This window comes from Oryza brachyantha, chromosome 5, assembly GCF_000231095.2.
Source record: "Oryza brachyantha chromosome 5, ObraRS2, whole genome shotgun sequence".
Taxonomy (NCBI): Eukaryota; Viridiplantae; Streptophyta; class Magnoliopsida; order Poales; family Poaceae; genus Oryza; species Oryza brachyantha.
The window spans coordinates 9,138,808-9,210,896 of NC_023167.2; the positions used below are offsets into that span (position 1 = coordinate 9,138,808).

Here is a 72,089-nt window from a genome sequence, read left to right on the forward strand (position 1 = left end):
CTTTCCATCCCTCCCCTTTTTCCCCCTCCCTTCGGCCTCCTCCCCTCTTCCGTGTGGCCCGGCCCAGTTCCTCGGCCCGCTCGCTTCACTCCCTCTCCCCCTCTCCCTTTCCTTCCTATGGGCCGAGAGCTGCGACCCAACTCCCTCACCCGCGCCCCGAAGTCAGCAACACATCGTCCTCCCCTCAGTTGCTGACAGGTGGGCCCCAGCTGTCGGGGTCATCCCTTTCCTCCAGTCGGCGCCCGCGCCGTCCCGCTCGCCGTTGCCACGTCCGCTTGCCTCGTCGTCGCTGGCCACGCCCCGCTACTGCGCATCGGCTCCACCTCGCCTCGCGCTGCGCGTACGCCACCCCCCAGCCCGCGCACGCCCGCCGCGTCCGTGCTGTGTCGCCGTCGCGTCTCGGACGTGACACCCAAGATCGCCAGCGCAAATTCCGTGCACCGTCGCCGCCACGATTCCCGCCACAATCCCTGCCACCAATCACTCCCCCAAATCAAGACATCGATTGCGCTGCCGCCTTCCTATTCGGCCTCCACCTTCCTTCCCTCTCCCTCCATTCCATACTGGCGACCACCCTTCCCTCCTATTTAAACCCCTTTCCATCCGCCGCCGCTGGTTTTCCTCTTCCCTCTCGATCACCGCCGCCTCCTCGTCTTCCATTCGCCGTCGGATCACCGCCGCCGGGAGCCGTCCCCTTCATCGCCGTCGATCGCCACGGCCGAGCGTCGCCCTCGTCGCTCCTCCCCACCGTCCTCCATCGCCGCCGGGCTGTCACGCCCTGAGTTTATCCTAAGCCTAAATTCGTAAAAGAAATTCATAAATAATAATTGGCTTAATTAACTCAGGAAAAATCCCTCTAAAGGAATTAATTTAATTAAATCAAGGTTCGCAAATCGATTAACGGGATTTAAACTCAAATTACAGAAGTATAAAATTTGGCCAAACAAATTAATTTAAAATTTGGCAAAAGTGGGGCTTTCCTTTTTTCCCCACCTTTTTCTTTCTTTTTCTCTTCCTTCTCAAATTGGGCCGAAGTCCAATTTTCCTCCTCTCCCTTCCCGGGCCGGCCCAGCCGAGCCGGCCCACCTCTCCCTCCAGGCCGGCCCAGCCGAGCTGGCCTCTCCCGCGCGCGCCTCCACCCTCCCTCCTGGGCCGCCGCCTCGGCCCAGCCTCCGCGCCCGCTCGCCCACGCCGCCGAAGTCCGGCCTCCCTCCCTGCGCCGACCGAACCGAGTCCGCCTCCGCCCCGCCTTCGCCGCGCCGCCGCAATGGCCGCCGCCGAGTCCGCCTCGTCGCCGACTCGGTTTCCAACTACCTCGCCGCCCTAACCGTGCCACCTTCCCCTATAAATCCTCCTCTCCCGAGCGCCGCCGCCGTTTTTCCCTGTCCGACCCGAGCTGCCGCCGTGCCGCATCACCTCGCCGCCGCAACCTAAACTCACGCCTCGCCGGTAGCCACCGCCGCGGAGCCCCGTCACCACCGCCGCCTCGTCCTCGCTGACGTGACCATGCCCCTCCACCGCCGATGAGCGCCCCAATCTTCCCCTCTCCCTCTCTTTCCGTTTTCACCCATGGCCGCCGAAGCCGGTGCCGCCGCCGTGCACGTCCGCGCCCAGGACGTCGCCGTCGCCTTCTCGCTCGCCGTCACCTCCGCCTCGCCGTCGCTAATGTGATCCTGCCGCTGCCGGCGTATCCCTGCGCCCGTAGCACGCCGTCGCCGTCGCCCTCTCCGAGCCGCCACCGTCTCCGTCGCCCGTCGGTTCACGCCACCGGTCCGCCGTCGCCTGTCGGCTCACGCCGCTCGCCGGACCGACCCCCGCCTTTTCCCTCTGCCGGCCGAAGCCGCCGTCTGCCTCTCCCTTCTCTGTTTCGTGCCTCTACCGGCCGGGGCCCACATGTCAGTCTCTCTCCCCTCTCTCCCTCTCTCCTCCTGGGCCCGCCTGTCAGCTCCTTTTCCTCTCTCACCCGCCGACAAGCGGCCCCCACCTGTCAGCCGCCACCTCCCCCTCGCTGACGTCATCACCTCCAATAATTGCGCAATAATTGATTTAGGACTTTTCTGTTTAGTTAAAAAACCCAGAAAACTTCTAAAATTCATAAGTAATTCATCTAGTCTCTGTTTAGATCCATTCAAGTTTCATTAAATCAAGAAAAATGCCAAGAATCCATTAAAAATAGTTTCTTTCTCTGTTTCAGTAGTTTTATAGCCTGTTTTGCTTGTTTTGCCTTGTTTATCGTAGGTTTTGACCCCGTCGCAGCGCCGTTCGTTCTCGAAGTCGTCGCCGAAGTTCCTCGTGGGCCTAAGCAAGGCAAGTGGCACCCTTCTTTGATCATATTGAACCTATGTTTATAAAATTCCTCGCTTTACATTCAAACACGCATTGTTTTATGCAAATCTATTTATTTTATTTATCTATTGGGCAATTACCTTTATATCCGTTGATTCCCATTTATTATTGTTATCCCAGGGTTAATTTGACTAGAAATAGGTTTAGGCAATGCTTAGCCATGCTTAGTTCAACTCGCTCACCAATTCTTCTTTAATTATTTGTTAGACTTGATAAACCTTAATGGTTGTGATCATGGTTAATTTCCCGATGTGGATTGAATACAACTAAAATATTGCTTATGGTGGGCTTTGGGTGCATGGTTTTGAGAGTCGTACCCATGGCAATTAAGGACCGGTTCTCGGGAAACCCTGCAGTGTGGTGTAACGCTGGATAGTGGTTTGGGCCTGTTGTAACGTGGTGTAACGTTGGACAATGGATGATTATTTTAAATGTTATTTTACTTTTATTTTAGTCTATTTTATCTACTGTTTTGCTAAATTACTGCAGCTTTTGTGCAAGTTAACCTTAGCCTATCCTTGTTACCCTATTGCATTCATTATTTCCCTCTCTTGGGTGTTACTTGTTGAGTACGGTGGTTTGTACTCAGCCTTGCTTAATTTTTCCCTCACCAGAGCAAGTGCCAGAGTTTCAGTCAGAAGTCAGAAGGTTGTTCCCAAGGTTGAAGTGAGGTTCAGTCCGCCGTCGAGAATACCTGTGGTGTGGAGCCGTCATCGCCAACTGAAGCGGAAGATTATATGGTTTAGTTTGTTTTCCTTTTCCGCTGCATTTCGATAGATAATTGTTTTTATTTGTTTTTAAGTCGTGGATATGTGTATTAATTTTTCATAATGTGTACTCGGGCTGATTCCTGGACCGAGATTCAATGCATGCTATTATTCAGAAATTTGGTGTAAATTTCTAGGCGTGACAAGTTGGTATCAGAGCCAATGTTTACCGTAGGATGAGCCAAATGGAAACCCTAGGAGCCTTCTGTCCTGTGCATTAGGTTTTGAAAAAATTGAGTCGTTTCAAAAGAAAAAGGAGTCGAGTCTTTTGGTTTTGAAAATTTAGTCAAGCATACTTGCTTCTCAAACCTTGATCTCTCTAGATGTGTGTCATCCCATCAACGAACCTGTGCCTTCGTCGCAAAAGCTGCCAGCAACTTCAGTCGATTAAGAGTCAAGACCGAAGAATCAAGCTCTGCTAGCGGTGAAGAGTCAAGTCTTCGCTACTGCAAGCGTCGCTCTCAAGATGAAGACCAGTCGTTCAAGAGTCAAGCTTTGCTTCTTCAGTCGTCGCAGCCGTTTCGAGCCGTAGACGTTACCCTAGCATCGTCTTTTAGTCGTTACTTGGTAGTTTTTGTGTGTGTAGGTTTGTTTTGGGTTAGCGGTTCACCATAACAAGTAGTGGCGTGATGGTTGTACCACCAGGAGCTGAGTGCTCTTTTAAGTGTTTTAATCAAGATCAAAAAATTTCAGTCGAATAATTCAGAAAAGCCCTTTTGATTTTCTCCTCCCCTTTGTTCTCTCCTTCTGCTCAGATGGTGAACACAAGGAACGGTAACTGCAACAACATTGGAGCAACTGGAAGTCAAGAAAACCATGAAGGTTCGCGCAGTGGATCACCACCACCGCAACAAGAGGACCCGACGATTGCCCAAGTTCTAGCCAACCAGGCTCAGGTGATGACCACGATGATGCAACAGATGCAACAACAACACCAACAGATGATGCAGCTTTTGATGAATCAGTAGCAGAATCAACAGCAGCAGCAACACCAAGGACCACCGCCAGTAGAGTCAAAGTTATCAGAGTTTCTTCGAGTTCGACCGCCAATGTTTGCGAGCACAACCAACCCGATGGAAGCAAATGACTGGCTACATGCAATCGAAAAGAAGCTGAATCTTTTGGAGTGCAGTGATCAAGAGAAGGTCGCCTTCGCGACACACCAACTGATGGGACCCGCCTCCGCTTGGTGGGATAACCTTTTGGCTACTCGGACTGCCACTACAGATATCACTTGGGTCGAGTTCTGCAACAGTTTTTGGAAAGCCCATGTGCCAGATGGAATAGTGGCACAGAAGAAGCGTGAGTTTCGTGATCTACAACAAGGGGACTTGATAGTTACAAAGTATCTCCACGAAGATGTGCGCACGTTATGCCCTGGAAGATGTGCGCACCGATGCTGAAAGACAAGAGAAGTTTCTTGATGGATTGGATGATGACCTGACCAAACAGCTAATCTCAAGAGATTTTGCGGACTTTGAGAAGTTAGTAGATAAAGCAATCTGCCAGGAGGACCAGTGCAACCAGATGGATCGCAAGAGAAAAGCGGAACAAGTCAACACAGGAAAGAACTAGAAGCCACGTTTGCACTTTGGACGACAACAGGGGTCTTATCATGGTTAGGTGAAAGGTACAAGAGGGGACTGCCTGACTTGGTGTAAAGGAAGGGACTGCTCGACTTGGTGTAAAGGAGGGGGTGAAACCTGAAGTGCAGTGCGATTGTCTAGGGAGGGTTAGGTGAAAGGTCATATCATGGTTTCCGTACTGAGGTATCGTGGTGATACGTTGGGGCACGGTAACATGCTTGGGAGCCATGTCTTGTGGGTAAAACTCAGGGCGTGACAAATCTACCCCCCTTAAACAAAATCTCGTCCCCGAGATTCGGAGGAGCTGTTAAAGAGGTGCAGATAAGCAGCCTAGAGTTGGCAGAAACGGCTCGGTCTTCTTCACTTCCAGTTGCACCAGTGTTGTTGCGGTTGTTGTCGTTCCTTAAGTTCACCATCTTCAGAGCAGAAGGAGAGAACAAAGGGAGAGGAGAAAACTAAGCAAAGGGCTTTTCTTGAATTATTTGACTAAAATTTTCTGATCTTGATTAAAACACTTAAAAGAGGACTCAACTCCTGGTGGTACAACCATAACACCACTACTCGTTATGGTGAACCGCTAACCCCAAAACAAACCTACGCACACAAACACTACCAAGCAACGACTAAAAAACGATGCTAGGGTAACGTCTACGGCTCAAAAACAGCTGCGACGACTGAAGAAACGAAGTTTGACTCTTAAACGACTCCGTCTTCATCTTGAGAGCGATGCTTGGAGTAGCGCAGACCTGACTCTTCACTGGTGGCCTCTTCACTGGTGGCAGAACCTAACTCTTCGGTCTTGACTCTTGGTCGACTGAAGTTGCTGGCGGCTTTTGCGACGAAGGTACGGGTTACGTCGATGGGACGACACACATCTAGGGAGATCAAGGTTTGAGAAGCAAGTATGCTCACTAAATTTTAAAAACCAAAAGAATCGACACACTTTTTTTTTCAACCGACTCAAATTTTGCAAAAACTAATGCATATGACAGAAGGCTCCTAGGGTTTCCATTTGGCTCATCCTATGGTCAAGATTGGCTCTGATACCAACTTGTCACGCCCAGAAATTTACACCAAATTTCTGAACAATAGCATGTATTAAATCTCGGTCCAGGCATCAGCCCGAGTACACACTATGACAAATCAATACACAGTTCCACAACTTGAAAACAAATAAAAACAATTATCTATCGAAATGCAGCTGAAAAGGAAAACAAACTAAACCATCTAATCTTCAGCTTCAGCTAGCGAAGACGGCTCCAGACCACAGGCATTCTCGACGGCGGACTGAACCTCACTTCACCCTTGGGAACAACCTTCTTCTGACTTCTGACTCAAGCTCTGGCACTTGCTCTGGTGGGGGAAAAATTAAGCAAGGCTGAGTACAAACCACCGTACTCAACAAGTAACACCCACAAGAAGGGAGAATAATGAATGCAATAGGGTGTCAAAGATAGGCTAAGGTTAAATTGCACAAAGCTGCAGTAATTTAGCAAAACAGTAGACAAAATAGACTGAAATAAAAGTAAAGTAAGCATTTAAAATAATCATCTACTGTTCAATATTATACCACGTTGCAACAGGCCCAGATCGCTGTTGAACGTTACACCACGTAGCGACAGGGTCAACCCTCTATCCAACGTTAAACCACGTTGCGACAGACCCAAACCACTGCCAACGTTACACCACGTTGCGCAGGGTCAAACCAGTTCCAAGATTGATCAGGTTATTAATGGTTCAACTAATCCCAGTGAATCTGTCAGTTCGCCCAATAACCGCGGGCACGACTATTCGAATAGTTTTACTCTGCAGAGGTGTACAATTTTACCCACAAGACATGGCTCCCAAGCATGTTACCATGCCCCAACGTATCACCACGATACCTCAGTACGGAAACCATGATAAGACCTTTCACCTAACCCTCCCTAGACAATCGCACTGCACTTCAGGTTTCACCCCCTCCTCTACACCAAGTCGGGCAGTCCCCTCTTGTGCCTTGGTGAATCCGGAAGCAGCAGAGGCTTTCGTTATACCACGATTGCCCGTCCATATTCCATCACGCTCACCCTTGCCTTGGTACGTTGAATAGGGACAAGCTAGATTATGAGTCTCACCGTTGCCCATTCTGGCTTGTGGTTAGTACGTGTAAGACTTCCAGGGTTTCCTGAAAACCGGTCCTTAATTGCCATGGGCAGGACTCTCAAAACCATGCACCCACAGCCCACCATAAGCAATATTTTAGTTGTTATTAATCCACAACGGGATATTAATAATGATTACAACCATTAAAGGTCTATCAAAGTGTAACAGTAATTAAATGATAATTGGTGAGCTAGTTGAAGTAAGCATGGCTAAGCATTGACTAACCCTAATTCTAGTCAAGTTAACCCTGGGATGACAATAATAATGAGTGGGAATCAACGGATATAAAGGTAATAGCCCAATAGATAAATACAATAAATAGATTTACATAAAACAATGCATGTTTGAATGTAAAGCGAGGAATTTTATAAACATAGGTTCAATATGATCAAAGAAGGGTGCCACTTGCCTTGCATAGACCCACGAGGAACTTCGGCGACGACTTCGGGAACGAACGGCGCTGCGACGGGGTCAAAACCTACGACAAACAAGGCAAAACAAGCAAAACAGGCTATAAAACTACTGAAACAGAGAAAGAAAACTATTTTTAAGGGATTCTTGGCATTTTTCTGGATTTAATGAAACTTGAATGGACCTAAACGGAGACTAGATGAATTACTTATGAATTTTAGAACATTAACTGTGTTTTTAAACCAAACAGAAAACCTTATTGATTTATTGCGCAATTAATCGGAGGCAATGACATCAGCACAGGAGTGAGAGGAGGCTGACGGCTGGTGCCCATTCGGCAGAGGCATAGCCGAGAGAGAGGGAACAACGGCTGACACGTGGGGCTCGCAGGGAGAGAGAGAGGGAGAGATGACAAGGCAGGCCCACGGCACGGGAGAGAGAGGGCAGACCGCATTCGGGGCCCACGGGGAGAGAGGGTGATGCTGCCGTGCGGGCCCGGCATGCCAGAGAGAGAAAACAGAGAGAAGAGGGGAGATGCCCTGCTCGGCCTTAGCCGAGACAGAGGGAGGGACGGTGCCGGCCGACGGTGAGCGACGTGGCGAGGACGGTGACGGGCAGCGACGGCACATGGAGGGCGGCGACCAGCGGGCGGCGCGGAGGACGACGACCGGCAGGCGGCGTCGCATGGAGGGCGGCGACCGACAGGTGCCGCGGAGGGGAGGACATCGGCCGACGGCGTGGGGCGAAGACGGCGACGACGCGGTGAACGCGGGCGCACCCTGGCGACGGCGGTGTCGCATCGGCGATGGTGAGGCAAGGGAAACGACACCGAGACGGACGGTGGCGACGGCCAGAGCACGCGAGGGCACGGCGGCGGCACCGGCTCGGCTTCCACGGGCGGAAAGGAAAAGAGAGGGAGGGGGAGGGCGGCGACGGCTTACCGGCGACGGGGATGGCGGTGGCAAGTCAGCGAGGGCCGAGGACAAGTGGGGACGGCCGGCGGCGAGGTAGATCGGCTGCGGCAGCGGAGATCGCTCGGCGGCAAAGACGGCTGGGCGGTGAGGTAGGAGCGGGGCGATAGTGCGAGAGGGAGATGAGGAAGGGGAAGGAGAGCGGGAGCTCACCGGGCGAACGACGACGGCGGTGAGGGCGCAATGATGATGATGTGCGGGCAGCAATCGGCGTTCGGCGGCGCGGGGACAACAACGCACGGGCGACGAGGGCGGCAAGGGCGGCGCTCCGCGGTGGCGAACGGCAACGTCCCGAGGTGTTGGCATCGGTGCTCAAGCGGCGACAGCGAGAGAGGCGACGCGGCAACGGATCGGTGGGGCGGTGGAGAGAGGGCAGAGGGTGACGGCGAAAAGGGAGAGTAGCGGCGGTGTGCTCAGGATTTTAAAGAGGGAGGCTAGCGTGGCGGCAATGCGCTTAGGGCGGGCCGGCGGTTAGCGCGGTCGCCGGGATGCGGTGCCGGGATGTGTGGGAGGCGGTTGGCGCGACGCGGAGGAGGCGGCGCTCGTGGGAAGGGCGGGGAGGTTGTTAGCATGGCGGCGCGTGGATCGTGGCCGGTGGTTGTCGACGACGTGTCCGATGCAGAGGAGGCGGGGGAGGTTGTTGGCGGCGGGCACGGATTGGGGCCGGCGGTTGCGGCGCAGCCGTTGGGCTGGCGCGGGCGGAGAGGCGGCTCAACCGACGACGCGGCGGCACGGGCGAGGCACAACCGGCGCGGCAAGGGGCAATGCAGCTCAGCGCGACGGCGAGGTGCGTGAAGGGCGGGGAGGACGTGAGGGGGGCGGCCGAGCGGCGCATGGGCACGGCGGCGACGAGGTCGATTGCGCGGTTGCGGCCGAGCGCGTCCGAGGCAGCGTCGGCTGGGGCCGACGGCGGCGGTGCATCGCGGGAAGGTGCGGCCGAGAGGAGGTGGAGGGCGGGCGAAGAGGCGAGCGACACACGGTCGGGACGAGCAAACCCGGTGGCGGGAAGGTGCAGACGCAGGCGTGACGCGCACAGGCGCAGGCGCCGGCTGGAGGTGGAAGATGGGGCTGACAGGTGGACCCCGCCTGTCAGTGGCCCGGGAGGAGATGGGAGACGATCCGGACCTCAGGTGCAGGCGGCCGTGGGCTGGCCCAGCGGTTGAGGGAGAAAAGAGGGGGAGATCGAGCGGGCTGAAATGGGCCAGCCCAGCGGGAGAGGAGGAGGAGGCTGAAGGGAGAGTGAGGGAGGGAGATGGGCTGGTAGGCCGGCGGGGAGGGAAGGAAAGGAGGAGATGGGCCGAGGGAGGTGATGCGGACTTTGAGCGCCGATTGGGACACGACTCGGGAAATTGCAGACAGTACATTCATTCACACGACAGAACCAAATCATGCACGATTTAGAGATTCGTACGACAAATTAGATCCAATACGTGTAACCGTGAACTGTTAGCGGAACAACGGCAGGAGTTAACGACCCGTTAAATTAAGATTTAACGACTTGCTAAACTAGAATTAGACGACTTTAACGTTAAACCAATCTACGCTTACGAAATTGAATTCCGCACCGTAGATCAATCTCACGCTAGCTAATAGATTGGAAAACCTAAGCAATTACACGGTAGATTAACGATAGATTGATTTGCATGAATAAAACATATGCAAACCTGAGGTTTGGTGGAGAGATCAGCGACGGATTGCGGTTGTTCCTCGCTGTTAGGCTTGAAAACCTGAACAATTAAACGGTAGATTAATTTAGATTGATTCGCAAGAATAAAATATATGCGAACCTGAAATTTGGTGGAGAGAGACCAGCCGACGACGTGCTGCGAACAAGGATGCAGCAGGGCTGCTAGCGGCTTGCTGCGCAGCTGCTGGATAGGGGCGGCACAGCTGGAGCGGAGGCACAAGAGGCTACTGGAGATGCACGGGAGAGGGAGACGAGGGAAAGAGGCCAGGCTGTAGGGGGTATTTATAGGGGGAAGCTAGAGATAGATCTTGTTATCCATCTCCTATTGAAAAGAAATAGATAAGGTTTCAAGGGGATAAGATTTAGAGTCCTAATTAATTGGAATTTGTTAAGGGTGGAGATAGAGATGGGGCTGGTTGTTTGGACGTGGGGGAGGGGGTTGGTGCTGCATGTCTTGGAGAGGGAGGGACGCACGCACAAGGGGCAGAGGCAGAGGAGAGCGTACGATCCTAGGGCAAGGGGTGGAGGTCGCACACGGCCTGGTGGGCAGGTGGGAGTGCGGCATAGGAGGAGGTGGGCTGCCGGGAGGAGAGGATGGGAAGGCTTGTGGCCTTTTTGGGCTAGAAACCCGAGCGAAACTCAAATTTCGGCCCGAAAACGAAAACCTATGGCTAAAGAAAGAACGGACGGATGACCGGAAGAAGGAAAGAAAAAGGAAGGAGGAAAAAAAAAGAAATTGCCTCCAATTTTGCTGATTTTTATTAAGTTTATTAGAGCAAATTTTATTGACTGCAATTCAAATATAAATCCTGTTAATCATTTAAAATGCTTTCGGGATATTTTAGAATATCCGAAAAGCTTCCAATTAAATTAAATTAATTTATTACACTGGGTTTTCTCTTGAACTTTAATTAAACAAATTATTTTTAGTGCATTGTTTAATTATTTCTTGGCTAGGGTAAAACTCAGGGCGTGACAGTTGAAGTGAGGTTCGGTCCGCCGTCGAGAATGCCTGTGGTGTGGAGCCGTCATCGCCAGCTGAAGCTGAAGATTAGATGGTTTAGTTTGCTTTCCTTTTCCGCTGCATTTCGATAGACAATTGTGTTTATTTGTTTTTAAGTCGTGGAACTATGTATTAATTTATCATAGTGTGTACTCGAGCTAATTCCTGGACCGAGATTCAATGCATGCTATTGTTCAGAAATTTGGTGTAAATTTCTGGGCGTGACACGGGCGCCGTCCCCTCCGCCGTCCCGCGTCATGTCGATCGTCGCCGCCACGCCAATCCCGGTGAGCATCTCCTCCCTCCTCTCTCCCTTCCACTGTTTTCGCCGTGCACCGCTGAGAGCGCGCGTGCGCCATGCGTCGTTGTGGTCGTTGGCCGCGCGCCGCCGCTGTTGATCTCGTCGGCGTGCGCCGCCTCTCCTTCCCGATCTCCTCCCCTTCCTCCCCTGTCGCCGCACCTGCGTCAGCGCTGCCCGCCGTTGCACCGCTCGAGCCCTGACGCCGCCACCTCGGGACGGCGCAGATCGTGCCGCCGATCGCCCCAACCACGCACCACCCTCACCGCTCCTCCTCCTCGCCGTCCTCCGTCGCCGGTGAGCACTGTCGTCTTCCTCTTCCTCCTTCCCTGTCCTATCTTCCTCTCGGTTCGTGCTTGCGCGTCGACGCCATTGGTCCTTGGTCCTCCTCGCCGTCGTGTGCCGCCACGGGCCACCGCCATCGTCGCATGATGCGCCGCCCGCATAGCCACAGCCGCTGCTCGGCTGCGCCGCGCCACTTTGTCGCTGCTTGGTGTTGTGTCTCGCCCAGAAATTTACACCAATTTCTGAACAATAGCATGTATTAAATCTCGGTCCAGGAATATGCCCGAGTACACACTATGACAAATTAATACACAGTTCCACGACTTAAAAACAAATAAAAACAATTATCTATCGAAATGCAGCAAAAAAGAAAACAAACTAAACCATCTAATCTTCAGTTTCAGCTGGCGATGACGGCTCCACACCATAAGCAGTCTTGACGGCAGACTGAACCTCACTTCAACCATGGGAACAACCTTCTGACTGAAACTCTGGCACTTTCTCTGGTGGGGAAACATAAGCAAGACTGAGTAGAAACCACTGTATTCAATAAGTAACACCCAAGAGAGGAAGAATTATGAATGCAATAGCGTATCAAGGATAGGATAAGGTTAACTTGCATAAAAGCGGTAGTAATTTAGCAAAACAGTAAAATAAAACAGACTGAATAAAAGTAAAGTAAACATTTAAAATAATCATCCACTGTCCAACGTTACACCACGTTGCAACAGGCCCAGACCGCTATCGAACGTTACACCACGTAGCAACAGGGTCAACCTTTTGCCCAACGTTACACCATGTTGCAACAGACTCAAACCACTATCAACGTTACACCACGTTGATATGGTCAAACCAGTTTCAAGTTCATCAAGTTTTTAAAAGGTTCACTGATCCCAGTGAATCTATAAGTTCGCCATATAACCGCGGGCACGGCTATTCGAATAGTTTTACTCTGCAAAGGTGTACAATTTTACCCACAAGACACACCTCCACTACACTTGAACGTGCGCCGGTGTATCACCGCAATACCACGGAAAGGAAACTGTGATAGGACCCATCACGTAACCCTCCCTTTTTAATCGCACCGCACTTCAGGTTTCACCCCCTCCTTTACACCAAATCAGGCAGTCCCCTCTTGTGCCTTGATGAATCCGGAAGCAGCATAGGCCATCGTTACACCATGATTGCCCGTCCATACTCCATCACGCTCACCCTTGCCTTGGTACGCCAAATTGTTCGAAGTCATGCTTCAAATCCCACCTTACCCATTCAGCATGTGGTTAGTACGGGTAAGACTTCCAGGGTTTCCCGAGAACCGGTCCTTAATTGCCATGGGCGTGAATCTCAAAACCATGCACCCACAGCCCACCATAAGCAATATTTTAGTTGTATTTAATCCACAACGGGAGAATAATCATGATCACAACTATAAAAGGTCTATCAAGTCTAGCAGTAATTAAATGATAATTGGTGAGCTAGTTGAACTAAGCCAGGCTAAGCATTACCTAAGCCTATTTCTAGTCAAATTAACCCTGGGATGACAATAATAATGAGTGGTAATCAACGGATATAAATAAGGGTAATTGCCCAATAGATAAATAAAGTAAATATATTTAAATACAAAGCATGTTTGAATGTAAAAGTGGGGGATTTTATAATATAGGTTCAATATGATCAAAGATGGGTGCCACTTGCCTTGTTTAGACCCACGAGGAACTTCGGCGACGACTTCGGGAATGAACGGCGCTGCGAGAGGGTCAAAACCTACGACAAACAAGGCAAAACAAGCAAAAACAGACTATAAAACTACTGAAACAGAGAAAGAAACTATTTTTAATAGATTCTTGGCATTTTTCTGGATTTAATGAAACTTGAATGGACTAAAACATAGACTAGATGATTTAGTTATGAATTTTAGAAGATTAACTGTGTTTTTAAGCTAAATAGAAAACCTTAATGCACTTATTGCGCAATTATTAGAGAGATGACGTCAGCACAGAGCAGAGAGGATGTCGGCTGACAGCTAGGGCCCACTCGGCAGTGGCATAGCCGAGAGAGAGAGGGGGCAGCGGCTGACACGTGGGACCCGCGGGGAGAGAGAAAGGGAGTGAGAGGGGAGACTGACGTGTGGGACCAGTGGTCTAGGGAGAGGGAGGCAGAGGGAGGAGGCAGACTAACGGGCCAGGCCTACCCGTCAGTGAGAGCAAACAGAGAGAGGGAGTGGGGAATGGTGCTGGCCGAAACAGAGGAGGGGAGGCGGTGGCCGAGTGGACGACGGACGAGTGGGCGGTGGCATGAGGTAGTGGCCGCGGATCGGCAGCGATCAGCGAGCGGCGGCGCTAAGTGGTGCTTGGCGAGCGGCGGCGGCTAAGCGACGGCGGCGCGGCTATGCAGCGTCGGCCCAAGGTCAGGGTGAGGCAAAGGGGGCGGCGGTGGCAGCGCATGGTCGGAGGGGTGATGACATCGACGTGTGGCGACAGGGATGTGCGGCAGCCGGCACGGTTGGCGGCGGTGGGCAAGCGGACGCGGCGACGACGCGTGGAGCGCGGGCACGAGCAGAGGTGGCATCGCGGCGGCGAGGCAGCGAGGCAGCTCGGCACCAGGGTGCGGCGAACAGCGAGGTGGTGGTCTCGCGAGAGAGGTGGCATGCGACGGTGCATACGCGACGAGTACAGGGCGCAGACACAGCTCGGTGGCGAGGCAGGCGCGGCGTGGCCGACGTCGTGGGCGAGGAACGGCCGATGAGGGCGGCACGACGATGACGGCGCCGGCGCGGGGCGAGGAAGACGAAGGCGAAACACGTCAGCGACGCAGCATGACGGCGTGATGACTCGACACAGCACAGAGGCGCTGGCACGGAGGAGGCGAGCGGCAGCGGCACAATGCGTACGGCGGTGCGAGCGAGACCGGTGTTGAAACGCGGGGAGGTGGCGACCAGCGACATTGCACGACGGCGAGGCACGGGCGCGCGACAACAGCGTGGCGGCTGCTAGAGGAGGAAGACGGGGCTGACACCCACATGTCAGTGGCTCGGAGGAGGAGAGGGAGGTGGCACAGACTTGACGCGAGCGAGGTGGCGTCTGGGCCATGGCCTTCGGCCGGCCTAGAGTGGGAAGGGAGGGAAGGAAGGAGAGCAGGCTGGGGCGGAAGAGAGGGGATGGGTAGAAGGGGAGGTGGGCCAGCGACCTGCTTGGCTGGGAGGAGAGGGAAAAGGAGTGGGCAAAAGGAGAAGATGGAGACTTCGAGCGCGGGTTGGGCCGTGGCTCAGGAAATTTGCGAACAACACAGTATTCACATAAGAGAACCAAATCATGCACGATTCAAACATTCGCGCGACGAATCAGAACTGAAACGCGAATCTATGAACTGTTAGCGAAACAACGACATGATTTAACGACACGTTAAATCTAGATTTAACGACTCGCTAAACAGGAATCTCGTGACTTTAACGTAAAAACAATCTACGTGTATGAAATTGAATTTCATACTGTAGATCAATTTCACGTTAGCAAATCAGATTAAAAAATCTAAGCAATTAAACAGTAGATCAAAGATAATTGATTCGCATGAGTAAAACGTACGCGAACCTGATATTTGGTGGAGAGATCAGCGACAGATTGCGGCTATTCCTCGCTGTTCGGGTAGGAAACCTAAAAATTAAACGATAGATTAATTGATTCGCAAGAATAAAATATATGCGAACCTGAGATTGACGACAGATTAGATCGGCTTCGGTTGTTACGAACAAGGAGCAGCAGGGCTGCTATGGCTTGCTGCTGGAGAGGAGGCAGCGTGTACGAAGCAGAGCGACGGCGTGGGAGCAGCGCGGCTGAAAAAAGGATGGGGTAAAGGTGGGGTTTTGGGGATCTATTTATAGGAGAGAGCTAGAGATCAATCTAGGAATCTATCTCCTATTAAAAAGGAATAGATAAAGTTTCAAACAGATAAGGAAGAGTCTAATAGATTGGAATTTAGTTTTACCGTGGGAGAGGGAGTTGGTGCTGCATGGCTTGGAGATGGAGGGACGCATGCACAATGGGGAGAGGAGGAGGAGATCATATAGGGGAAAAGGGGAGAGGAAGGGTTCGGCCACGGAAAAGAAGGAAAAGAGAAAAAAGAAAAGGCAAAAAGGGACAAAGAAAGGAGGGGAAAAGAAAAGAAAAAAGGAAGGTGGGAAAAAAGGAATAGTCCCCAATTTTGCCAATTTTTATTAAGTTTATTTAGGCAAAATTTTATTGACTGAGATTCAAATATAAATCCTGTTAATGATTTAAAATACTTTCGGGACATTTTAGAACATTACGAAAAGCTTCCAATTAAATTAAATTAAATTTATACACTGCTTTTCTCCTGAACTTTAATTAAACAGATTATTTTAATATATTATTTAATTATTTTTTGGCTAGGGAAAAACTCTGGACGTGACACGTTGCCGTCACGCCGCGCGACGTCGTGTCACCGGGTGCCTTCCTCGCGCCGCCTCTCCTCTTCCTCTCCAACCGCGCGTTGCCGTCCTCGTCGGCGTCGTCGTCCTCACCGTTGCCCACCGGCTGCGCCGCCTCCAACCCCGCGACCGCCATCCGCCGTCCCTCGGCTGCCGCCTCTGCGCGCCTACGCGTCGGCTGCCACTTGTGCCATTGCCGCCCCTTTTGCCGCCTCGGTGCCGCCCCGTCCCCATCATGCAACGCCGTGTTCCCGGCCGTCCCTCACCTCACCACTCGCCGTCGCGCCGTGCCGCGCCACCGGCCGACGCACTCCGCTCGGCCTCCGCCTACGCTCGCCCGTGCCGGCCACGATGCGCCGTCGTGCATGCGCATCCCACCGCACCGCTGCTATGCCCACCGTTGCGCCGGTCGGCCGACGCCGCCGCGTCTCCCTCACTCGCGTCGCCGTCACCACGCGCGTGCAGGCCCGCTTAGCCGCCGCCGCCGCGCTCGCGCCACTCGCTGACGAATCGACGCCGCCCTCGTGCTGCCGTTGATCTTCGTTGTTTGTTGCCGCCGCTGCCTCTCCCTTTCCCCTCCTCGCGCGTCCACCTTACTACCACTCAGGCCACCGCATCACGCCTCCCCTTCCTCCTCCGACGGGCTATCGCCGCCCTGCTCGCTCCGCTCGGCCGAGGCCGTCATGCGTTGCTCGCCACTCGAGCCGCCACCGGCGAGTCCCGCCACCTCGCTCTTCCTCGCTCGCCGTGCATCGCCGCCGGTCTCCGGTGACCGCCGGTCGCTGCTGTGCATTCGCCGCTGCGCCGCTACCCACCGGCCACCACCATCGCCGATAGCCATCCGCCCACGCCACTCGGCCGCTCCATCCTCCCCCTCCTATGTTTTTCCTCCCCTCTGGTCGGTAGGGCCCACCGACCAGCCGCCACCTCCCGCCGACATGTGGGCCCCGCCCATCATCCCCTCTCTCCCTGCAGCCCCACACGTCAGCTATCCCTCTCTCTCCTTCTCTCCCTCCCCGCTGGCCCCACTATCAGTACTGTGGGCCCGTTCTGTTCCGTGGGCCCCGTTCGTTAGTCTCTTGTCCTCCCCTCTCTCTTTGAGCCTATGACCCGTGGGTCCCATGTGTCATCCCCTCCTTTCTTTTCTCGGTCACCGACGAGTAGGTCCCCGTTCTGTCAGCCTCGCTTTCTCTCATTCTCTCTCCCCGTGGGCCCCCTTTGTCAGTGGCTCTCCCCTCACTTTTCTCACTGTCTAGTGGGAACCAGCAGCTGTCGGTGCCAGCGTTTCCTCCGGTGACATCATGCCTCCAATTAATTGCGCAATAAATCAATTAAAGTTTTCCCGGTTTAGTTTAAAACCCAGATAAACTTCTAAAATTCATAACTAATTCATCCAGTCTCCGTTTAGGTCCATTCAACATTAACTCCAGAAAAATGACAATCCATTAAAAATAGCTTCTTTCTATGTTTCAGTAGTTTTATAGCATGTTTTGTTTGTTTTGCTATGTTTGTCGTAGGCGTTGACCCTGTTGCAGCGCTGATCGTCCTCGAAGTCGTCGCCGAAGTTCCTCGTGGGTTTGAGCAAGGCAAGTGGCACCCTATCCTTGAACATATTGATCCCATGATTATAAAATCTGCGTTTTACATTCAAATATGCATTGTATTTAAATGTATTTACTTTATTTATCTATTAGACTATTACTTTTATATTCGTTGATTCCTATTCTTTATTATTGTCATCCCGGGGTTAATTTGACTAGAAATAGGCTTAGGCAATTCTTAGCCATGCTTAGTGCAACTAGCTCATGGGTTAATGTTTCATTAAATGCTAGACCGTAATAGTTCCCGATTAATCCCCCGGTGTGGATTAATAATAACTAAAATATTGCTTATGGCGGGCTGTGGGTGCATGGTTTTAAGAGTCGCACCCATGACAATTAAGGACCGGTTCTTGGGAAACCCTGAAAGTACTAACCACAAGCCATGGCAAAATGGGATTTGAAGCGTATCTTCGAACTATTTGATACACCAAGGCAATGGTGGGCGTGATGGAGTATGGATGAGAGTCGTGGTGTAATGATGGCCTATGCTGCTTCTGGATTCACCAAGGCACAAGAGGGGACTGCCCGACTTGGTGTAAAGGAGAGGGTGAAACCTGAAGTGCGGTGCGATTAAATAGGGAGGGTTACGTGACGGGTCCTTTCACAGTTTTCTTTCCGTGGTATCCTGTTGATACACCGGCACACGTTCAAGTGTAATGGAGCTATGTCTTGTGGGTAAAATTGTAGACCTCTGCAGAGTAAAACTATTCAAATAGTCGTGCCCGCGGTTATGTCGCGAACTTACAGATTTACTGGGATCAGTGAACCTTTTAATAACTTGATGAACTTGAAACTGGTTTGACCATGTCAACGTGGTGTAGCATTGATAGTGGTTTGAGTCTGTCGCAACGTGGTGTAACGTTGGGAAAGGGTTGACCCTGTTGCTACGTGGTGTCATGTTCGACAGCGGTCTAGGCCTGTTATGACGTGGTGTAACGTTGGACAGTGGATGATTATTTTAAATGTTTACTTTACTTGTTTCATTCTATTTTATTTATCTGTTTTGCTAAATTACTGCAGCTTTGTGCAATTTAACCTTAGCCTATCCTTGAAACCCTACTGCATTCATTATTCTCCCCTATTGGGTGTTACTTGCTGGGTACTGTGGTTTGTACTCAGCCTTATTTAATTTTTCTCCCACCAGAGCAAGTGTGAGTTCCAGTCAGAAGGTCGTCCGCAAGGTTAAAATGAGGTTCAGTCCGTCGTCAAGAATATCTGTGGAGTGGAGCTGTCATCGCCAAGCTGAAGATTAAATGGTTCTAGTCTTGTTTTTCCGCTGCATTTCGATAGATAATTGTTATTATTTGTTTTTAAGTTGTGGAACTGTGTATTAATTTGTCATAGTGTGTACTTAGGCTGATTCCTGGCCCGAGATTAATGCATGCTATTGTTTAGAAATTGATGTAAATTTCTAGGCATGACATATCGGATATGTGATCTGTGCTTTATGGAATATGTGATTTTGAGGATGCTCATAGATCTATGGAATATGTGGTGTTTTAGATTTTGTGGAATGTGTGTTGTGGACGAGGATTTAATGCATGGGGCATTGGGAATGGCTGGCTCGATTTGAGCCGACTCTTTTTTTTTTTTTTTTTTTCTCGTGGTAGTCTCGAGGTGCCAAATATTGTTCAGTGATTTGTGCAGGTAGAATTCATTAGTGTCACTAAACTGGTGCCGGTCATTATCCGGCACAGGTGGCATATTGGAAAGCAACACCAATTGCTATCAATGTAAAATTGTCGTTATAGGTGATGTCTTCAGCTACTTCCTCCATCCCTAAATATTTGACGCCGTTAAATTTTTTATAAATATTTGATCGTTTGTCTTATTAAAAAAATTACATAATTACTAATTATTTTTATATCATTTTGTGTATTGTTAAATATATTTTTATGCATATATATAGCTTTACATATTTGACAATTTTTTAATAATACGAATAGTCAAACGCGCATATAAAAGTCAACGATGCTTATGCATTATACTAAAGTCGTATGCACACAGCGTATTTATGTACATGTGAATACTCATCTAACACATGCTCAAATAATGAAATCCGTGAATTCCTTAGCATGACTAAAATCGTAGTGAAAGCACACCCTAGCGTATGCAATATTATTGTTTAGAATGTTTCCTTCATAGAAATGGTATAAAGAAAGAAATAAACAATGGGAGTTATGTCTTATTAATTTTAAAGAGTCTAAAACAAAATGAGTATTATTTTGTGGCCCCAGTTAACTAGTATGCTACTCCATTACTCACCTACAGCCCTACTCTTCTGTCTCACATGAGCAGTAAAATACTAATACCAAGGATAAATATGAAAACGACAGGCCCCATGTTTTGACATAAAACGTATATACCGCTCCTAAAATTTAAATTTTCAACTTTAATTTTGGAATTGATTTTAAGTTTTTTATTATAGTTTTTTTCAACATTAGTGTTTAAGTCAATTTGGTCTCAATTGTAAAAGTCTTAACATTAAAAATATGTGTATCCTTTTCCTATATACTAGAACCGTTTAATGTAATTTTCGTAATCAGACAACCGTGGTCCGAGTGGTACTCGTCCCTCAACTTTACATCGAGTCTGCGAGACATCTCTAAACCCTAATACTAGAAACCTTCAACCCTAAACTATACAAAACCGTGTAAATTTAGTCCTATGGCAGTATGTATTCCTGGTTTGACTGACGTGGCATCCTATTCAGCAAAAATAATTTTAAAAATGTATATGGAGCCCACGTGTCAGCTTCCTCATATTATTTCTTCATGTCGCCTCTAATTGCCACCCTTAATAGAAAAGAAAAGAAACGAAAAATCTCTAGTGGACTAGAACTACCATGCATGCATGCATCTGCATCTGGAGCAGACGCCGGTGGACGTGGCTGGCTGTGTCACGGCTGGGCGGTCTCGTTCTCCCGTGACATCTCCTCGAGCGACTTACCCTTGGGCTCCGGCACAAGGAAGGTGAGCAGGCTGCAGCCGGCAAGCGCGAACAGCGAGTTGCACACGCCGATGCCCGGCGGGTAGCCGTGCACCGCCTTGGCCGGCCAGAAGTTGGCGAAGAAGAAGGTGAGCAAATGCACAGTGAGCACTGAGGCTGGCAGGTGCTCCACATCGAGCCCCGGCACGAGCTCCATGAACGCCTTCATGTTGTGCTCGACGTCGGTCGTCGGCTGCGAGGCGGCGCATGCCGTCGAACGCGCTCTCGTCGTCGCCGACGTGGTAGTACTTGGCCACGACGAACTTCACGCCCGGACCGCTATGCCGCGCACCTCGCCGACATGCTCACCACCGTCGCCGATGACGTCTTCGCGGGGCTCGCCTCCGCCGACCAGATCCGCAACGCCAATGCCCTCGCCTCCACGGACCCCGACGCGCCGCTCGACTGTCACGCCCAGAAATTTACACCAAATTTCTGAACAATAGCATGTATTAAATCTCGGTCCAGGCATCAGCCCGAGTACACACTATGACAACTTAATACACAGTTCCACGTCTTAAAAACAAATAAAAACAATTATCTATCGAAATGCAACGGAAAAGGAAAACAAGACTAGATCATCTAATCTTTAGCTTCAGCTGGCGAAGACGGCTCCACACCACAGGCATTCTTGACGGCGAACTGAACCTTACTTCAACCTTCGGAACAACCTTCTTCTGACACAGGCTGTGGCACTTGCTCTGGTGGGGAAAAATTAAGCAAGGCTGAGTACAAACCACCGTACTCAACAAGTAACACCCAAGAGAGGAGAATAATGAATGCAATAGGGTAACAAGGAATAGTCTAAGGTTAAATTGCACAAAGCTACAGTAATTTAGCAAAACAGTAGATAAAATAAACTGAAATAAAAGTAAAGTAAACATTTAAAATAAACATCCACTGTCCAATGTTACACCACGTTGCAACAGGCCCAAACCACTGTCGAACGTTACACCACGTAGCGACAGGGTCAACCCTCTGCCCAACGTTAAACCACGTTGCGACAGACCCAAATCACTGCCAACGTTACACCACGTTGCACAGGGTCAAACCAATTCCAAGACTAATAAAATTATTAAAGGGGTTCAACTAATCCCAGTGAGTCTGTCAGTTCGCCCAATTACCGCGGGCACGGCTATTCGAATAGTTTTACTCTGCAGAGGTGTACAACTTTACCCACAAGACATGGCTCCCAAGCATGTTACCATGCCCCAACGTATCACCACGATACCTCAGTACGGAAACCATGATAAGACCTTTCACCTAACCCTCCCTAAACAATCGTACCACACTTCAGGTTTCACCCCCTCCTTTACACCAAGTCGGGCAGTCCCCTCTTGTGCCTTAGTAGATCCGGAAGCAGCAGAGGCTTTCGTTACACCACGATTGCCCGTCCATACTCCATCACGCCTACCCTTGCCTCGGTACGTCGAATAGGGACAAGCTAGATTACGAGTCTCACCGTTGCCCATTCTGGCTTGTGGTTAGTACGTGTAAGACCTTCAGGGTTTCCTGAGAACCGGTCCTTAATTGCCATGGGCACGACTCTCAAAACCATGCACCCACAGCCCACCATAAGCAATATTTTAGTTGTATTAATCCACATCGGGAGATTAATAATGATTACAACCATTAAAGGTCTATTAAAGTTTAATCAATAATCAAATAAGAATTGGTGAGCTAGTTGAACTAAGCATGGCTAAGCATTGACTAACCCTAATTCTAGTCAAATTAACCCTGAGGATGACAATAATAATGAATGGGGATCAACGGATATATAGGTAAACGCCCAATAGATAAATAAAGTAAATACATTTGAATACAATGCATGTTTGAACGTAAAAGCGGGGGATTTTGTAATCATAGGTTCAATATGATCAAAGAAGGGTGCCACTTGCCTTGCTTAGACCCACGAGGAACTTCGGCGACGACTTCGAGAACGAACGGCACTGCGACGGGGTTAAAACCTACGACAAACAAGGCAAAACAAACAAAACAGGCTATGAAACTACTGAAACAGAGAAAGAAACTATTTTTAATGGATTCTTGGCAATTTTATGAATTTAATGAAATTTGAATGGACCTAAACGGAGACTAGATGAATTACTTATGAATTTTAGAAGTTTTCTGGGTTTTTTTAGCTAAACAGAAAAGTCCTAAATCAATTATTGCGCAATTAAAGGGGCTGCTGACATCAGCGAGGAGAGAGGAGGCGCTGACGGGTGGGGACCACCTGTCGGTGAGAGAGAGGGGGAGGGAGAGACTGACACGCGGGCCCGGGGAGGAGAGAGAGGAAGGGAGGACGCGGGGTGACTGACGAGTGGGGCCCGCTCGTCAGCGAGGCTGGAACAGAGAGGGAGGGCAGAGCGCAGCCGGCGGCGGGAGCTGCGGGCGGCACGGCGGCGGCGGCGCACGGCGACGGCGACGACGGCGCGACGGCGACGACGGCGTGACGACGACGGTTGGCGTCCGGCGGCAGCGCGTGGCGCGGGACCGAGCGCGGTGCACGGCGACGACGGCATGGGGAGAGCTCGGCGGCGACAACCGGGTGATGAGCGCGAGTGCGGACGGGCGCGGGCGGCGGCGGCTTGACGACGGCCTCGGGAGGGCGACGACGACCGCAGCGGCGATGGCGAGGAGGAGCTCCGCATGCGTCCGGCGACAGCGTGCGGCTCGGCGGCGATCGGCCGGGAAGGGGGAGAGAGGGGGGAGGAGGATGGAGGCGCTCACCGGTGGTGGCGACGAAGCGGGGGAGTCGGCGAGATCGAGGCGGAGGTGGCGACGCGGGTAGGAGCGGAAGATCGGTGGTGGCGACGGAGATCGATTGGCGACGGTGAGGAGACCGGGCGCGACGGCGACCGGGCGGCGATGGAATGCGAGGCGCTGGGGATGTTCACCGGCGAAGATGAGGGCGGCAACCGGTTGGCGACGGCGGCGCGGAGGCGGTGACGCGGCTAGACGGCGGCGAAGGTGTCCGGCAGCGAGATTGAACGGCGGCGGTGAACAGCGACGGCGCGACGGCGGCTTGGGCGGAGAGGGAAAGTGGGCGACGACGCGCGGCAGCTCGGGATTTATAGGGTGGCGGCGCCGGCTAGGGCGGGGCGGAGGTTGGAGACCGAGTCGGGCGCGACGCGGTCTCGGCGGCGGCCGTTGCGGCGGCGGCGGTTGCGGCGGCGGCGCGGACTCGGACTCGGCGCGGCGCGGCGCGGGCGCGCGGGCTGGCGGGGAGGCGGTCGCTGACAGGTGGGCCCCACCTGTCAGTGGCACGAGGGAGGAGGGAGGCGGCGCGGACTCGTGGCGCGGGCGAGCGAGCGAGCTGGGCCGGGCGGTGGCCCAGGCGGGGCGCGCGCGGGGAGGAGGAGAGAGCGGCTGGTCGGCTGGGCTGGCCGAGGGGAAATGGGCCGGCTCGGCTGGGCCGGCCCGGGAGGGAGGAAAAAGAAAAAGAAAAAGAAAAAGGGAGAGGAGGAAAATTGGACTTCGGCCCAATTTGAGAAGGAAGGGAAAAAGAAAGGAAAAAGGAGGGAAAAAGGAAAACCCCATTTTTGCCGAATTTTAAATTAATTTGTTCGGCCAAATTTTATACTTCTGCAATTTGAATTTAAATCCAGTTAGTCGATTTGCGAACCTCAATTTAATTAAATTAATTCCTTTGGAGGGATTTTTCCTGAGTTAATTAAGCCAATTGTTGTTTACGAATTTCTTTTTACGATTTTAGACTTGGGATAAAACTCCGGGCGTGACATCGACCCTGGCCAGAAGCTCGGCATCCAACTTCCCTGCGTATGCTTCAACTTCTCCTACAACAACAACAATTTTACCACAGACTATAGAGTAACCAAGTCTGTAACGAGCTTGCTCAATCAGATTAGCCATACGTTTTATTGCATTGAGTTGAGTTGCTTTAAGCTCGGTCCGTCGCCGCCGGCCTAACCCACCGCCCGCCGCCGAGCACCGGACGAGCTGCATGCTGAATAACGCCATGCATCGGACACCGCGCATGGCGCCCACGGCGGCGAGCAGCAGTTGGCTGTGGCATGTCATCACGAGTCCACGACTGGCCTGCACAGCTCCGCCGCGACGAGCGACACGGCAAGCGGGTCCGCGCTGAGCTGCTCCACGAACCACCTGCCGGGGACGACGGCGTGGTAGCACGACGGGTCGGCCGCAGCCGCCGCAAAATCAGCTGGAGCTAGGCATTCAGATGCCGCCGGTCACCGACGTGATGCTAGAGTTAGAGAGAAGAGAGAGGAGAGGGAGGGAGAGAAGGAGAGAGAAAAAATTAAAAAAAATCTGACATGTGGAATCCATTGGACGTCACGTTAGCAAAATCGGTCAAAAAATAAGTCAATACTGCCGATGGACATATTCTAAATGGATTTTATAAGTTTAGAGGTATACATTTATAATATTACGGTTAAGGGACGAAAAATAAACTCAACTTCAAGCTTAGAGACCTCTTGTAGACTTTTTCCTACTGGCAGATGCTAGTAGCTAAGTGAGAGAAGACTAATCGGGCCTCCCCGTAATTCCGCTGTCACACAGGACCGATGCGCGTGCTGATGGGTGGGAGCCCAATGAGAGCACTAGAGCAGCTTTAATTAGCAAATGGGCTCTCCAATTCTGCCCTGCTAAGCGAGACAAACTGGGCCTGCAAATTTCTTTACCTAAGGCTGACGTATATACTATTTTTAGCAGTCTGTGTGCGTACGAGAAAGAGGGAATATAGGTTAGCTATTTGGTCTGCCGAACGCGGCTAAGTTGCATAATGTCTTTACCCTGTCTCCATTTACACTTTAAACCAAGTTGTCTCACGGTCCCCCTCCATCCCGTAATATAAACAATTTTGTCTTTGATTTCATTTTAAAATACAAGGGATTTTATCATCCCGAGACAATACTTTAATCCACATCTATCAAATTTTATATTAGTTTATTTTTTACTTACCAATTTTTATACTACTTTGTTTTTCATATATTCCGCTTATACTAATTTATTTTCATAACTATCATCTTGTGTGACATGATTTGTAATTTTGCTACATCCTTGTTTTTTTTAAAAAAATGAATGTTACTATCCTCTATACTATTGGGATGGAGGAAGAACTAAGGAGGTGTTAGAAGAACCAAAAGTTTTTTTTCAAAAAAAATGTTATGATCCTATATATTAGTTCAAGTTTATTTCTAATCGTCACTGTCCCTAAAGGGGTGTTAGGAGTTGTTTGAGATAGGTCTGATTTAGAATTATAGCGTTATCTTATTTTTTATAAGTACTTGAGAGTATAAACAACTAAATGAACCACTGCAAAATGATTTTTTTATAAAAGATTAGATGACAAACGTTGATATAGAAATGTTTTACATGAAACATAACGTTTAGGAGTTTAAAACACCTACATACGGAAATCCAACTTGTATAATTAGATTAGAATACAGCCTTATGTTCAATGTCCATGCTCATCAGCATTCATCATGAGTAGGCCTTTGTTTCTACCATTGACGCAAGAGCATTCCCAGTAGATGCTTCATTTCATTCTCTACCATAAAAATAGAGTATTCCTAAAATTAGAGCATGCGAAGAGGAAAAAAAATATTACTGCAGTACATACTTTATCCCATCTGCTAAAAAAATAGAGCATCATATATACTGAATATATACTGAAGGTCTAAATATGGATGTTCTCTCCTCTCTCATATTTCAACATCCAATCACAAAAGGAACTAACAATAACAACATGAGAAAATATAGTTATAAAATATTAATAAAAAATATATAAATGTTTTGGTGGAGTGATAACTGATACAAATAGATAATCTATTTTAGATGGTTATCTAAATAATAATATAGATAATTAAGTTTAGATGAAAGGTTAGAAATACTATGACGAGCTCGACCCAAGGGACAAGGACAAGGCGGACTTATCAATCTACTAATCGCTTGACGTCCAACCATTAAGCACAAAAGCACGTTAATTGTGCCTTGAGCTTGACGACGAAGGCTGTCCTCCGCCTCGGAATCTAAGTAGACGTAAGAGTTGAAAAATCTAAACTAAAATTACACAGCAGAACTTAGATGAACGTGAACCTAATACGATATTATCGTTATTATACATGCAAAACAAAACAATATTACGTGAACAATACACTAATATATAAAAAGGACTTCAATATCTATGCTCAAACAACATGTTAGATATACCATCCAAATTTCAATACACAATATATTTAGATTATGATATTAGTTTTCTAATATGACTTCTAGTTTACTTCTACAGTGACTTAAAATTTTATAATAAGTCTTTGAGTTTTTTCTTTTATGGTTCTTAGTTTTCTCCTCTAAATACTTCTTGCAAGCTGTGTATAGAAAGGATGTGATGGCCTTGTTATTTCTTTGTATCGTAATTATCATTATTCTTATAATAGTTAATGGTGATCGATGTTGTATTTTTTCCACGCGAATTTACACTTTAAATCCGTGCCTATATCGTACGTCTATATTTTTTTCCCTAATACAACAGAACTCCCCATATATGCCGTGAAGAACGAAAGAAATTGTAGCTAAACAATTTAATCCGCTAATTTCGCCATCAATGCCTTTTTAAGTTGGTCTTTAACAATATCAATTTCACTGCATCGTAAAGCTCAATCATGCCATAATTTTTTAAGAATAACGCTAGAAATAATAGGTCCAATTCTATAAAATCAAAACTAAGCTAGTACGGAGTAGTTCAAGTACTATTGAAGTATAATATATCAAGTCGGCTTTGTGTATTAGTTGTGTGTAGCATGTGCGTTTAATAAATGAGAAAATTCTCCATGTACCCCTGAAAATTTAGTTAATCCCTTTTATATCCCTAAATTTTAATTCATCCTTATATGCTCTTGAGTTTTCATCTTAATCAACTCTATATCATTTCCATTAGTTGGCATAAATGACTTTGCGGGCGTCCTTTTGAAGATTATTGATGACAGATAAAAAAATATCTGATGTTGTGATAGTTGTTTAATGAAATAAATGATGGAATTAACTAATATAAAGTTAAAAATCTACTTTAGAAATACTAGAGGATGAACTTCTCTAAAAAAACTTTTTTTACAAAAAATACACTATTAGCTGTTCAACAAGCATGCACGCAAAAGCTAATAAAAAATCTGATAAAAAATCTAACCTCAAGAATATACACATTTTTTTGCAAAAAATACACCGCCCACTCCATAAATTTTCATGTGAAAAAAATAAAGCGATATAATCATTTAATGCAAAACTTGAAAGATAAAATTTGAATTTTTGAATTTTTTTTGATACTATGATTAAATCCATACATTAGTTTTGCTAGGAAATTAAGAACTAAAATTATATGTTGTTTAGGTTTAATTTTTTTGGAAGATGTACAAAATTCATAAAATTGGATTTTAAATTTATTCAAAAAGTTTAAAAATATTATTTAATTTGTGATAAAATAATTTCATCCCGTTTATTTTTACCGCGAACCTTTCTTAGCTACATATTCGTTGAAAAGTAATTTTCAAATTTGATGAACAACTTGATTTTTTTTACCATTATTTTTTTTGAAATTTTAATGAAATTATGTTTCATTTTTTTAGAAAAATCATAACAAATTTTTAGTAATTTATCTTATTGTTCTTTACAACCCAAATAAGCTATACACCATATATTTCTATCTTTTAGCAATATATCAATGACAATAAAGTTATTTTTATAATAACTAATGGTTAAACTAGTCAGTTAATGGAATAGATATATAAAAGATTGTTGACGTCAAAAATGCGATCCGACGTGTCACACATGAAGGCCTGTGAGTCAATCTTAAACAGCTCCAGTACAGGACCTAAATTCTTAGAATATGTGCGGACGTGCCAGTTAGTTTGATCCTGCAACTAACAAGATGATCGGTAAAACAAGCCGATCGGCTATCGAGCTGATAAGTAACTACAAATCAAGCCGATCAGACATTGTGCTACAATGGATAGCTGATAAGATGAACGATCGGCTGTTAAAAGCTTGGATCGGCTAAAAACTTGACAAAAATAAATATTAGACCAACGTAACCCGCCAAGTCACTTATTAATCTTAGCTGATCGGACGAGCCCCTCTAACCAGATCGAACTAGACGTACAGAGATTGGAGTTAACCAGACAGTATGCAATCGAGTACGATATGATTATAGGAAACATGAAGATCCATAAGACTAATAAATAAACTGACGAATTACTTGGAATAAATAATAAATCATGTGCTACGATCGGCTAAACCCAACTTACGTACGATTCTTACAAGCCAGTGCAACATAAATAACTACGATCTAAACTAAATCTAGCCGATTGATGTAGAAATACTACAGTAAAGCAATCATCTACTCTATCGATGTAAATATGATAAGCATGTATATCGGAAAAAATCATCAGCTATAGACGATGGACAAACAACCAAGATCTATAAAATACCTAGCCCAGATTGCTAAGAATAATCATAGAAGATCGGACCCAACCGAGACAGTTCAAGATTAAACCTAGAAATGTCAGGATAGATACTAAACAGATCTAGATTGCTATCAAGCCAATAAGCCGATGACTGGTAACTTATTAGCTGATACTCCGATAAAACAATGAACAAAATACACCGATCTGATATAAACCATCTGACAAACGCAAACTACTAGATCGGACTGAACCGAGATAGTAATAGATTGAATATGTCGAGCGGCAAATATCAAACCCATGTAGATCGCCCAAAGCGGTTGACCAGATCAACTTAAAACACGAAAGTGATCTAAGTTGAAACTGATACGATAACTAGCAATCACGTAGCTAGATTAAAAGATCAGACCGAACCGAGACAGTTCTAATCTAGCTGAACGATTACCGTGGCCCGACGGAACGTAGGACTTACCCCTCCGTCGGAGATCGAGACGATGCAGCCCCACGTCAGGTGCCAAGTTTCACCGGAGTTGAAACCTCGGTTAGGAGGGTGGCGATACGCCGAAATTATTTGATCTAATTGATGTGTAGATGAAAAAAATGACCCCGGGCATACATATTTATACCCTCGGGTTGAGGCTAGACCGTGTTGGACACGACATACAACTCCTAATAGGTAAAAAGAAATAACAATCTCCTAGATAGATTCTATCTCTAACACACAAGTCCCGATCGGACTCTAACAACCTTAGAGATAAAGAAAAAATCTAAACTAACTCTAATTAACAGATAAAATTAAATTACACGGACTTTGATTATTCCTGAATCTATATGTAACATTCTAGGCCCAATCGGACTCTATTTCTTATCCGATCCATACTCTATCGGCTGATTTCGAGTCGTATTCCGCATTGTCTTCTATCCGATCGCCTTGTTTCATGTCTGATTCGGTCTTTAATCACAGATTAATTCATAGCGACGATTTGCTAAAATCTGACATTAACAAATATATAAATGAAAATTTATCGATTGAATCTCAAGGATATAGAAGTGACCGGATGAAACTACAAGGTGACCGGATACAACTATAATACGTAAAGAGAATAGACCCTTAATAAATCAAGACTCACGCATAAGAACTTTAGGAGAGGGAGGGCGAGTTAAAAAAGGAGCCAAAGTTCTTTAGAATCCAAAACTGATACGGAGACTACACCCAATAGAACGCATATACTCTGCCGTAACGACCTTAGCTGACTTAAGAAGGCTATGCTTATGGACTACCAAATGAAATCACAACATTTTTTTCGCTCGTGACAGGTTTTAAGGCGCATTTGATGTAGCAACTTGGCCGTGCATTTTCTTTTAGCACGCTTTCTAAAATACTAAATAGTATATTTACTATAAAATATTCTACTACCTCCGTTTCATAACGTAAGATATTTGAATCTTTTGTTACAACGTTTTGTTACAATGTTTTAATCATTTGTTTTATTCAAAAATTTAGTACAAATATGAAACATGACAAGTTGTGTTTAAAGTTCTTTGGATAATAAAGTAGATCACAAGCAAAATAAATAATATTTTCATATTTTTTTTAAATAAGACAAATGATCAAACATTGTAACCAAAAAAGTCAAACAGAGAGTATATATGAAAGTTGTTTTAAAAAATCAAATAAACTTATTTTCAAAATTAAAATAATTAACACTCAGTTAATCATACGCTTAGCTTAGTTTTAAGTTCCGTAAAGTTAGCTCACACTTTGGCTAGATGGAACTCAGCCTAACTCGAACTAGTACATAACCGATCAAAAGAGAACAACTTTTTTATGGCAATGTCCCTACAAGGAAGAGGGGAAGAAAGAAAAGGACTGAAAAAAAAAGGCGATGAAGCAGGGGAAACTCTCATCATCACTTCAATATTACTCCGTTTTGACTGCGGTAAAAATTTAAATGGTAAAAAATAAAGGTGTTCCAATATGTAAACGGACAATTTCGTTGTTATCCTTACTTTGACGTGCAATATTAATTTAGTCATAATTGTTTGGATTTTCGTTTTGCCACTATTTTCTTAACTGAAGTAGGTTTTACCACTAATTTCGACATATGCTAATGAACCTGAAATTGTTGTAGAAAAAAAAGGAAAAACAAAAATAATGATTTTGCAAATTATGGATTTACCTTTCTACCCCCGAGATATTCTGCAAAGCGTTTTGGCTAGGAGTTTTGGTGTTGCAAATTTGTTTATATTATATCGAATTTGACATATTTGTTAGAAACACATGTATCTTATTAATATAAATATATTCACCGAAATCTGTCGGAATCGTATATAAAGTGAGGGTAAGTATAAAAAAACAATTAAGGATACATATGCTTTTCATCACCACCATCAACTTGACCATCGGAAGCAAGGATAATTATTTGCTAGTTAAAAAAAAGCAGGGAAAAGACCTACAAAACAGAGGTAAAATAATATTTGTATATAAAAGTAGGAATACCTAAATTGCCCCTATGCAAAAATTGCCAAAAGAAACAGGTATGTAAACTACGACAAGCATCGCGATTCGCAATCGCCCCGTCGAGGTGACGTGCTGCGGTGCGTGTCCATCTTCTCTTCTCCAGAAGCAGCAATTTTTCCCCGTCCAAGCTGGCCGGGTGCGATCGCGCCACGTGTCGCCCTGGCCCCGCCCACGCGTTCATCTCCGCGCTCGCGCTCCCCCGAGCAGCCCACGCGCGGGTGGGGCCCACACGCATTGCCCCGGTTACGGTACGGCACTATTATTTTTTTTGTTGGTTTTTTTTTTTCCATTCCTTTCCCTTGTAATATTCCTCCTCTTCCCCGACGGAGCCACCAACGCGACAACCCAAAGCCAAAGCAACGGAAAAATCCCGCAAGCTAGGAACCCTCCTCTCCTCCTCTCCTCCCCGCGCCGCGAGCGCAGATCCGGCCACAGCGGGAGCCGCCCCTCCTCTCGATCCGTCGCAGGTGACCCTCCTCCTCCTCCTCCTCTCCGCGCAGTTCTGCAAGCGTGGGGATCATCAGGGTGTGTGCTTGTTGTTGCTACTAGTTCCGTTTTGTTCGCGGCCCGCGCGTGTTGATTCAGGAGGGGAGGGGGCGCGTTTTAGTAGATGATTTTTTTGTATTGATCCTGGTTCGCACAAAGATAGTATAGGGTTGTATGATCCGCTTTGGTCGGTTGCTTCCCCGCACGGCGATCAGTGCAGGAGATGGAGTGATCAACACACTGAGAATTTCCTTTTTTTTTTCATAAATGCAGCCAAGTTGAATAAATTTCTCGTTCTCTATTCTTTCTATTTTTTCCCTTCCAAATACACAACCGTGTGATTTTTCCTTTTGTGCCCGAAGTTGTTAACTTGTTATGAATTGATGTCCTTTTCCGCGCACTAAGAAGGAATTGTGCTTCTATAGCATAAGAATTTCTTCCGTGCAGAGTGGGAAATTATCAGTACAACTTTAATCCTTGAATGGCCCCATGAACGCTTCTCTCTCAAGCATCCCTTATTCCTCTGTCCTACTGCTAATATTCACTAAGTGATTGTTTACTTTCTGCTTGTTTCTTAGGTAACATCATGCTATACCTTTTTTTTCCAAATGTAAATCCTTGTCTCATTCGACTTGGCTGGGAACTCGAACGACCCTTGTCCGCTTGGAGCCGGATGCTATGTTTATTGATTCATATCTTCTGTACAACTTGTCATAGATTCCTGCCACTCTACTTACTCCACTTAGAAAATGTTTCGGTCAACTTTGTTGATCTGTTCTGGATCTTTCATATCATCTTGACTATTGACCTATTGTGATATGTGTTGCTTCGTTGCATTATTGTCATGATAAAATACTTTGTGTGGTGTTCTGAGCAATACGGAGTACTATTTAGCTGCTGTTGGAGATGTGGATATATGATTTACTCAAAGAGTATAAAACTACCGAGTGCTTTACTGTTTTACTGCACTTTAGATGTTTTCTGCTCTGCATAATAAGGCTTTGTAGTATATGCTGTACTCATGCTGCCGATCCTGCTTATACCATGTTATCATTTTTAATTTTGGTAGTTGAAAACATTGCTTCTAAAAATTGTTCATTGCCAGTACTTCCCGTGCTAACTAGAGTGCTACTGTAGCGTGGAAGCATTCTCCATGCTGAACTAAGGCCATGTTTGGCTTGAGGGGGATAAGTTAACTTATCCTTGGCATAGAAAACGTAGTAATAGATTAGTACATGATTAATTAATTATTAATCATTAAAAAAATATAAAATAAATTAATATGGTTTTTTAAAATAACTTCCCTGTAGAATTTTTTTTAAAAGATACACCGTTTAGCAGTTTGGGAAGTGTGTGCGCGGAAAACGAGAGGCATAAGTTAACTTACGGGTGGCAACGAACGCGGCCTAATATAGTTATATTTGTTTCTTCTGTTCAAAGCAACTATTTATAAAATTGCGAAGATATAAGTTATTACCTATTTGCAACATACTAACATGATGGTTATAGCTTTCTTGTAGTGAAATTTGTGAAGTTAATTGTCATGAAATCTTAAAATCATGGGAAAAATTACCGGTGATAATTCAAACATGTCCATTCTTCAAAGAATTGCCACAAGTGACATGCCACTGGTGAAAGAGTATGGTCTGCCTGGAATTATTGGTGCTATTCTACTTGCTATAATTATTCCTGTCATGCTTTCTTCAATATTCAACAAAAAGGGAAAGAAAAGAGCAGTACAAGCTGATGTGGGTGGTGAGGCTGGCTTTGCCATGAGAAACAGTAGATTTTCCAATTTAGTTGAAGTTCCATGGGAAGGTGCCACTACAATGGCAGCTTTATTTGAGATGGCTAGCAAAAAGTACCCTCAACACAGGTGTCTTGGCACAAGGAAACTAATCAATAGAGAATTTGTGGAGTCACCTGATGGCAGAAAGTTTGAGAAAATGCATTTAGGTGAATATGAGTGGAATTCCTATGCAGAAGCATTTAATCGTGCATGTAATTTTGCTTCTGGTCTCATCAAGTTGGGCCACCAACAGGATAGTCGTGCTGCAATATTTGCTGATACAAGAACTGAGTGGATCATTGCTGCCCAGGTGATTATAATATGTAGTGCTACTCTCTGTATATATGTGAGAAAATATGGAGCTGTATGTCAATAATTGACTTTATTTGGCAGGGATGCTTTCGACAAAATTTAACAGTTGTAACAATATATGCATCTCTTGGTGAGGATGCACTGGTGCATTCACTGAATGAGGTACAAACCCATATGTGGCCCTTTTGTGTAGTATTTATGTATCATCGTTATATTTTATCCACTCAGAAACAAGTATGGTCCTTCTGTTTCTTTTCTTTAATTTTTAAATGTATTTTTTTACATCTGTTATCCAACCTTGCTCAGCAAATTTTAAGATGCTCGGCACTGTTTGGTGGGTGAAATGTAATACTGATGCCCATATGTTGGTTCAGGTTGTCAATATGATACTATTTTTCATCTGTTTGGTTTAAATTATTTTCTTGGTTTAGTAGCTATAACGACCTAAAATATCTTCATTAGTTGTTAGTTTATCTGAGAGAAATCTGTAGCAGTATCAATATTCAAGCAATAAACTTATAAATTGTTTCGCAAGGCTGACAAAGATGCTCTATAAGACGATTACAGTTTAAACTTGGAAGAGCTAAAATACAGCAACCATTACATGAAAATATGAAATTCTTTTTTTGTGTTAAATTTCAGACACAGGTTTCAACTCTGATATGTGATTCAAAGCAACTTAAGAAGCTACCTGCAATCAGTTCCAAGTTGCAGAGTCTTAGGCATGTTATCTATATTGAGGATGAACCTGTTGAGGCTGAGGTACTCAACCAAATGAAGCATTGGACAACATTATCTTTCGGTGAAGTTGAGGAATTGGGTAAAGGATCACATATGAATGCAAGATTACCTTCAAGCACTGATACTGCAGTTATTATGTATACAAGTGGAAGCACTGGTCTTCCCAAGGTACCCTTGTGCTCAAAGATATTTTGATTTCTTACGTCGTTATATTTCTTTTAATGACTTGGATACACAGTATGAAGAACTACAATTTCAATTGTAAGTATGACATGTTCCTTTGAAAAAAAAAATCTGCTACTATATTTTACTAGTGAATATTATGATAATTCTTGGACCTGTTTCTCAACGTACTCACAGATCGTCCTTTTGAACCGACACTCTACAATAAGTGCATAGTTGATAGTAATGATAATAAGCAGCTATGTCCATTTACTTTACTGAGGAGAAATGAAGTGAAAACAAACCCTTTCTACAAACTGAACTTATTGATACTCTCTCTTCATCTCTTTGCCTCTTCCCCAACGAGAGTTGGCTTTTCCTTTTAGTATTTTTGCAAGTGCAATCTCCCACTTGCTTATTGTGAAAGAATTAACAGGGATGGGAACAGGATAAAAACCAAACAGATCCATCAATTCTTCATCCACCCTGCACCATGAAGATGAAAGATTATCTGCTTTTTATGATAGCTTTTCATGGTAATAGAATTAACTACTACAAAGTTGAAAATCTAGTTTATAAATGTAACATCATCAACTTCTATATAGAAACTTTTTGCAAAAAAATCACTGTTTAGCAGTTTGAAAAGCGTGTGCGCAAAAGCCGAGGAATAATGTACTTAAAAAGAACGCAAGTACGCAACCATGATGTAGAATTCCATGGACTAATTCAGTGTAGAATTAAAGAAGATCTTCTATAACCATTAGACTCTAGGTTGACCCTAATATTTAGAAAATAACTCCAAATGTAGAAACTTTTTGCATTTTTCTATGTGAAAAGGATCAAATTTGAAGTTCATGATGAGAACATCATTCTACACAAACAACCCAAACTTCTTTGGATGAGTAAAAACAGTTATAGATAAAATATATGAGTTAACTGTTCGTGCTTATGAACACATTTATTTTCTTTTAACAAATTGGTCAGCACAACAAATATTTGTTTGTGCAAACTTGTATTATGGATACACGGCTATCTACTACTCTACTTTCTTTTGTCACAATGTCAATCAATTTTCATTTTTCTGTTCTTGTATCTTCTTTTAATCCTGTTTAATGGTTTCCTTTGGCATAGGGTGTAATGATTACACATGGAAACATGGTGGCCACAACTGCAGCCGTCATGACAATCATACCAAAACTTGGCACAGGGGATGTTTATCTGGCATACCTTCCGTTGGCTCATGTCTTTGAACTAGCAGCAGAGGTGATAACTTCTGCATTTCAGAGATATTCCATTAATAAGAACTGTGAATATTTCTCTGACATATTGTTGTTTTATTTGGACAGACTGTCATGTTAGCTTCTGGTGCTGCCATTGGATATGGCTCAGCTCTTACTATGACAGATACATCAAATAAAATAAAGAAGGGGACAAAAGGGGATGTTTCTGCACTGAAACCTACTCTTATGATTTCGGTCCCTGCAATTTTAGATCGCATCAGAGATGCAGTGTTTAAGAAGGTTCAAGATTCTCCTCTTAAGTGCAAACTAATGTGTTCTCATATACCATTTATGATCTATCTCAGTAGTTTGCACTATTATCTTTCCATATTTGAATCTTTGAATAGTTCTGTTATCTTTTATATGCCATTTGCATTCAGCTGCAGTGTGTATTCAATTAAAATCTCTTCAGCTGTCTTAATAATACCTAATGATGTATTAGTCATATGTTTAAATATCTACTCGCCTGTTAGCTAAAGAAAAAAATTGGACCATATGGGACCTAATATTGTTCTTGTTTTAAAATAAACAGCATTTATATGGCCATGTATTCAATTTATTTTTCTGTTACGTAATGTTTAACTTTAACACTATTCACACACGCCACATATATATTGGTCCATATTGGACATTTCCATGTCAAATTCTGAATTAGAAGGCCAAATAAGACAATAAGAACAAAGAACATATGGGATATTCTAATGTAAAGAAATGGGGGCAATTCATAAAAATATGCAGTCCAGTGTGCGGGTTGTTCGCTATGGTGATAGTGCTAGCTCTGTAGGGAGTCTGTGTGGGTTGTTTTTGTTTCTTTGTTTTAGTGGTGTCCGGTGTAAGACCTTGGCAATGGGAGGTTAGGTTTTTAATCTTGTCTTCCGCTACCTTTTTCTCCTTCTTGCTTAATGAAATGATACGTGGATCTCCTGCGTATTCTAGAAAGAAGAAAAAAACAGGCTGCGAACTTGCTGGAGGATAGGTCTATAAGACACCATCACCCCCAACTCTGTTTTAAAAGAAGTTAGGATATATATACACTTTGTTTGGTTGTTCTGTCCAGAGCTCCTAGTTTTTTTTTTATTTTTTAACTGCCACGTCAAGCGTGTCTACATAAATATATTTGGTGTTCTGGCAAGCTCAATTGGCAGAGTCAAGTACAGGCCCCAGCCAGTTATAGTGTGGTATTGAGTGGGTATTTTTGGCATGGTACATCCTTCTGTTTTGGCTCACTGCTCCAGCTGAATCTCTTGTTTATCAACCCTAGTCGTTAAATACTTAGCACCTACATTACTGCTGCACGCCTTATGTCTTGTCTAGCATAAAGTCTAACTTATATAGGTTTGTTGTCCGCACCTGGAGATTGAATTTGAAACATAATGTTTTGTTGACTTCAAATTGTAGATGCATGGCATCAAATGGTAATGTATCATGCTGGCAGAGTTAACCCTCAAATGCTATGAGTGTGCACCAAAACATGTTTTTAATATACTTTTCATCGCGAGAATTAATTCTTCAACTGTGTTTCCAGGTTGGTGAGAAGGGTGGTCTAACAAAGAGGCTGTTTGATATTGCCTATAAACGGAATCTTGCAGCTATTGAAGGGAGTTGGTTTGGATCCTGGGCTCCAGAGAGGATGATATGGGATAGCCTTATTTTTAAACCAATACGTTCCATGCTCGGCGGACGCATTAGATTTGTTCTCTGTGGTGGTGCACCTCTATCAAGTGACACACAAAGATTTATGAATATATGTCTCGGGTAATTATGTTGTCCTATCTGCATTTTCTTAAATTTAACCATTTTCGCTCAGCTTAATTCAAGTGAAGTATCTTCAATAAAACTCCAGTTGAGGTGATTTGTTGAAGAAAGTTATTTGGCAGTCACATAACATGCATCAGTTCTCACATATTTGTATTACCTTTTTTCTTTGAAAAATAAGGCTTGAATTACATAATTTCCAAAAAAGCATACAAGGAGGCAACCTTTTTTGTCTTATTGATACCAGCCCATGTTAAGTTTTCTTAAGACATTGATAACATTATTCATTTGAATGAGCTTACCTTGTGGAAAATTCAAGTTCAATCCCATACTCAAGTCGATATTGTTGGAACATACATTTGCAGGCAGTATCCTCATCAAACCTTTGGATCTATTTATTATTTATTACCTATATTTTTTTAACTTCAAATAGTTTATCAGAATTCATATTTATAGTCGAATTTTTATACTGCACTGCCACTTAGTGAATTGAAAGCTGAGAAAAGTTGAAATGTTAGATAGAGGATCGTTCTAAATTACATTGGACATGCACCATGCTATAATGAGATGAAGCTTCCTGCTATTGTATGTTGCTGCATTTCTTTGGTTCTTATGCAGTTTTGAATTACTTTTGATGCAGTGTCCCAGTGGGTCAAGGCTATGGATTAACAGAGACTTGTGCTGGAGCAGCCTTCTCTGAATGGGATGACACAAGTGTTGGTCGTGTTGGTCCACCCCTTCCTTGTTGCTATGTGAAGGTCTGTCTCACTAGTGATAGTCAGCTTGTCTAATTTATATGCATATACTACAGGTAGAAGCAATATTTATGTATTCAAAGTGATAATTAAATGAGCCTAGCAGCAATAGGATATATAGAATGGTAATAATCTGTTTAGAATATGTCTAGGGATAAATTACAATCTCACCGCCCCCTTTCCCACCAAGGCTAACAGCCATGTCTCCCACAAGACTTAATCACCTGGGGATTCCCATGGGGATATAACAACAGATAACCATTAGCTATCATCAGTGAAAAAGAACTACAAACAATAATGGGAAAATGGTTCCATACACCTATGGTTCCTCTCTGCCAAGATAGCATTTATACATGGAAATAATTAACCTTTTGCCACTCTTACATTTGGTCATAACAGATTTTCCCTTAGACCCACATGTCATAGACACATGAGAGACCACGTGTCATAGATAGTGAGTGACAAATCTGTTATCGTCAATTTCTAAGAGTGACAAAAAGTTATACATGTATACATTATAGTTCTTCATCAGTTTCAACATATTACATATATTATTATACACCCTAATGGACTATCTGCATAAAGCCAGCCATGAATCATGATAAGGACTTCTCTGTATCCGTTATTCTTATGAAGTGTACTTTACTTTCCTCATTATTTGATCCTAGTATTCGCGAGCTATACTATTTAAGATGGTTAGACTCTCTTTCTTTTATCAAACAATGTATAATGCTTCCTCTCCCCCTTCTCTGATTTTTTTTAATTTAAGTTGTAATAATTATTTTGTTTCAACACAAATAAACATTGTGTGAGTTGTATGTGGATCCAGAGGTTAGGAAAAAATGGCTTAGTGACAAGAATAAATTTGTTATCTTAAGAATGATGAAGTCTTTATAATTTCCAGTGGAACGCATGAAGTCTTTATAATTATTTAGCGTACCGCAATAGTTCTGATACACTAACAGGTTTGTTAGCAAACATTTCATCTTTATAATTATTTGACCACACCAAAATAGTTTTGATACACTGACAGGTTTATTAGCAAACCTTTCATTCTGTCGTGAGATATTTCTGTTTATTCTCTTATAATGCCTTTTCTCTGATCAAATGAATGCAGCTTGTTTCATGGGAAGAAGGTGGTTATACGATTTCGGATTCTCCAATGCCCCGAGGAGAGGTTGTAGTTGGTGGATACAGCATAACGAAAGGTTATTTCAACAATGAAGCAAAAACAAATGAGGTCTACAAGGTAATCTTTACCAAACATCCTTAGTAATCAAGTAAAAATAGTTCTCACTTCATTTTTGCCATACTGTTTACTCCAGGTGGACGACAGGGGAATGCGCTGGTTTTACACTGGAGATATTGGCCAGTTCCATCCTGATGGGTGCCTCGAGATCATTGACAGAAAAAAGGATATAGTAAAACTTCAGCATGGAGAATATGTGTCTCTTGGCAAGGTTTGGTTACAATTGTGCCTGCATTATTGGTATTCTTTTTGTTTTACAGTTGACCCCCCCTCTCTTTCTGTATTCTGCAGGTTGAATCAGCTCTAACAACTAGCAATTATGTGGATAACATAATGGTTTATGCTGATCCATTTCATAATTATTGTGTGGCATTGGTTGTGCCAGTGCACCAAGCCTTAGAGAAGTGGGCTCAAAATTCAGGGATTAACTACAGAAACTTTGATGAGCTGTGCCAGAATGATCAAGCCATTAAGGAGGTCCAGCAATCTCTATCAAAGGTTAGACTTTACTTGACGACTTCTGTGTTACATTTGAAAGATACTGTTTCCTTCCCAAAATATAAGGCATATAAGTTTTTATATGGTTTCCATTGTAGAACTTTGACCATTAATTTGTTCCACAATCTATTATCAACAACTACAGAACTACAATCATATAGTACTTGAAACAGGAATCTAGCGATACGACAGTATGACTGTAAACATATACTACTATTTTGTTAGTTTAATTATCTATATTAGTCAAAAGTTATAAAGTTTCACTTTCGATAAAACAAGGGTGTCTTATATTTTGGGACACAAATATGAAAGAACAAAAGTGATGTGCGAAAGCTGATGAATCTTACAAGCTCATCAGTGGATACACATCCCCATCTTTTCTCTTCTGCTTATAAGCCAAAATTTGAATTTTCAACTTTAAATTTAGAGTTGATTTTGGGTGTTTTACCGAAGTTTATTTTCCAGCGGTCCAGCCTTGACTTTTAAATCGCCAAGAATACATATATAAAATTTTTATTCACAAATTGTTTTTTTCGCAAATATGCCGTTTGTCTTTTTTCCATGAAAAAGCCAAACAGTTACCCTCATAAGATGGATATCACTGGCAGTAGACTTGTTTATAGAACTGTGAAGATATGATCATGCGGGAGGACATGTCTGTACGCTTCAATGTCTATTTGGTGCCACTAGTATCTTCATAACTGGAAATCAACTGGTAGCGCATTGATTGATCTTTCTCCTGTTTTTATCCTGAATTCCTGATTCTAGCCTAGTTTATCACAGATTTATGACAAAAAGTGGGTATGCCTTTATTAACCTAGTGGTTAGATGATCTTGCAAATAATATAATATTAAAAAGAATAAATCTGTCGATTTCAGAGGATTTTTCTAGCACATAAATGGAATGCAGTTTATCTTTTCACAGAGAAAAAAAAAGCACCGTCATAAAGAATGCCACATTGTCACAAAACTCCTATATGCAATCTATCGCCTTCGAGTCATTTTATTTCCTGATTAATGTCATGTAATCTATGTCGATCTTAACCAGCATATGATAGTTATATCATTCTCCATGTTAGTTACATATCATCATTCTCCATGATATCTAACGCCAATCTTTTCCAACTGTGCAGGCCGCAAAAGCAGCGAGGCTTGAAAAATTTGAAATACCAGCAAAGATTCTGTTGCTGCCTGAACCATGGACTCCAGAGTCTGGGCTGGTGACAGCTGCACTTAAATTAAAGAGAGAGCAGATAAAGACCAAATTTAAAGATGATCTAAACAAGCTCTATCACTGAACCAGCAATGTCTGTTCGGATACCATTATCTTTTGAAATAATCTTATTTTCTTTACTGGTTGTCATCTGGAAGGCTCTCTTGACGGGATGACCTGCTAACTAAATTCAGTTTGTTAATAGCACATCAGTTTGGCAGCTGCAATACTCTTCTTGAGCTACTCTGTCTGTACCAAAATATCATAATCTTTCTAGTTCAAATTTACACTAGAAAATGAGTTACTGCAGAAGGGAGGAAGTACTAGTTTACAATCTACGCTACGCCCCCGCTGCCACTAGATTCATATATAAGTGCACTCCTGTATAGGACTTGCATATCATCCCGACGCCTATAGCATCAATTGTTATAGATAGTATAATAGTTCACTCATGCAAAGGTTAATTATACTGAAAATTAACACATTTATAGTCAATATAATAGTTCACTCGTGCAATGGTTGGTTATAGATATCTACTGTGCCATTAGCTATAGATATGTACTATTGTGGTGCAGGTAGATCGACCAAATTGTGAGAGGGCGGAGCCTGGCTGTCAAAGTGATGATATAGGATTTTTTTTTCAAACCAAATGGTTTGAGACAGGTGGGTCCTCTTTTCATCGATTTTGTTTAGCGCAGTGCATGTATGTTTGCAATTTTAATTCAAAGGGCAAATGACCAAGAAAAGTTTCAAGGGCTAATACCCCACTTAATAGATATCGTGCTATCAGTTTTATGGTAAAAATGAGCTATTGATTTTACAATATGCTGATGATGCTATTTTTTCTTTACTGAAACATGATCTAGAAGAAGCCAAAAAAAAAAGAAATCTCAAACTTGTGTTAGGTCCATTTGAGAAATTTTCAGGCTTGAAAAATCAAATTTTATAAAAGTAAATTGTTTTGTTATGATAAGACAAAATAAAAAATAGATATGGAGGAGTAAGTCATGTTATTTGGTTGAGGAATAAGAAATTATCCTTTAAGATATTTAGGGATTTCAATGCATCACAAGAAGCTACCAAATAAAGATTGTCAGAGAGAATAGATGATACTTCCAAAAGAAATTAAGTAGTTTGAAAGAGAAATTTCTGCGGTTAGGGGAAGGTTGGTGTTAGTTTAGCCATGGTGGTCTCTTTCTAGTTTTTGAAAGAGAAATTTCTGCATACATGGTGGTCTCTTTCTAGCGCTGGTCTGATTGGAACCTGTACCGGGTATAGTGGATACCGTTCACATTGTTTCAGGAGCGGCAATTTAACCAGCTTGGGATCGATTGCTCATACAGCTAGCTCTTGACTCATGTAATGTGCTTCTGATAATGATGTGAATGTTCGGTTCTCACAAACAAGGTCATCACATCTGATTAGGGCAATGAGGGGGAATATCCGATATTAACTTGTTATTAATTAGTTACTACCAACTACTAGGGAGGGATCAGTGAAATAAGGATGAACGAATTCTCAAGTACTTCAAGGGTTCTAATGACCATCTTGAAAAAGATCAAATACTGAGGACGGTCAGAGTGCCAAGTTTCAGTATCCTTCACTATGTTATATGATGCTAATCTACTAGTGCAGAAGCACATACTGGAAAGCGATAAAAAAGACCAAAAAAAAAAAGTACTGAACCTCTCGTATTTCTTCATGTAATAAAGGAGTAGTATATATGAAGTCAAAAAAACTCAAAAAGTGATGAATGGGTAATATCCTTCATACATTTGTGGAAGATTACAACTCATTAGGAGGTTATGAATCTCAACCCCCAGCTACTTAAGAGGTACCTATAGAATCACTGCGAATTAGTCCTTGCTGATGCATAACAACTAGCAGGGTAGGATAAGTATATATACTGATTAGCTTTAGCTATGGCCGACATGAATTCTGTGGAGATATCTTTCATTTTATTTGTTTTTCGGAAGCAATGGCACACCAAAAATCTGGACAGAGGAACTGCAAGAACCAATACTAAGTTGCGATTCGACTTCATCTTCCATCTGGTGTCATGAGCTGCGAGAAGATGTTGCTTGGGGTCAGCCCATCCGACTCTACGCTCGCGATGCTCCGGTCGGCGATGCTCACCGTACTCGCCGTGTTGGTGGTGGTGGTGGTGGTAGTGGTGGTCGCGTCCGTCGACGGCTCGTCCGAATGCAGCCTGGTCACAACCAGCGGCGACGTGCTCGCCGACGTCCCCTCGGTGAGGCCGCCGCTGTCCTCGGCGCTCTCCTGCAGCTGGAGCGCGAACTCGAGGTTCCACAGCACGTCGCCCATGGACGGCCGGTCGGCGCTGCGGTCGACCACGCACTTCTCGGCGGTCTCGGCGAACTTCATGAAGCACTGCGGCGCGATCTTCCCCCGCAGCAGCGGGTCGACGATGTCGCCGAGGACGCCCTTCCTCTGGCAGTGCAGCGCCCAGTCGGCGAGGCTCACCTGCTCCCTGGGGAGCGACGGGCTCAGCGCGGTGCGCGCGCACAGCACCTCGAGCAGCACGACGCCGAAGGAGTAGACGTCGGACTTCTCGGTGAGCTGCTGCCGCCGGAAGTACTCCGGGTCCAGGTACCCGAAGCTGCCCTTCACCACCGTGCTGACGTGGGTGTTGTCCACGTTGGGGCCGGCCTTGGACAGCCCGAAGTCCGACACCTTCGCCACCCACTTGTCGTCGAGCAGGATGTTGGTGGTCTTCACGTCGCGGTGGATGATGGTCTGCTTCGCGCCGGTGTGGAGGTAGTACAGCCCGCGGGCGGCGCCGATGCAGATCTCCAGCCGCTGCTTCCACGGCAGCGGCGGGTTCTTGGTGGTGCCGTACAGGTGCTCCCGGAGCGTGCCGTGCGCCATGTAGTCGTAGACGAGGATCATCTCGTTCCGGTCCTCGCAGTAGCCGATCAGCGACACCAGGTGCCGGTGCCGGAGCTTGGACAGCATCTCGATCTCATTCTGGAACTCGTGCACGCCCTGCTCCGACATCGGGTTCCCGCGCTTGATCGCCACCTTGGTGCCGCCGTCGATCTCGCCGAGGTACACGTTGCCGAACCCGCCCTTGCCCAGGAGGAAGGCCCCGTCGAAGCCGTTGGTGGCGGCCTCGATCTCCGCGAACGAGAAGTGCCGGCAGAGGTTCGACGGCAGCGCCGAGTGGCTCCCGGTGCCGGTGGTCGCCGTCTTCGCCGAGGTGGCCGCCGACCCTGACTTGGTGAAATCAGGGAGAGGAGTCCAGCGTCCATCGTCGGACTTGCCACCGGAGAACTCCTTCGCCACCTTCTTCTTTCGTCTGCAGAGGACGCAGGCAACAAGGCAGGCAACCAACAACAGCACGGCAAAGCCGCCACCGACGGCTCCTCCAATGGCGGCCGGGGCAGAACTCTTCCGCTTGCCTCCACTAGATCCTCCATCAGGACTCAGGTCAGGCTTCGGTGGAAGTGGAGGGTTGAGCCCAGCAAGATTCTGCCTTCCATCCTGCACCTTGAAGACCTCGAGGCCATTCAGGATTGCGTCGTAGTACTCCGGTTTGCTCGAAAGATCCGGGTGAAGTGCAACCCACATGTCCATCTGGCCCGACCCAACCGTGAAGACGAGATAGTCGGTGTAGGTCGTTCTTCCAATTCCACCGCTCCAAACAATCACATCCATTTGGTTCTGCACTGTCTGGTTGTTGATGTAGATGAAGAACGACCTCTGGTTCACCTTGGTTATCGGATACTGGATCTCGCAGAAATGGAACCTCAAAAAGTAGGGAAACCCTGCGTCGACCGGCAAGATCCATGTGAGGTTGTAGTTCAGGTTGATCTGCGCGTTCGGCCCCATCGATCGCGCTGTTGCGTAGACATCAACCGGTGCAGTGTATCTTGGCTCGGTGCTTGGATACGTGATGGTGACATTTCCATCCTTGGGGAAGGTCACCCCAAATCCAGCACCATATATGTAAGGGGCATCATTGTCCCAAGAACGGTAGAACCCGGAATCACCCTGCGGAGTGATGGACTGTCCCCCAACGTTGAGCCGGTACATTGTCTGGAACCCAGCCGCAGGATCTAGATCGGGTGGATTTGTCGTAGGCGTCGATGATTTGAAGATGTCGGGCGTTGGCACGATCTCGATCCCATTCACAAATGCGTAGGAGCCATTCCGCGCGGACGGGGCGAAGGTGAGGTTCAGCCCGCCCGACGTCGTGACGTTCACCGAGAATTCTCGAATCAAGTAGGCAAAGTTTGTCGCGAGGGCGGTCTGCGACGCGTTGAAGCTGTCCAGGAGGACCAGATCGTTGGCCGCGACGCCGAAGTAGGCGTCCGCGGAATCATATCTGCTGCCATAATCGGTCGGGTAAAAGTACAGGCGCAAGAACACGCGGCCCGGGCCAACGGGGAAGGAATAGGTGTAGTTTGACGCGAAGACGCGGGCGGTCGAGTAGGGCACGGGTGATGGGAGCGAAGGGTCTTGGTATCCAGCACTGGCTTGAAGGCCTCTCACCGACGGCGCGAACCTGGAGCTCGCGTCGCCGTCCCAGCTCCGGTTGTAGTTGTCGGTTTGCGCGGCGGAGGCTCCACAGTTCAGCAGGATTGGAGCAGAGGCCGTGGAGGAATTGTTGTTGTCGGCCGCCATGGCAGCTGATAGGATGGCTGACAGTGTGAGCCATTGGATGGTGGCTTGTAGGCTTGCGTGCATCGTTGCTGTCTGTGGTGGTTGGTGTGTCAGGATCAGAAGTTTCTGAGGATTGGTTCACATCAGATTTTCTACAGGGGCTCGGAACACTTGCATAATGCTTTGTCTTGGTGGGATTTGAGGCAAGGAAATTACAGAGTTTGGAAGGTTGTGCTTTTGTTTAGTGATGAAAGGCGAAAGCACGTCCAGATAGTTTTAGTCCTGCGGATTTCCCTGTAGTAAGAAGAAACGGAGGATTCAGAAATTGGGCAAACTGTATGTTCAAAAAAGTGAACAACAAAAAATGGATCCGTAATATGATTTTATGATGATCAAATGATAAAAGTAATTAAACTGAAGGTTCTTGCAACATCATGTAAAATGGACACACCGATGACAAGATACCAAAAGTACTACTTATGGTACTCGTAAATTTTGCAGAAGAGAGCAGAGTTAAAATAATTATGTCAAAACCTTTTAGTTTGGATTTTTAGTTTCATCCATTTTATAGGTTAGTACAATTTTCCCACCATCAACTGTTTTAACTATTTGCTCGGTTTTGAACCCAGAACATTAATTTACACGGTATTGAACCCGACAATTTTTTGGCAAAAAAAATCAGCAGGTAGAAGGTTAGAAATTGGTCAAAACACAACCAAAACTAAAACAGGAGAAATACAAGAAAAAAACACGACCAGAAGTACAGAACGATCATTTGGCATCCGACTGAAAACGGACAAAAATCTCCTGTATTTCGCTAGTTTCCCCTCTACAAAACCGGTGTCCTGCCTGCATCTCTGGTGAAGAGAAGAGATCATCATACAACAATTCATCCATGCAACAAAAAGAAAACAGAAGCACAAAGTGAAGTCAAGACTGATTAGCTCAATTAATCAACAAAACTCCCCCAAACTGCAACCCCAGACTTGCTTGGCCAAAATTTGGTGCCAAAAACAGCTAACCACAAAGCCCTAGAAACAAACACAAGAGAGCACAACCAAAGCAATCCAGGCAGGGACAGGGTCGAGAGGACGAGGAGGCAGGAGGTAGCACCTGAAACCAGCTCGTCGATCGATCTCGCGTCGGAGACTTGGTGCGCTTGTTTTGGCTGGCAAGAACCGAGCTCGTGGTGATGGTCGTCGGCCGGTCGTGGGTGGAGTTGGGCGGGAGGAGGATGATATGGTTGCTTGCTTGGACTCGTGCGTGCGTGCTAGCTAGTGCGGCTGTCGTGCTACTGCTGCTAGTGCTATATAGCTCTCCAGTCTCCACCAGAATGTGGCAGTGGAGTTTCACGGAGAGGCGCCTCGGTTTCTCCCTAAATTCCTTCCGCTGCTGCCTTCAGTTTCTTTCTCCCTCCGTGCCGTGTAATGGTGGTTTGTCTGCTATCGTTTTGTTTGGTGTGGAGATGAATTATTTTGCTGCCAAGTCGGCCGTGGTGGGGATAGGATGATAGCTAGTGGCACTCCACTGGTTTGTCGACGGGCTGCTTATTAGGCCAGGCGTAGTAGTGGTGGAAAGTTCACTTGTCGGCCGGCTGGGCGAGCATTCTGTGGGCGCCAAAATACATGGGGTTCTTTGGTGCTTCAGTTCCTCGGGGAAAATGTGAGGCACATCTACATAGTAATCGTCTTTCTCACGGGCTAGAAATTCTGAGATTAATCGAAAAAATAAAAGAAAAGAAAAAAAAGAAAAAGAGCCAATCGAAAAAAAACTGCATATCTGCGTTGGTTGTTAGATCTAGCTAACTGATTCTATTCTATCCACATTAATCGGACTATGCAGTGCTGAAGATACAATCGCAGGAAAAAGACTAGACACTGGAGACCATCTATTTTGAATCGGACAGGGAAAATAGAAAAAAAGTAACAGAAAAAAGATAAGATAATGTTTTTAATCGGACAAGGAAAGAAAATATCAATTAAAAATAATAAAAAGAGTCCATGTGTAATGAAGTTTAGAAAAATCCAAATCTCAAATATAAAGAAAAGAGTCTATGTGTAAATGCAGTTTAGAAAAATCCAAATCTTGGATTAAAAGTTTTGAAATAATTGATATTCAGGAAAGAGTCATCTATAAATAAAATTTGGAAACATCCAAACTTTTGATTAAAAAAAGGTATGAGTACAATTTATAATACATGTAAATGGGCTTCTATGTAAAAAATATAATTTAGAAAAATTTAAATTTAAATAAACAATTGAAAATTAATTATTATCAAAATTCAGTCGGAGGCAATGTAGATTGCTTATGTAACTGATTCTTTCTTTGGGAACCGTATTTTAGAAATTGTTTGGGAAACAACGGAAACGATGTCCACGTTAATAGGATAAGCACTGATTCTTTCTTTGGGAAACAACAGAAACACAGTTGTGCATATCTGTTTCCAAATTATACTCACTATATCCATGGCAATTAATATGTAGATAAGCAACCAAAATAAAATACAAATACAAATACTTCTAGAAATAATCTAAATTCACGTTAAAAATTAATATTATTGATAAATGACTTCATATATAGAATTAATATACATTCTAAAGTATAAATAAAAATATACTAATAGAAGACTCCATATTTTTACCTATACTAATTAGAAGCCCTTCTATAAGCCCCATGATGTGAAATAATAAAGTTATAGAGAAAAGAAACACCGCTTGCTGTTACCGCCTACAAATTGGCATATATTTCAATTCAATTCAAAATTTTGAATTAAAAATGTTAAAATAATTGATATTAAGGGAAGAGTCCTTCTATAAATACAATTTGGAAACATATAAAATTCCGTTTAAAAAGAATCTAATTAGATATAATTTCAGAATTAAACATAAAAATAATAAAAGAGTCCATTGCAATTAAAATTTAGATAAATCAAAATTTAAAGTATTAGGCATCTAAGTTTGATTAAGTTAGGTTGGGGTTTAAACGTATATTGTTGTTTTAAATTTTTTTCCCAATAAAATGTAAAACCATATAAGTCATATGTGAAAAAGATTATAAGGATACTAGCCGCACAATCTGCGTGGGCCACCACGCTAGTTATAATATAAATATCAGAGAAAAAAAATTCCCATGACATAAAAAAAAATTCTGCCCCATACAACGGTTATTCAGATTTTTGTGGAGGATAAGTAAAAGTTTATCTTCGGTTTTATTTCTAGTTTTCTTGTTTCTAGTAATTTCCGGTCATTCGACTTGAAACCTATGTAATAAGGGAAAATTACAAGGATGTTATTATAATTTTGTAAAATTAGAGATGTGTCATTGACTCATGCAGAGCCTACATATTATTGAGATAACAATGACATATCTCCAACTTTGCAAAATTATAATGACACATTTATAAATTTCCCATTTAATAATTGGTTATTTCTAGTATTTTTTTGAAAACAAAACTGGAATGAATTTTATTATTTAAAAAATTATAAACACTAATGGCAGTTATAAGAGTTAACTATTTGTTAACTGCACGCCAGAGATGGAATTAACTTAAGAGATATAGGCCAGAATGTGCAACTACTCTTACATTGTCAACAAGAATTTCAGATATTCTGCAGCGAAATGATCGTTTCTGATACAGATAGCCAGAAAAATAAAAAACTTTAACAAGATATTTGTACACGATCAGATGCCTGATGAAAAGTGGTACTCATAAATGCTTGAAAAAAACATAGTGATCAGTGGCATCCTACAATCCTAGAATTGGATAACCATAGCCGCCCATACATAACCTTCTATGTAGGCAATTGAGGAAGTCCAAACGTAGCAATTATGCAAATGTCAAATGAATCCTTCGCTACCTGGAAACGAACTTCAAGCCACTGTCTTGGCCTCGTCAGAGGGAATGCATAGTTTCGCTGTTTCGCACTATAATCCATAAAAAAAATTAAGAGGCTAATTACATTGTATCCCCTTTATTTTACGTTATAAGTTATTTTGGAGTTGCCCTAACTCCGAAATCAAACAATTTAAAAGTTGATTAGGTTTATATAAAAAATACAAACATCTAAACATGAAATTAGTCTAATTAAATCCATAATTTAATATATTTTCATATTATAGTTATTTCGTATTGGGAATGTGTTGATATACTTTTCTGTAAATTTGGTCAAAATTAAAGAGGTTTGACTTCACTAAGTGTGTTATAATATGAAACGGATGAGGTATTATTTTTTTACTGTATATTCATTATGATTTTGCTTTATATTTTTGATATAAATACACACCCAACACATACATCTCTTGTCAGTAAGTTTACTACCTACATTTTTGCACGTGAAATCCTAATATTTTTGCATTTATATGAAGATTTCAAGATTTCATATATTTGAGAACGAATGTAGTAGTTATGAAAGCTTAATGTTCCATGAATAGAACCAGTGAGCTTCTTAGTACCCGTTATTTCAGGACTCGTCAATTCATAACCTGTCAAAGAGAAAACAGCAATGATCTTATAGTGTAGATGTATCGCTGTAATAGATCACTTTATCAGTCACATGACCTAACGCTCACCTCGGACAAAAATGGATTGGTCAGTGATGAATAGTCAATGACGAGAAACTCTTATCTATGATGGGTAAACACCCATCACTGTATCAATACCCGTGATGGACCAGAATGACGACCTGATACCATTCATAGCTCAATGATGGCCCGTTACACATGACAGTTTCCCACGTGGCCAGCCATTTACCTCCCGTCACTGGTAATGTATTTGTGACAGGTGGGAAATTGGACCAACGATAGTGCCATCTTTGTCGGGGTTTTAGTTACCACCCATCACTAACGATTTATTTGATGAAAAACCATTTTATCAACTAGTCTTATAAGTTGGCTAATGACATCCTTTAAAAAAATGACATAATTCATAGCAGATATAGACGCATTTCTAAGTCGATAGATACATAGAATTCACACAATTTGTACATCAGCATCATCTTTCTATACACTCAATATACGTGCACATTTTACACTCACATCATCTATTTTTACATTCACATCATCAATATAATGTTCAACACCCATGAAGCTTATTAAAATCAGAAATATAACAAACAAAGACAATATTTATGTATAAAATGAATCTTAAGTCACACAATAATTGAAGAAACATATTTACTAGGAGTCACATATGTACATGACCAAAATATTATTGGATAAATGTTCTGCCACAAGCCAGTGAACTAATTATAATTGGGGAAGGGAAGTCATATTTCAATTTAAATTCTAGCCCGTCTTGAAAGAAAAACATCATTTCAGATTTATAACTCCGGCTAGCAGAAAGGCGGCTACTTCCCCTCTAATGCCAACTAGGTCCATATCCCTCAGCTTCCAATCATTTTAATGTAACAATTGAATATAGTTAGTACAATATTATAAACAATGGGATTGGTTATATAATGCACCATTTTTTACTGAGTTCTAGTCTCGAGGTTCAATGTGGCCACCTAGCTCATCAAGGTTTTCATGTATGGTTACATATATATAATGTGCCCTTTTTGTTTGAGTTCTAGCATCAAGGTGAAATGTGGTCACCTGGCTCAGGTTTCCATGTGTTGTCACACATGGAAACCAGAAGGTCGGTTTGCTATTGGACCTTGAAGTCATACTTTAGATGGAGAGATATCCTAGTTGTTTGATGGTAGACATGTTTCTTACATACGGACCTCATGCCTAGTATATTTGAGTGCCTAGAGGTGTAAAATCATATACCTTGGTCGGGTTGGAGTTGAGGTATTATACCATGCTCCATTTGGTAACTATGACCATGAGGATCCAGTGATGACCACAAGAGCTTTAATTTAGTCCTTTGTCACTTTGGTTTACTATCATGTGTGACTATAGTTAGAAAATAAAGTCCCATTACTCCGGACTGTAGGTTAACATTAAACAATTCTTGTCTTGGTGGGCCCACAAGCACTGTTCAATGTATTTAATGATGTCATCTGGTTTGTACCTCAAGTTAATCTCGTTGATCATAGTTAGGTCTAGAAAACTACTTGTGCGTTTTTTGGGCATCTAGCCAACAAAGCATGTAATGATTGCATTATAGTTTAGAACATAAAGAGTGTGTGTGTGTTATTCTATTATAGTGAATGTCACTTACAAAGAGTAAGATTTCAACAATCATGTGTCTAGCTGTCCGGGTCTAAATAAGTCCTAGAGATCATTGAATCCCATAAAAAAACATCTATCGATAAGATAGAAATGGTTGTTGGTCATGCTTGCTAAGTAAGGACTGGTCCCTATTGGTTTGGTTAGCATTGGCCATCTCCATGTACCGACCGTGCAACTCTTGGCAACTCAGACCCGTCATCTGTAGTTCATTGTCATTGACAGGGGCTTGCTTAGCATGAACTGAGCTGATGTTGGCTTTGCTAGTCCTGGTTGTGTTGGTGCTAGCTTTGCTTTAGCTTTTTCATTGCCCAAAACTTGCTTGTTTCTCGGTATCAACGAAGTATGTGCCTTTTAAGATATCTTTAATGGAGACAGATCCTATAGGAGTATAGTGAGGTTGAGGTCCATATAACCAGGACCAAAGTGTGGTTTGATTAATGCCTGGTCAACATGAGGTGTCGAGACCAGCCGAACTTTCATGAACAGGCACTTGTTGTTTTGAGGGTGGACGATTTGAATGTATGTCCCATGTCCTATTGTTATAATATCAGCGTTTGGAGGGATTTGAAGGGGGTAGTACGCCTAGTTGTCCCTCACCTAATCGACTTGGACCATCGCATAACCAGTCCTCATGTAAAGACCATGCACCTTAGTTGTTGGAATCGATTTAAAGAATATCCCAACCATGGCTTTGGAACTAAAGTCCAATCTAACCCACACATGCCGATGCAATTAGCGATATCATCCAACACAATTTAAGAGTTTTATATAGAAACATAATTAATTTTTCACTACAGGTCATAGTAATATTGTACACATGTAAATCTTACCTTAGTCATATGGTCAACTACACAAGGTCTTGTGTAGGGTTAGTCAGTTGATCAACCTCTATTAATGCGCAATTGCTTGGTCAAGTCATGGGGCTTATTTTAATGTAAGCAAGCACCCACATGGGTGTCAAGCTATTTGGAGGGTATTGATGATACGCCACTCTTTACATGTGACTTTGATAAAATGCCACTCATTAGAGTGCACTTGATGAAATGTCATTTATTACATTGCCACCCTCTATAAAGTGTCATTTTAGGGGTTTTAGCATTTTATAAATCATCTTTCCTATCATTTCTCACATATATAGGATATAAAATGATAAATGTCCTGGTCTTATCTTTTCACTGACAAAAAAACCAACCTAAGAAGAGAAAGATTAAAAAACCGTCCTTGTGATGAGTCCTCGGTTTATGGTTTGTTTTTTCCCAACCCTTGCCTATCAGCAGGATCCTTAGGATTGATAAACATGTGTGTGGATGATGAGCGCATCATTCCTTTGAATACACATGATACTTATGTTTCTCAAGTTGTAATACTAGGTCTCATTGCTAGAGCTCGTATGCGACAATTGAATTTGTAGGTAAGCTCATTCCTAAGTATTTCCTTTTGAGAATAGATTGCTACCTAATAATTTAATTGTGATTAGGAACCATGGAAAGAACTTGGAAGTGCATGGAGTAAATATTGGAGGACAAGACCAGACATTTAAGTCTAAGATGGAGGCCCAAATAATCTCATGTTCAGATTCACCTCAAGATATAGGACTGTCACGCCCAGAAATTTACACCAAATTTCTGAACAATAGCATGCATTAAATCTCGGTCCAGGAATTAGCCCGAGTACACACTATGACAAATCAATACACAGTTCCCCGACTTAAAAACAAATAAAAGCAATTATCTAACGAAATGCAGCGGAAAAAGAAAAACAAGACTAGACCATCTAATCTTCAGCTTCAGATGGCGATGATGGCTCCACACCACAGGCACTCTCGACGGCGGACTGAACCTTACTTCAACCTTCGGAACAACCTTCTTCTGACACAGGCTCTGGCACTTGCTCTGGTGGGGGAAAAAGTAAGCAAGGCTGAGTACAAACCACCGTACTCAACAAGTAACACCCAAGAGGGGGAGAATAACGAATGCAACAGGGTATCAAGGATATGCTAAGGTTAACTTACACAAAAGCTGCAGTAATTTAGCAAAACAGTAAATAAAATAGATTGAAATAAAAGTAAAGTAAACATTTAAAATAATCATCCACTGTCCAACGTTACACCACGTTGCAACAGGCCCAGACCGCTGTCGAACGTTACACCACGTAGCGACAGGGTCAACCCTCTGTCCAACGTTAAACCACGTTGTGACAGACCCAAACCACTGCCAACGTTACACCACGTTGCGCAGGGTCAAACCAGTTCCAAGATTAATCAGGTTATTAATGGTTCAACTAATCCCAGTGAATCTGTCAGTTCGCCCAATAACCGCGGGCACGGCTATTCGAATAGTTTTACTCTGCAGAGGTGTACAACTTTACCCACAAGACATGGCTGCCAAGCATGTTACCATGCCCCAACGTATCACCACGATACCTCAGTACGGAAACCATGATAAGACCTTTCACCCAGCCCTCCCTAGACAATCGCACCACACTTCAGGTTTCACCCCCTCCTTTACACCAAGTCGTGCAGTCCCCTCTTGTGCCTTGGTAGATCCAGAAGCAGGAGAAGCTTTCGTTACACCACGATTGCCCGTCCATACTCCATCACGCCTACCCTTGCCTGGGTACGTCGAATAGGGATAAGCTAGATTACGAGTCTCACCGTTGCCCATTCTGGCTTGTGGTTAGTACGTGTAAGACCTTCAGGGTTTCCTGAGAACCGGTCCTTAATTGCTATGGGTGCGACTCTCAAAACCATGCACCCACAGCCCACCATAAGCAATATTTTAGTTGTATTAATCCACATCGGGAGATTATTAATGATTACAACCATTAAAGGTGTATCAAAGTTTAATCAATAATTAAATAAGAATTGGTGAGCTAGTTGAACTAAGCATGGCTAAGCATTGACTAACCCTAAATCTAGTCAAATTAACCCTGGGATGACAATAATAAATGGGGATCAACGGATATATTGGTAAATGCCCAATAAAGTAAATACATTTGAATACAATGCATGTTTGAATGTAAAAGCGGGAGATTTTATAAACATAGGTTCAATATGATCAAAGAAGGGTGCCACTTGCCTTGCTTAGACCTACGAGGAACTTCGGCGACGACATCGGGAGCGAACGGCGTTGCGACGGGGTCAAAACCTACAACAAACAAGGCAAAACCAACAAAACAGGCTATAAAACTACTGAAACAGAGAAAGAAACTATTTTTAATGGATTCTTGGCATTTTTCTGGATTTAATGAAACTTGAATGGACCTAAACGGAGACTAGATGAATTACTTATGAATTTTAGAAGATTATCTGTGTTTTTAAACTAAACAGAAAAACATTATTGATTTATTGCGCAATTAATCGGAGGCATGACGTCAGCGCAGGAGTGAGAGGAGGCTGACGGCTGGGGCCCACTGGCAGTGAGACAAGAGGAGAAGAGGGGCTGACAAGGGGGCCCACGAGGAGAGAGAGATCGACTGGCCGGGCCCGCTGGACAGAGGAAGAGAGCAGAGGAGGAAGGGGAGAGCGCAGGCGCGGCAGGCGGCAGGCGGCGGGGCGGTGGCGCGAGCGGCGACCGGCGACGTCGGTGCAACGGCAGCGGGCGGCGGTGACGACTGACGACGCGGCGAGCGGCGGCGCTAAGGATCGGCGAGGTGAGGCGGCGGCCGAGGTAGAGAGGAGGCGCATGGCCGACGGCGGCTACGGCGCCCGACGGCGACGACGGCGCGATGGGAGGGCGACGGCGCGATGGGAGGGCGACGGCGCTCCGACGTCGGCGAGGTTGCGTCGGCGACGGCGAGGCGAGGGTAACGATGGGCGGAGGGGCGACGGTGACGTCTGGGGCACGCACACGCGTGGCGGCGGCGGCGACCTCAGCGACATCGTGCGGAGGGAAAAAGAGAGGGAAGGGGGACGACGACGGCTTACCGGCGGCGACGTCGGTGAGTCGGCGTCGTGGCGGGACGGGTGGTGACGACCGGCGGCGTGGATGGCGGCGCACAGGTGGCGAGATCGGGCGCGGCGGCGAGGTGGCTAGGCACAATGGCGGCTCGGGCGGAGAGGGGAAAGAAATGGCGGCGGTGGGCAGGGAGGCGAATTTTATAGGGGCGGCCGGCTAGGGCGGAGGCGGCGGTTAGAGACCACGTTGCACACGCGGGCGCGGCGGACGGCGGCCGTTGCGGGCGCGGGAGATGGAGTCAGCGGCGGATTCGGCGCGGGAAATCCGGAGAGCGCGGCGGCGCGAGGCGGCGGCTGGCGGCCGGGAGAAGCAGGGCGGTGGTTACTCCGGGCAATGGATTTGGCGGCGCCCGGGAAAGCAGAGTGGTGGTTGCGCCGGCGTGATGGAGCGGTGCGGCGGTGCACGGCGAGGCGTGGCAGCGGCGCAGCACGATGGTGCCGGCGCGGTGGCAAGCAGAGGAGGTTGGACGGACGCAGCGCAGCGGCGCGAGCACGAGGGCGACGCGGCAACGGGCGACGCATCGTGGGTACTCGGCTTGTGCCGTGGCGGTGAGGGGTGCAGGCAGAGGAGGGGGGCGGCATCCGGCGCGGAGGGCGGCGAAGGACGGCGGTCCCGCGGCGGCGATGGCGAGGCGATGGAGACGGCCCCGAGAGGGTGCGTCGGCGGCGGCAAACGGCGCGCGCGCGACGGCGACACATCCGTCGACGACGGCGGCCGAAGTGAAAAAGAGGGAGGAAGAGAGAAAGGGAGAGGCTCACCGGTGATGAGAACGGCGGCAACGGGTCGGCGTGGACGAGGCGGAGGTGGCGTGCGGCTCGGAGCGGCGGCGTGCGACGGAATCGGGTGGCGGCGGCATCGGCCGAGCGGCACGACGTCGAGCAACCAAGGCGAGCCGGAGGGGGGCGAGCGGCGGACGAGGGTTGGATTTTATAGGGAGCCGATGTGGCGGCGGCGCGCTTAGGGCGGAGCGGTGGTTAGCGCGGCCGGGTGGACGCGGTGCGGCGAAAGCGGGAGGTGGTTGGCGGCGGCGCGGGTCATGGCCGGGAAAAGCGGCACAGTGGCTGCGCGCGGCCGGTGCAGGACGAGGGCGGGGCAAGGTGGCACGGCGCGGACAAGCGGGCGGCGCGGCTGCATAGCTCGGGCGCGAGCGTAGCCAGCGCGGGCGAGGCAGCAGCCGCGACAAGCTTGGTGCGGCACGGCGAGGCGACGCGGTGATGACGGCGAGCAGCGGGAGCACGAGGGAGGAGTGAGGTGGTGGTGTCGGCCAAGCAGCAACGCAGCATGGCGGCCGAGCGGCGGACGCGACCGGAGCGGCGGCGCACGACGACGGCGCAACCGGAGCAGTGGCGCATGACGACGGCGCAACCGAAGCGACGGCGACACAGGCGCGGTGAGGGAGAGCAGCAGCGCGATGGCGCCGATGCAGCGACACGGCGAGGTGCGGCGTGACGGGAGCCACGGCGAGGCGGCGGAGAGCGGTGGCGTGCGACAAGGCAGCGGCGCAACGCGGGCGGCGTGGCGGCTAGGCGCGACGACACGACGTCGGGCGGCGCGGAACGACGCGACGGCGGGCGCCGAGGGAGAGATTGAGGAGGAAGGGGAGAGCTCACCGGGTGGACAACGACGACGGTGGGGCGGCGGACGACCGACGATGGCCGATGACCGGCGGGCGAAGGCGCAAAGGTCGAGACAAGCAAAGATGGCGGCGCGGCGATGCAGTCGCGGGCGCGACGCGCGCGGGCGCAGGCGCCGACTGGAGGTGGAAGATGGGGCTGACTGGTGGGGACCACCTGTCAGCGTCCCGGGAGGAGAGGGGAGGCGGCCTGGACTTGGCGCGCGCGTGGTGGCTATGGGCCGTGGCTCGGCCCACACACGGGAGAGAGGAGAGGCGGATGGGAGAGAGGCTGAGGCGAGCTGAGCGGGCCGGCTGGCTGGGCCGGTGGCCTGCTGGCCGGGAGGAGAGGGAGGAGGGGTGGGCCGAGGGAGGCGATGCAGACTTTGAGCGCCGGTTGGGACACGACTCGGGAAATTGCAGACAGTACACGCATTCACACGAGAGAACCAAATCATGCACGAATTAGAGATTCGTACGACAAATTAGATCCGTTACGTGAAACCGTGAACTGTTAGCGGAACAATGGCAGGAGTTAACGACCCGTTAAATTGAGATTTAACGACTCGCTAAACTAGAATTAGGCGACTTTAACGTTAAACCAATCTACGCTTACGAAATTGAATTCCGCACCGTAGATCAATCTCACGCTAGTTAATAGATTGGAAAACCTAAGCAATTACACGGTAGATTAACGATAGACTGATTTGCATGAATAAAACGTATGCAAACCTGAGGTTTGGTGGAGGGATCAGCGATGGATTGCGGTTGTTCCTCGCTGTTTGGCTAGAAAACCTGAACAATTAAACGGTAGATTAATTTAGATTGATTCGCAAGAATAAAATATATGCGAACCTGAAATTTGGTGGAGAGAGACCAGCCGGCGACGTGCTGCGAACAAGGATGCAGCAGGGCTGCTAGCGGCTTGCTGCGCAGCTGCTGGGATAGGGGCAGCACAGCTGTAGCGGAGGCGGAAGGGGCGACTGGAGATGCACGGGAGAGGGAGACGGGGAAAAGAGGCAAGGGTGTAGGGGGTATTTATAGGGGGAAGCTAGAGATAGATCTTGTTATCCATCTCCTATTAACAAGGAATAGATAATGTTTCAAGGGGATAAGATTTAGAATTCTAATTAATTGGAATTGATTTTTTGGTGGACATAGAGATGAGGCTGCATGGCTTGGAGAGGAGGAGGAGAGGATCGTACAGGGAGGAGAGGAGGAGGAGTTCGGCCAAGGGTGAGGAAAAAGGAAAAGAGAAAAGAAAAGGGAAAAAGGGAAAAAAGGGAGAAAGGAAAAAGAAAGGAAAAAGGAAGGAGGGAAAAAAAAAGAAATTGCCTCCAAATTTGCCGATTTTTATTAAGTTTATTAGACCAAATTTTATTGACTGTAATTCAAATATAAATCCTGTTAACATTTAAAATGCTTTCGGGACATTTTTAGAATATCCGAAAAGCTTCCAATTAATTAAATTAACTTATTACACTGAGTTTTCTCCTGAACTTTAATTAACAAATTATTTTTAATGCATTATTTAATTATTTCTTGGCTAGGGTAAAACTCAGGGCGTGACAAGGACCATGTCCTATTAAATCAGTTGCTCAGGTTGTACACGAACTCCATTTTTGACGTTGTACCTATGTGTAGAAAGCTAACAAGATCAATTTTCCAATGGTCTAGTCTCATATGGAAATTTCATCTGAGTTAACAGGAATAGTCAAAACACAAGGGTATCCAGAATCTGTTAGGGTGTCACGTCACCATTTCTTTGGGCCGTAGGCCTTGCATCGTGTTGAAGTCTAATAGGGGCATGTCCAAGGGTCCTTAGCGGACCCTAAGCCCTTTATATCAAGTAGCCCTCATTGAGTTAGTTTAGTTTTTTTTCCTTAGATTATTCTATCGTCACAATTTCGTTGCTAGATCGGTTCATGGAACCCCAAATTTAGGATATTAATCTTTTATATGCAGTTTAGATTTGTTTTCCTTATTCTTGTAAATTTATTCAACTATTGTTGATGCTAAATCTGTCCGATATGGCGTGCTGAATACATGTGAAGGCCTAGGAGTCTCTATGTCGCTCTAGTATAGGATCTAAATTATTTCAAGGGGTGCAGGCGCGCTAGTCAGTTTTATCCTGTAACTGAGAAGAACAGTCAGCTGTCGAGCCGATAGGTAACTAAGAACCCAGCAGATCGGATGTTGATGTAGCAGTATTTAGTTGATAGGTTGAACAATCGGCTATTGAAGACTTTGATCGGCTAGGCGTCTGATACAAATAGACTCGAATAATTAAGTAAGCAACGAATTTTTCTACGACCGGCTGAAACCAACCTGCATGTAATCCTTATAAGCCCATACAACACCTAAATAGCTACTTACTTAAATAAAGTCAAATGGTGTAGAAATAATATAGTAAGGTAATCGACTATTCTATAAATATAATGAGCATACAGACTGGCAAGGATCATCGGCTATAACCAACTGACAATCAACCAAGATCTATAAAATATCTAGCCTAGCTTACTAGGAATAGTCCTAGGAGATCGGACCAAACCGAGATAGTTCAAGATTACGCCTAGCAACATCAAGCATGATATTAAACAGATCAAGATCCCTATCAAGCCGATGAGTGATAATTTATCAGCTGGAACTATGCTAAAATAATGAGCAAGATGCATCAACCTAATATAAGATATTTGACAAATGCAATCTAATAGATCAGACCAAATCAAGATAGTATTAGATTGAAGATGTGAAATAGCAAATATCAAATCAACATAAATCACCTAAAGTGGTTGACCAGATCAACCTTAAGTTGAAATTGATACAATAACTACAACTGTACAACTAGATTAGAATATCAGACCAAACCGATATAGTTCTGATCTAGTTTATTTGATTGTCGAGGCTGGCGGACTTGCTCCTCCGCCAGAGAAAGAAGCGATGTAGCCCCACGTTAGGTGCCAAGTTCCACCAGTGATTGTCACACCCCAAGTTTCCATCCCAAGCCATAATTCTTTAAAGAAATTGTTAAATAATAAATGGCCTAATTAAAGCTCAGGAGAAATACCCTCTAAAAATTAATTTAAATAAATCGAAGTCCGGTAAATGATTAACTAGATTTAAAGTTGAAATTCAAATTATAAAATTTTCCCCAAAACTTTAAATTAAAAATTGGCAAGTTGAGGCTCCCTCTCTTTTTCTCTTTTTCCTTGTTTTCTTTTTTTCAGATTTAGGACGCAGCCCAAATATCTTCCTCTCCTTATTTCTTCGTTCTTCCCTCCGCTCCCGCGCCACTGCCAGGTGGGCCCCTCCTTGTCAGGCCGACTTCCTCCCTGAGTTCGGCTCGGCCGCCGGCCGCTCATGTCGCCGCTCGCTGACGATTCCGCCTCGCTTTCCAGAACTTTGGCCCCTTTCCATCCCCGCAACACCTTCCAAACTCCGACGACCTCACCCCCTATTTAAAACCCTCCCTGTTCACCACCACCGGTTTTTTCCCCACGCCACCTGAATGACGCTGCCCGAGCCCTCGCCGCTCACTCACGCCCCCGCCTGTCTCCCGCGCCGACCTGCGTCACCCCGTGTCCCTCCCCCTCGCCGACGTCGCTGTCTTCTTCCCACTGCTGGTGAGCACCCCACATCCCCTCCCTTTTTTCTCTTCTGCCGCCGTCGTCGTCTACGCGCCGTCCCGCATGAACACCGCCCTTCTCGACGCCATCCCCTTCGCTCGCCACCACGAACATGTCCACGTTGACGCCAACGTCTCCTCGTCGCCGCCAGGCGCCGTCATCATCTTCTCGCCGTCGTCGCCGAGCCCTCCCGCGCCGTCGCCGCCGGTGCCGTCATCCCCGTCGCCGTTCGCCGTTGTCGCCCTGACGCTGCCGCCCGCTGGCCGCCGCCGCGCTGCCCGAGCCGACCGCCGCTGGTCATGCTCCCCCTCCCTCTCTCTGTTCCCTCTCCCTGGCCGATGGGTCCTACCCATCAGCCTCTCCCTCTCTCCCTCCTGCCTAGGCCCCCTCATCAACCGCCCGAGCCCCTCCTCCCCCTCTACCCTCGGGTCCCACCCGTCAGCCCCTCCTCCCCTTCCCCTCTCACCGATAGGCGGGGACCACTTGTCGGCGCCACCTCCCTCCTCTTTGGCTGACATCAGCGAGCTTCTTATTGCACAATAAATCAATTTAGGATTTTCCTATTTAGTTTAAAAACCCAGAAAACTTCTAAAATTTATAACTAATTCATCTAATCTCTGTTTAGGTCCATTCAAATTTTATTAAATCTAGAAAAATGCCAAGAATCCATTAAAAATAGTTTCTTTTATTGTTTTAGTAGAGTTTGTGCCTGTTTATTTATTTTTGTGCTTTGTCACTCAGATTCGGAGCCCGCCGACAGTCGCAGAGATCCCTCCTAAAGCTGAGCAAGGCAAGTGACACTCCTTTTGACCATTTTAATCCTATTTATCTTGAAATTCTTGCTTATTTAATTCAAACATGCATTATTTATTTATGGTATTTTCTATACTCTTCTTTATGTTATTTTTCGGGTTCAACCTATTGTATTATACCGTTGTATATCCATTCTTTATTCCTGGTGTACCTGGGGTAACTGAAGTAGTATTAGGTCTAGGCCATGCTTAGCCCTGTTTAGAACAAGTAGCACATGGGGAACTGTAATCACTTGTAGACTAATTTAGTTTAATGATTCATTACCCGGTCAGGGTTAATTCTAACTAAAATACTGATATGGTGGGTCGTGAGTGCATGGTTTTGAGAGTCGCACTCATGAAAATTAAGGACCGATTCACGGGAAACCCTGAAAGTAATTTATGCTAGCCACATGCCGAAATGGGTAAGGTGGGATTTGAAGCATGGTTTCAAACTCTTTGACGTACCAAGGCAAGGGTGGGCGTGATGGAGTATGGATGGGCAATCATGGTGTAGCGACGGCCTCTGCCGCTTCTGGATTCACCAAGTCACAAGAGGGGACTACCCGACTTGGTGTTAAGAAGGGGGTGAAACCTGAAACGCGGTGCAATTAAATAGGAAGGGTTATGTGATGGGTCCTATCACAGTCTCCTTTCCGGTGTGCCATGGTGGCACGTCAGCGCACGTTCAAGTGTAGTGGAGTTGTGTCTTGTGGGTACAGTAGTACACCTCTGATCAGAGTATAACCTATTCGAATAGTCGTGCCCACGGTTACGGGCGGACTCCCAGATTCACTGTGGTTAGTGAACCTTTAATAACTTGGGTAAACTAGATTTCGCTTGGGACTACTGCAACGTGGTGTAATGTTAAGTAGTGGGTTGGCCTGTTGCAACATGGTGTAACATTGAACGGTGTGGAGAAGCTTTATTTAAATGCTTTATTCATTTATCCAAATACTGTTATTCTACTTTAAATCTCTGTTTTACTGAACTGCTACTTTTGCGCAACTAACCCTAGCCTATCCTTGTGTATCCCTGCATTCATTTATTACTCCCTTTCCGTACTGCTTGTTGAGTACATGGTTGTACTCAGCCTTGCGTTTTCTCCCTCCAGAAGTAGAGTACTATTCAGATGGGGGTGATTCTGAGGTTTGATGCTTGTCCGCCGTCAAAGTGTTGCTTGTGGTTTGGAGCCAAGCTACGCTGGAGCCAGAAGCCCTTTATTTACTTTCCGTTGCATGTCGCTAGACTTTAATTACCATTTAATGTTGTTTTTAAGAACGATGGTGATGTAATCAACTATGTCTATTGGTGTATCCCGGCTGGTCCTAGATGAGGATTTTAATATACAATAAAGTTCAAAAATTCACGTAAGGAATTTCTGGGCATGACAGTGATAAAACCTCGGTGACGAGGGTGGCAATGCGCCAAAATTAATTGTATTGATCTATGTAGATATCGATCATTTTACAAGGACCCCAGGTGTACATATTTAAACATATGGGGTAATACTAGTCCATATTGAACATGACACACATTTTTTGCAAGATAAAAGGAAACACACGAGTCTCGATTGGACTCTAAATCTAGTCCATATTCAATGCGACATATGTTTTCTAAAGATAAAATGAAACCTAGTCCTAATCAGACACAAAACTTTCCTAGAGATAAAGAAAAATAATAAACGCTGCCTAGATAAATTTAATCTGCCATCTCATAGTCTTTATCAATTGCTTTTTTAAGTCAGACTGTTCTGCATATGATTTTCTTCGGTTGATTGCGTCATTTTCTTAACCAAATCCACTAAGAAATTTTACTAAAATTTTATGTTAATGACTGTTTGCAGGAGCAAAACCGGTAAGAGCGAGATAACCACTAGATGTGTGGGTGTAGCAGCCGTGAGGTAACGATAGAATCAAACCTATCGAAAGATTGGACACATAATCTCATATCAGCATGTCTAATGCGTGATCACGTGGGCATGTATTTGACAGATATGTTAGATTTAAAAATGACTTACTCTCCTGTGTTGTGGGTGTGGTGTGACGGGTTGATAATTTGGACGAAGCCGAGGGTTGTTCCTGCTAATACGAGCCGCCGAGCAAATGGTGAACAATTGGAAGCCAATCAAGCGAAAACGACGTACGGCCACGATAAGCAAAAATAATCGCTAGTACTAACTTAAAGGCCAAACCAGGCGTAGACTTAATTGATGGCCTGCCCCGTGTTCCCACGCCATTAAGTGGATGTTTGGATCGAGTGTTTTTTTCTCTTATTATATCGGACGTTTGATGTTAATTAGAAGTATTAAATATAGACTGATAATAAAACTAATTGTATAATAAAGACTATTTCATTAAACAAAATTTTTAAGCCTAATTAAGCCTTGATTAGTAAATGTTTACTGTAGCATCATATTCACTAATTATAGACTAATTAGGCTCAATAGATTCGTCTCACAAAATAGTTCAGAGTATGATGTGCGTTTTATTAATAATCTATATTTAGTACTTCTAACTAGTGTCTAAACATTCGATGTGACGGGTGCTAACAAAATAGAGGGAAACAACCATGTCCTCAGGAGTGACCAAACTGCCTGCAATTGCAAATTTGGAATGGCACTGTCGACTTCCCACGCGAGCACGTTTTTGACCGGAGACTTTGACGGCGGCGACCTACAGCAGTAGTACATAATCAACGTTTCATCGTCTCGGCTCTATTCTTTTACGCATCATTTATAGTCGGATTTTGTTCTCGACTTTTACGTCATGTTTCTCAAGCTTCTGAACGGAGTGTTTCTTTTTAGAAAAAAGTTTCTATATACAAGTTATCTCATCTTTTTATAATATATTTTTTTAAATTTTTTAATAGTTAAAATAATTATTTACACCACTAAATAACTATCAATAAATTAAATGATCTTTTTTTTATCCTCTATGCATAGATAACAGAATCCCTCGTCTTGCATGTTTCAGCCTCGGTCAATACCCAGTAGACGCCAGGTTCGTGTGCCCTGCTGTTGGCTTTGTGGCCTCATAGCAGGTACGATAGATAAGCCAACTATAAATATATCTTAAAGAGAGAAGAGAGAAGAGAAGTGGGCTATTTTTATAGTCAGCTGCACATGAATTATAAGATAAAATATGTATATAACATATAGGACCATGTATTGATATTTTGTAGCTAACTATTATATACATTGACTATTAGATTGACTATAAATAAATTAGAGATAATAGTTAGCTATACTATTGAACTTGCTCTCACGGGCATGGGTATCTGGAATCCGAATCGACTCTCTATTGTTCCCCAACAGTTTGGTTCCTTCTGTAAAAGTAAGGAGGTGTTTTACCCGGGGAAATAAAAAATTTTAGGTGCCTCACTAGATATTTAACACTGGATGTCGGAAAAGTTTTGTTGATAGAAATGAAAAAATGAATTTTATGGCTCGTCTAGAAACCACAGGACGAATCTTTTGAGCCTAATTAACCGTCATTGGCATATATGGGTTACCGTAGTACTTATGGCTAATTACGGACTAATTATGCTTAAAAGATTCGTCTCGTGATTTCTTCAATTAGTTTTTTATTTTATCTGTATTTAATGCTCTATCTATATGTACAAAGATTCGATGTGATGTTTTTGGAGAAAAAAATTTGACAACTACACGTGCCTAAACCGCTCGATCCTTTTATTTCCCGGTCACTCTCTTTTGTTTCAGTCTTAAAGGCAAGATTTCGTCAACCTCCTTAAGACTTAGCGTCAACCTTCTTTAAGACTTCGCAACTGATAATTTATTAAACAATAAGTTTAAATATAAAGGAGAGCCTCGAGAGATATTATCGTACTAACTTTGTAAGCCTCAAAAAGGCCTATACATATGTGGAGGCCAAAGATATGGTGTTGGACCTCACAACATACATGCTACAGTATCCTAGCAGATTTGAAGTGTTTTTATACGATTCAAAGAAGTCCGTATTAGCACTCACTGATAAACCTTAATAAGTGAAGTAACGTAACTAGACTTAATCGGCCACATCTTTCCATTTATGCTTACGTCTATATACAAAAATTTAAATTTTTTAATTCAAATTTGAAGTTAATTTTAGGGTTTCTTTATTATAGTTTATTTTCCATTGCTTGCTTTTAGATCGCCAAGAAAACATATATAAAAATTTATATATAAATTATTTTTAGTCTTTAATAAGTCATTTCGCTTATACTTAATTTTAGCAAAACAATGAGGTCCCACACATTTTTAGTTGATGGACCGTTGGTTAAAGTTTTTTTTTAAGAAGAGTATTTTTATCGACCTCTATATACCATATTATTTATTTTTTTAATTTAGAAACTTAGCCTAAATAGAGGACTTAGCCCCTTAAATACCTCATCTAAAATTTATGCTCCTATAGACCGTTGATTAAAGTTTGCTGTGAAGTTCTGGTGCAAAACATGGCAATTTTATATATTCAAATAGTACCGGCGGATTGGATGTACCAACATGAATATGAATTAATATGAGATAGTTTGTAAAATGCCTTGTGCGGAGTGAAACTGAATTCCAAAAAGACATTCGATGCAAAGTATTTCGATAGACTTTTTTTTCAAAACAATAAAAATATACCAGAAATAATTGGCATTTTATTACAAAAGATTGTATGTTTGATGCATGAATGGTAGATGAACATACATTTAAGTACTTCCCCCATATTTTAAACATACGATACTATTGATCATGAATAGCTCTCAACGTATTTAGTGCAAAAACATAAACATCATATGGGTATATATTTCTTTAGAAATACTTTATAATATTATAATTTTATTAGATACTATCGTTGTATTTTAATTGAAAAGGTGATCGATGCTGTGGACCAGAGACTGAATAATATTGCCATATAATTATGCACGGGCGCACTAAATTTTATTAAAAATAATACATTAGTCTTCAGATCAAAACGATGCTAATCAATGCCAGCTAAAAGACATTTTAAGAGTCCCCAACCTCCTCATTCTAAAATGATGTCGCCATCAACCTTTTCTGAAGAATCAAATTGAAGAATTTGATGTTTTTGTTTCTATACAATTGTATAAATAGGTGACCGTGACTTCTTTGTGCTAGTTGCCGGGACTTCCTAGCTGGCTGGCTAACTTTAGGAAACTTTTATGACCAGCTTGGGTCAATTATTTCATAGATACATTTTGTTTAGGGTACTATTGGAATTGATGATAGCTCAGGCCCCTCTAATCTTCTTGGATGTTAACGAAATATTTTTGTCCATAAAATGCAGACGGGGTAGAATTGTTCAAAAACGATATAAGTTCCCGGGGAGAGGGCAAGAAACAAGTTGCATAAGAAGCTGTCCTAATACCCGTTTTAGATATTTTGGTCCTCATCTTTTGACTTTTTGACCAAAAAAAATCAAATGACATATTTGCAAAGTAAAATAATTTATAAATAAAATTTTTATTTATGTATTTTTAATGATCTGAAAGCAAAGACTGAAAATAAAGTACGATAAAAAAACCTTCAAAATCAACTATAAATTTAGATTTAATATTTAAATTTTGGTTTATAACTATAAGTAGAAACGGAAATATGAGATTGTTTTACCCTGGTCAATCAGAGTTTCAGGCAGCAACTAAGTACAGATCCCTTCAACGCTCTCCCTTTTTTCCCAGCATATTAGCCGGAGCTTCAGAGCTAAGTCTACATTTCCCTGAAATTTCCCTTCTCATCCGTCTAACGCAGTAAATCAAATAACGCAGTTCAGTCTTATGTTCATTTTGCTCTCATACAGCTTTGAAGGAATATTAACTAGTAATGCATTTTAAACACCGTCGTTACTACATATATAATTACATATGGCAAAGAAAGAAAGAATCAACGGGTAGCTAGGTTGAAAGGGAGCAATGGGCGTGCTTTGATGCGGCCACAAGGTTTGGTTTCGACCCATCCAATTCAATCATGGACCTTTCAAAAGAAAAACTCCATCATGGCCTCACACATCTCTAAGTGACTAAGTCCAAGAACACAGAATGCCAAAATCAGGAAGTGTTCAAAGAACACAGATTAACTGACGGCAGACAATATTGAATGCTACTGCAGAAAAATCCATCCCCATTTAGGCCCATGCTGGCCCAATCATGATCATCTTGCTTTTCGCTGGCAGCAATCCTGATGGTCTCCCCTGTCTGTCTTCACATAATCTCTCAAAACAAGAATTCAGATGTACCTTGGGATTAAACATAATCTATCTTGCTTCAAATTTAATCACACGCGCACAACTGTAAATAATGCCGATTGGCCGTTTGGGCTGTTCGATTCGACCTCCTCGAAGGCTCAAACCGCATGTTTGGAGGAAAAGTAGCTTTGGGTGATAGGGGTGATAATATGGCCAAGTTTTTCTTATGGGTTGAGATCCAAACTAAATTGGACTAAAATTTTATAAGTTTTTAAGATAAAATATATAAGGATTTAGTAGAATTATGGAAGGACCCAAGTATCTTGGCCCATTATCAATGGTACCTACGAGTCATCCCGTCATGGCCCAAAATCCAACCTGCCTTAATCATAAGGGTCACTCCCCCTCCCTGATATAAATAAAAATACTCACAGCTCAGTTATATGCTAGTTACATTGTAAAAACATTATAATTATATTATGCTATGGTTACATTATGTGATTTTTATAAAAAAAATCATTAGAGTGATTTATAGCAGAACTGTATCTATGTTACACATTTATTGTAAACTTTCTATATAAAACTTAATTGTTATATATTTGAATAAATATGACTGCACAATGAGTTTTTTTATCATTTGCAAAACTATTTGCATGGGGACCGTGCATATTGAATTGGTGGAGGATCAATTAAGTTGATTGGTAATCCATGACCTTCTTGCACATCTTTGTCATACGAATAAAATACAGGTCAAAAAAATAAATAAACAAGTTTAATTTCCATCCTTCATCCTTAACAGATTGTAACAGAACAATCGAGTCTTCTCTAACAATTGATAAGATTGGCAATCTATTTAGAGCAATTTTACGTTTCTTTAGTAGGTACTAAGAAGTATCAAAATTTTAGTGTAAAATTTAGTACTAAATTTTACACTAAAATTTTGGTACCTCATGGTACCTTTTCAAGTACTTTAAAATTGCTATCTATTTATCAATCCTCAAATGATAAGAGAAGAATCCACTCTTCTCCAACAAATAAACTATCAACCTCCAAATTTGATCAACAATTATTTTTCGGTAATTGTTGTCTCAATCTAGCACATCATTTTTTGGCCATATAACCCAAAAGATAAAGTTCAACATGTTTTGAATTCAGGTTCGATATCTTGACAACAGCAACCTCAAACATTCTTTTCCATTGATTCAAAAGACTTCTTGGGACCCATGAGTACTTATAAAGGCCATTGTCATATGGTTTTGGTTGCACCTCAAAATTACTCCTAAACTGTTCGGAATCTAGAAAATAAGCCACTTACCTCTTTCAGTCCAAATTTGTTCTGGGCCACATGCCTTATTGTTGAGTCTTATTTGGTTGGCCCATGTTTTGGACGACCTCTCACCTCATATAAGATATAACTCATACATAGCTAGCATTCCTTACGACAAGTTTGAGTTTTACTTAAATTATTCTGTTAACTTTGCAGTTTTGTTGCTAGATCGGTTTGTGAAACTCAAACTTCATATAATTAAATCTTTCATCGAAATACAAATAAATGAAACCTTAAGGGGTTCACTCCTTTTGAGTGAACGAAATTCTGGATGAATTGAATCCATTACAAAATTTACCTTTTGAGAGTATTTGGATTGTAGAATTTCTCCAAATAAAATTTCTGTTGGATTTTTGTTGGTGATGCTCTAATACGCGAATGTTCGCATGCCTAGGTCTTGTGTTACACGCGGCTTTGCTTTTCTTCTTGTCTAATTCTGGTTTGGATTTGCAAATATTGGTGCTTTCTTTTTCTGTACCTACATGGGTTCCTTTCTAATAAGTTTATACACCCAAATTGTATACATCCGATGTTTATATATCAAAAGTTTATATCAAATTCCAATTCGGATGAAATGCTTTAATCTACAACTGTTTTGTATTATGCAAAGTGTATGTGTATAATTTTTCTAGGACAACTTAGGCCGCGTTCGGCAAGAAGTCTAAGTTAACTTAACCCATTGTTTTCCGCGCGCATGTTTCTCGAACTGTTAAACGGTATATTTTTTCAAAAATTTTCTATAGAAAAGTTATTTTAAAAAATCATATTAATCTATTTACCTATTACTACGGTTTTCATGTCGGATATGTTAACTTACCCACCCCATGAACGAACACGCCCTTATTGGGATGGACTAGATGCATATGAGGCTTGGGTCAAACGTGTTTGTGATCCAAAGCCGTGTGCAAACACTCACTCATTAGACCTACCTTGGTTGCACAGTGTCTATGGCTAAGGGGGTGTTTGTTTGTAGGGGCTAAACTTTAGCCCCTAGTCATATCGGATATTTAGATACTTGGATATTTAGATATTTATTATAAATAGTAAACATAGATTATTAATAAAACTCATCCATAATCTTGGACTGATTCGCGAGACGAATCTAATGAGCCTAATTAATCCACGATTAACTTATGTGATGCTACAGTAAACATTTGACAATTATGGATTAATTAGGCTTAAAAAGTTTGTCTCATGGATTAGCTCTCATTTATAAAATTAGCTTTTTATTAGTCTATGTTTAATACTTATAATCAATATCCAAACATCCGATGTGAGATGAGGCTAAAAAATTTTGCCTTTCTAAACGACACCTAAGTGTGGAGCAACCAACGGTGGATTGGAGGTATTGATTTCATCTGGGGAGGGTCATACAAAAATTTTAGGAGTATTTAGTATTTAATGGTCATCTCATGATCCACTAATGGAATGGACTCATAAGTGATCAATATATCATCTTAGGGGTACGATAGGGATTAGATAAAAATCTCAAGGTATACAAAAAGATTGTTTTTCAACTTTAGTCAAGCTTCAGGGTTTTTAATACTTTGACCTAAGTACACGCAGGTGAAATTTCGATTTTTTTTCTTGACAGTTAGATGAGCATATGAATGCCAAGAGTTAATCCTTGCCAACAATTCACAATATAAATCAGTTAAAAACCCTTTGGTAAGTTTGGTTCAGAATATGATATATTCCTTGTTAATGCATTTACTTTCAACCTCATCTTTTCGCTTTTGATTGTGCTTACAAACTAAAATTTAACTAAAAGTTTATTTTTTAACCATTATTTTTAAATCATTAAGAATATATACTACTACCAGGTGTAGCTACTTCCTGCACGTCCATGATGAAAAATGTTTTCATAACTATTTCTGCTCCCACCCAACAGAAAGTATAGATACTATTAAAATCTCATGTGAATAATACAACTATATATATATATATAAAGTCTGTACTTTCTATTGGAAGAGAGAAGAAATATGTATAAAGGTGTTTCTGCACCTTAGATATGAAGGGAGTAGCTACACCTGGTAGTAGGATAGAGGCTTCCTATATATATATATA

The 72,089-nt window shown here is 44.1% G+C and overlaps 2 protein-coding genes across 4 annotated transcripts; one reads left to right on the forward strand and one right to left on the reverse strand.

The window, feature by feature from the left end:
- Positions 1-31,808: 31,808 nt before the first annotated feature.
- Positions 31,809-42,255, forward strand: LOC102709740 (long chain acyl-CoA synthetase 8). 2 transcript variants are annotated; one of them, XM_006654193.3, is made up of 12 exons: positions 31,809-31,952; positions 33,481-34,070; positions 34,154-34,234; positions 34,715-34,981; positions 36,107-36,238; positions 36,322-36,495; positions 37,781-38,010; positions 38,651-38,768; positions 39,883-40,014; positions 40,091-40,225; positions 40,306-40,512; positions 41,646-42,255. In XM_006654193.3, exons 2-12 carry the CDS (start codon positions 33,531-33,533, stop codon positions 41,808-41,810), a joined length of 2,181 nt encoding a protein of 726 aa, XP_006654256.1. In that variant the 5' UTR covers positions 31,809-31,952; positions 33,481-33,530; the 3' UTR covers positions 41,811-42,255. The 2 variants fall into 2 exon arrangements, with proteins under 2 accessions (XP_006654256.1, XP_015693213.1); XM_015837727.2 differs by having other exon boundaries at positions 33,492-34,070.
- A 1,220-nt stretch (positions 42,256-43,475) lies between these two features.
- On the reverse strand, positions 43,476-47,660 carry LOC102710021 (receptor-like protein kinase FERONIA). 2 transcript variants are annotated; one of them, XM_006654194.3, is made up of 2 exons: positions 47,465-47,660; positions 43,476-46,645 (listed from the first exon to the last, which is right to left on the reverse strand). In XM_006654194.3, the coding sequence occupies exon 2, from the start codon at positions 46,433-46,435 to the stop codon at positions 43,766-43,768; it is 2,670 nt and encodes an 889-aa protein (XP_006654257.2). In that variant the 5' UTR covers positions 46,436-46,645; positions 47,465-47,660; the 3' UTR covers positions 43,476-43,765. The 2 variants fall into 2 exon arrangements, with proteins under 2 accessions (XP_006654257.2, XP_040379977.1); XM_040524043.1 differs by lacking the exon at positions 47,465-47,660 and adding an exon at positions 47,107-47,433.
- Between the last annotated feature and the right edge of the window lie 24,429 nt (positions 47,661-72,089).

Bases quoted from the DNA above. Each gene is read 5' to 3' on its own strand.
- LOC102709740 (XM_006654193.3), top strand. From the start codon at position 33,531: ATGGGAAAAATTACCGGTGATAATTCAAACATGTCCATTCTTCAAAGA. The intron at 36,496-37,780 runs GTTCAAGATTCT...CTGTGTTTCCAG, and splicing joins GAGATGCAGTGTTTAAGAAG to GTTGGTGAGAAGGGTGGTCT. The intron at 40,015-40,090 runs GTAATCTTTACC...TGTTTACTCCAG, and splicing joins AAACAAATGAGGTCTACAAG to GTGGACGACAGGGGAATGCG.
- LOC102710021 (XM_006654194.3), bottom strand. From the start codon at position 46,435: ATGCACGCAAGCCTACAAGCCACCATCCAATGGCTCACACTGTCAGCC.